Source organism: Vitis riparia, chromosome 1, assembly GCF_004353265.1.
Source record: "Vitis riparia cultivar Riparia Gloire de Montpellier isolate 1030 chromosome 1, EGFV_Vit.rip_1.0, whole genome shotgun sequence".
Classification (NCBI taxonomy): domain Eukaryota; kingdom Viridiplantae; phylum Streptophyta; class Magnoliopsida; order Vitales; family Vitaceae; genus Vitis; species Vitis riparia.
Genome location: NC_048431.1, coordinates 6,514,170 through 6,585,474, shown reverse-complemented (window position 1 = coordinate 6,585,474; position 71,305 = coordinate 6,514,170). Strand labels below are relative to the sequence as shown.

General features: G+C 33.4%; 8 protein-coding genes across 9 annotated transcripts; 6 read left to right on the top strand and 2 right to left on the bottom strand.

The window, feature by feature from the left end:
• Window positions 1-15,592: 15,592 nt before the first annotated feature.
• LOC117923347 (fasciclin-like arabinogalactan protein 21) lies at window positions 15,593-17,141 on the top strand. The gene has a single exon (XM_034841609.1). It carries the CDS (start codon window positions 15,644-15,646, stop codon window positions 16,853-16,855), a length of 1,212 nt encoding a protein of 403 aa, XP_034697500.1. The 5' UTR covers window positions 15,593-15,643; the 3' UTR covers window positions 16,856-17,141.
• Window positions 17,142-17,444: 303 nt separating this feature from the next.
• Window positions 17,445-19,000, top strand: LOC117918997 (fasciclin-like arabinogalactan protein 21). The gene has a single exon (XM_034836008.1). The coding sequence runs from the start codon at window positions 17,588-17,590 to the stop codon at window positions 18,764-18,766; it is 1,179 nt and encodes a 392-aa protein (XP_034691899.1). The 5' UTR covers window positions 17,445-17,587; the 3' UTR covers window positions 18,767-19,000.
• Window positions 19,001-19,668: 668 nt separating this feature from the next.
• On the bottom strand, window positions 19,669-27,160 carry LOC117919007 (eukaryotic translation initiation factor 3 subunit I-like). Its single transcript, XM_034836017.1, has 8 exons — window positions 26,902-27,160; window positions 26,552-26,767; window positions 23,737-23,864; window positions 23,154-23,273; window positions 22,924-23,013; window positions 21,975-22,061; window positions 21,809-21,888; window positions 19,669-19,985 (listed from the first exon to the last, which is right to left on the bottom strand). Exons 1-8 carry the CDS (start codon window positions 27,083-27,085, stop codon window positions 19,910-19,912), a joined length of 981 nt encoding a protein of 326 aa, XP_034691908.1. The 5' UTR covers window positions 27,086-27,160; the 3' UTR covers window positions 19,669-19,909.
• Window positions 27,161-28,323: 1,163 nt separating this feature from the next.
• On the bottom strand, window positions 28,324-36,253 carry LOC117917262 (protein NRT1/ PTR FAMILY 8.3-like). Its single transcript, XM_034833479.1, has 5 exons — window positions 36,003-36,253; window positions 33,473-33,578; window positions 33,174-33,391; window positions 31,233-31,789; window positions 28,324-29,392 (listed from the first exon to the last, which is right to left on the bottom strand). Exons 1-5 carry the CDS (start codon window positions 36,057-36,059, stop codon window positions 28,570-28,572), a joined length of 1,761 nt encoding a protein of 586 aa, XP_034689370.1. The 5' UTR covers window positions 36,060-36,253; the 3' UTR covers window positions 28,324-28,569.
• Window positions 36,254-42,558: 6,305 nt separating this feature from the next.
• Window positions 42,559-44,868, top strand: LOC117934285 (glutamate decarboxylase 4-like). Its single transcript, XM_034856000.1, has 7 exons — window positions 42,559-42,675; window positions 42,751-42,955; window positions 43,065-43,268; window positions 43,372-43,586; window positions 43,683-43,936; window positions 44,025-44,077; window positions 44,255-44,868. Exons 1-7 carry the CDS (start codon window positions 42,581-42,583, stop codon window positions 44,762-44,764), a joined length of 1,536 nt encoding a protein of 511 aa, XP_034711891.1. The 5' UTR covers window positions 42,559-42,580; the 3' UTR covers window positions 44,765-44,868.
• A 4,763-nt stretch (window positions 44,869-49,631) lies between these two features.
• LOC117924911 (glutamate decarboxylase-like) lies at window positions 49,632-52,426 on the top strand. The gene is made up of 7 exons (XM_034843685.1): window positions 49,632-49,848; window positions 49,933-50,137; window positions 50,557-50,757; window positions 50,931-51,145; window positions 51,251-51,504; window positions 51,597-51,649; window positions 51,737-52,426. Exons 1-7 carry the CDS (start codon window positions 49,763-49,765, stop codon window positions 52,208-52,210), a joined length of 1,488 nt encoding a protein of 495 aa, XP_034699576.1. The 5' UTR covers window positions 49,632-49,762; the 3' UTR covers window positions 52,211-52,426.
• A 10,735-nt stretch (window positions 52,427-63,161) lies between these two features.
• LOC117921971 (non-specific lipid transfer protein GPI-anchored 2) lies at window positions 63,162-64,002 on the top strand. The gene is made up of 2 exons (XM_034839922.1): window positions 63,162-63,540; window positions 63,811-64,002. The coding sequence occupies exons 1-2, from the start codon at window positions 63,195-63,197 to the stop codon at window positions 63,825-63,827; spliced, it is 363 nt and encodes a 120-aa protein (XP_034695813.1). The 5' UTR covers window positions 63,162-63,194; the 3' UTR covers window positions 63,828-64,002.
• Window positions 64,003-65,885: 1,883 nt separating this feature from the next.
• On the top strand, window positions 65,886-67,880 carry LOC117911466 (protein XRI1). Of its 2 annotated transcripts, none has more exons than XM_034825872.1 (5): window positions 65,886-66,360; window positions 66,502-66,662; window positions 66,764-66,854; window positions 67,151-67,357; window positions 67,503-67,880. In XM_034825872.1, exons 1-5 carry the CDS (start codon window positions 66,249-66,251, stop codon window positions 67,724-67,726), a joined length of 795 nt encoding a protein of 264 aa, XP_034681763.1. In that variant the 5' UTR covers window positions 65,886-66,248; the 3' UTR covers window positions 67,727-67,880. The 2 variants fall into 2 exon arrangements, with proteins under 2 accessions (XP_034681763.1, XP_034681754.1); XM_034825863.1 differs by having other exon boundaries at window positions 65,890-66,360; window positions 67,446-67,880.
• Window positions 67,881-71,305: the final 3,425 nt, after the last annotated feature.

Sequence of the window (71,305 nt, the reverse complement as noted above, 5' to 3'; positions counted from 1 at the left end):
TTTAAATCATATGCTCAAATTAGTTTTTATTATTTAGCAAATAAAAAATAAAATAAAAAACTCCTAAAGATGTTTTTTAAATAAAAATAAAAAATTATTTTAAACTATGTATAGTGTGAGAGTTTTTTCAAAATGGAAATAAAATTTTATTTTAAATTATATATAGAGATATTATTGTCAATTTATTTCTTTTTATATTTTTATTTCTATTATCATTTAACATTTAAATGAAAACAAATAATCATTTCAACTTTACATTATTATATTCATCTAAATACAAGAATTGAAATCATCAAATTCATTCCTATTTAAAGAAAAATATGAATAGAAACAAAGTATTCATTCACATTCTTCATTCCCACATATACCGAATATAGTCTTTCTAGTTATACTTGATTCTAAAAAATTTATGAAAACTAGGGAAAGAAAATAGAGAGAGATATATTCAAACTCATTTTATAGCTCATTATATAAAAATTAAATAATTAAAAAGTGTATAAATTTTTAATTAATTTTAATTATATTCATTTTCTTTTTATTTTCCAAAGTGAAAGAAAACCACTTTCCTTAGTTTTCTTTTTCTTTTTTTTTTCCCCTTTTCATTTATTCTTTTTGAGAACCAAATATGTCCCATAGAGCTTCCTACACACATACAATATGAGTAAAAGGGCTTCCCACGTGATGCAGATGCTACTAGTGGCCTTCACCTGGTGAGCACATCTGGAGCTTCACCTCCATCAACTCATGTCTTGCTTTCACATTTAAAGAGGTAGTCGGTCCACAAGTTGATGGCATGTTCCGTAGCATCAGTATCTATGCAATAGCTAGCTTCGATATCCCTGACAAAAGTTTAAAACAATCAGCCACTTACCCTTTCTGATATTTTTCATCATCTTCCTTGCTCAACCAATTAACCAGCTTCAACTTCTGCTCATTTACTTGGATTTATCTGCTCCCAGATCAACAATTTTCCTGTCCAAAACCTATGCAAATGATATTACTAATAAATACTCATTAGCGACTCCTTTATTACAAGCGGTTTGACCAATTGTTTAACCTGATCTATCAGACTGTAATTTCTAGGGATGTTGAATGCTACCTCCCTCATATGAGAGGATAGTTTAACAAAACCAAACTACAGTTTATGGAAGACATTGTCTTCGTATTTGGAATGCCAAAATAGAGAATGACAATGAAAATCAGTAATATGTTTAAATAATTATTCAACAAACTTTTATTCTACTTCTTGTTATATAATTATTAAATATATTTTTATTTTCCTTTTAAAAATAAGAAGTCAAACATGTTGTAATCCTTTGGACTATCATAGCTTGATATCTCATCATTCAAAAGGCACAATTGTTATAAGTCGCTTCATGTGTGGATATCGTCTACTTTGGACTATCATAGCTTGATATCTTATATACTCTCATGGTTTAATTAAAACATATCCACATATTAGAAGCTTCACATTTTACAAATCTCATAGATATCATAGCTCACCCTTACTTCTGGGCCTTTATGGCTTTTCACCTACGACCCACCCTCTCATATGGGTTTGATGTCCTTATTGACCTAGGGTTTGGAAGATATTTAACTATGCACATTTATAATTGATAAATATAAATTCTAATTTCATTTGTCATGACCTACTATTATATATGTATGGATATTGTTTGTTTCAATTCTTTATAAGGCACAATTGTTATAAGTTGCTTCATGTGTGGATATCATCCGCTTTAAACTATCATAACTCGATATCTTATATGCTCTCATGGTTTTAAAACATATCCTCATAGTAAAAGCATCGCACTATAAATTTCAGTGATATCATAGTTCACCCTCACATTCGACCCTCATGGTTGTTTGGGAGATGTTTAACAATATACATTTCTAATTGATAAATATAAATTCCAATTTCACCTGTCATGACCTACTCCTATTTATGTGTAGATATTGTTTGTTTTAGTTCTCCTCAAATTTAAGATGAATCCACATAATTCAAAAGTATCACAAATGTTAAGAATTTATTTCCTTCCTATATGATGTAACTAAGACAACAATTGCATTGAGAAGACATAGAATGTCAACTATACTTTGCATAAATACATGAATTATAACAAAAATCAAGACATAGACCAAACCATAAATCTTACCAAAATTCTATTAGCTCCCAAAGCCAAGAAGAGATACATAAGTTTTTATCTTAATTTGACATAAGAAAACAGAGGACATATTTTGACTCAGATAAATTTTATAAGAGATTAATTCCTAAAATAAAATATCTACATTAAAGACATTTCCAAAGATATAATTGACATAAGTTCTCCTAAGAACCTAAAATTCAATATTATTTTCCAACATTTGGTATTGACTCGTTTCATTCACATATATGTAATTTGAAACTTATTTATTCCTTGGTGTAAATACTCCTATCTTGCTCCATTTTAGAGGAAAAGTTTCTTTTCGAATGCAAGCCTATTATATAAGAGAGATGGTGTGAATTAAATGGTACAAATTAATGAAATTAATATAAATTAAAATGATGCTTGATTAGTGTCAAAGGATTAGTTTAATTTCTTAATATTGAAGACTAAATTAATTAATTGTTCAAATAACTCCATATATTCCAAAGTAGGAAAGTTAAACAAAATAAAAGGATAGAAAATACTTTAAATGAATTAATTTGTTCTTCATTTTCCCCTCTTTTGAAACTCAAGTGCGCCCCATATTTCTTGAGATGCAACTATCAAGACTCACTTCATGTATGGATGCTCATAGTAGTGGCTCTCATCACTTTAAAATATATCCACATGGTAGAGGCATCATCACCCTTTATAAATCCTGGAGATATCATAACTCGCCCTCACTTTTGGTCATGGTGACTTTTGACGCCCCCTTATGATGTCGCAACTCACCCTTTCATATGGGTTTGATGTCCTTGTTGACTTATAGTTTGAGAGATGTTTAACTTTACACATTTCTATTTGATAGATATTGATTCCAATATTGCACGTCATGGCCTACAATTATGTTTGTTTTAGGTCTTCACAAATTTAAAGCGAATCCACATGATTCAAAAGTATCACCAATGTTAACAATTTCTCCTTTCCACATGATGTAGGATGTAAAAAAGAATTGCATTAAGGAGACATAGAATGCCAAATATGCTTTGCATAAATACATGAATTAACAAAAATCAAGACATAAACCAAACCATGAATCTTACCAAAATTCTATTAGTTCTCAATGTTAAGAGGAGATACATAAGTATTTATCTCAATTTGACATAAGAAAACAGATGATGTATTTTGACTTAGATAAAATTTTATAAGAGATTAATTCCTAAAATAAAATATTTAAATTAAAGGCATTTCTAAATATATGATTGATACAAGTTCTCTTAATAACCTAAAATTCAAGATTATTTTCCAACATTAGGTATCGACTCGTTTCATTCACATATGTGCAATTTGAAACTTATTTGTTCCTTGGGGTAAATACATCACAGGTTGCCCTATTTTAAAGGAAAAGCTTCCTTCCGCAGGCATGCCTATTATATAAGAGAGATGTGTCAATTAAATGGTGCAAATAAAATTAATATAAATTTAAATGCTACTTTGTTAGTGTGAAAGAGTTAGTTTAATTTCTTAGTTTTGAAGGCTAAATTAATTAATTATTTTAATAATTTTCATCTCAAATTCAAAAAAAAAAAATTACTACAAAAACCAAACCAAGTAAAATCTTGTATATGGTGTAGCTCTTTTTCTATTAGATTGGTGTAGGTGTAAGTATAACTAAGGTAATCAAGTATTTGTTTATTATTATTACACATTTATAACCACACCCGACCCTGTTCTGCAACGTCACCTCCCAGAAAACCTGATCATCCCATACCGCAAAATGCAACAGTGTACTACCCCTCTTGTGCATACCATTAATTTGAATTTTATAAATAAATAATGATAAAAAGGTATTGGAAAATAAATGAAAATTAATATATGGTACTAAAAAAGAAAATCAATTGAAGGATGTGTCACTAGGGTTTGAGAGTTTACACACAGCTATAAAAAAATCACAACATTGAACAAAAACTCTAAGCTTAATCGCTTAAAAACATTAATTGGAAGAGGAACATGAATTTGAGAAGGTCACCAGACGACTCACCATCAACCGTGTCAGAAGCCAGGTATGTAGGTTATCAAATGACACCGGGAGTTCCCCCAAACACTTCAGTAGGAATTGGAAACTAAGGATCCCCAATGAAGTGCTCAGGGAAACTCTAGGGGACACTTGATCTTCATGTGTTTGCTAGCTTGCTTGCTCAGCTAATGCCCAATAACCCTACTATTTATACTGAGTTCCTCCATCTCTCTGGATTGCGCCACATATCTGGGGTTGGAAGGGAATCAAGCTGTTTTCAATGAACCTGGTCTTAATGCTGGGTTGGATGAAATGAAGAAAATGATGGGAGCAAGGTGCGTGGCCCTATAATTATATTCCCAAATTCTATATATCCTTTTTTCCTTCCCCTATGCTGCCGTCTTCTATACGGATCCCTTTCTGCTTTTTGTCTCATAGATACAAAAATGAAAGCTACTACGCGCTATAAGATCGAGAATCTGGAATATTTGCACTACACCTCACATGGCGATAGCTTCCTATGTTGTGGAGATGCTAAAATACAACAAAAGTATAGTTTATTGTCACACCACGTGCGGATCTTTTTTTTTTTATGATTTTTTTTTTACTATTACCTTAAACCTTTAAGGTTCCGAAAGCTTTTAAAGACTTAAGTGAGATGCTCTTTCACTTTATGAAAACTACTCAAATGATCAATTATAATGTTTTAAAGATGGATTCCTTTTGTGAAGAAGCTTGAAAGATATTTAAAGCCCTTTAAAGGAGCTGCAAGAGCATGATTGCACAATTGTGGGCACATGTGGACATTTTGATGTCCACGGGGATGTTTGTATATCCTATCTATCATGTAGACGGCCACATGGATGTATGAATGTGTTATTTTTATATTATAGTGATTACTTGTAATACATTAAATGCTTCCATGACAAGTAGGTAAATGATCATACAGATCTCTAACTAATTTTGTAAGACTTTTGCATCTAATCACTAGTTTGACTCTAAAATAGATGAATATAATACCTTGGACACATTAAATATATTTAGCACATTTTACCTTCATTGGAACTATAAGCATTCTAAGTGCAAAGAACTTAAAGAATCTTAATTGAGAAGAATCTAGGATTAGTGAAACATTTTAAGGCTTGTGGAAGAGAGGGCATGAATGTAGGTGGATCGTCGAATCATGATAAAATTTCAACATTTGTCATCTCTCTTACAATCTTCTTATATGGTATTTCAATTCATTTAAGGTGTTTGTGGGAATAAAGGGTGGGAATGAGTATCTCACTTATTTTCTATTTCATTTTCATGCATTGGATAACTTAAATGGTAATGGGAATGAAATCAAAGTGATTCTAATGGAAATGAATTCTCACTTATAATTGAGATTTCAATTCATCCCAACTAAAAAAAAAAATTGATTCCCTAAAATAAGTTTTTTTTAAAAAAAATTCAAAAATAAAGAAACTAAATACTTTTTTAAATAAGTTGTTTTTAAAAAATAATTTTTTATTTTGATTTTGTAAAAAACACAAATTGTAAATTCAATTTTACATAATGTAAACTAAATTTAATTAACATCTTATTAAAAATAAAAATAATTTTTAATTACAACTAAATTAAAAATAAATATTTTTTAATAAAATATGAATATTAATAATATAATAAATTCATAAATTATATTTTTATAAATATTATAAAAATATAGATATTAACATTAATTGATTTATTTTGTTAAAAATAAATAATAACAATTCAAAATTAATAATTTCTAATACTATTTATATGATTTCATAAATATTATAAAAATACAGATATTAACATCTTATAAAAGCATAGTTAAATTATTTTGTTAAAAATAAAGAATAATTATTCAAAATTAATCATTGTTAATAATATTCTATTTTAAATGAATATAAAAAAATTAATTTAATTTTTAAGGAATAAATGAGCAAAAATTTTCATTATATGCATATATTTTTTACTCAATTATAAAGACGATATTCTGGATTATTTTATTTAATCTATAATTAATTAACCAATTTTTTTTAAATTTTCAAATTATTCTTAAAAACTACAAGATTTATTAAAGATTTTAAAGCATTAAGTTATTATTTTTTATAATCATTATATATAATTTTTTTAGTTTTAAATTATTTTTTAAAATCATTAAACTTATTAATAAATTCGATAGAAAGTCTCACTTGATTTGAATTTTATTTTTTCTAATGAAAATAATCAAAAGAACAATTCTCCATTTTATTTTGTTTTTAAAAATTATTTGTAAAGAACAACAATCAAATAGTGGTAAAAAAAATTAAATTGTTTTTAAATCACACACCCAAAATAGGTTTTTATTATTTAGAAGAAAAAAAAAAACTCTCAAGAATTTTTTTTAAAATGAAAATAAAAAATTATTTTAAAACATATGTAGGACATTATTGACAATTTATTTCCTTATTTCATATTTATTCTCATTTTTACTTAATATTGAAATGGAAACAAATTATCATTCTAACCTAGTAACGAATACAAAATATTCATTCTTATTCCTCATTCTCACTTATCAAAAACACCTAGGAGATATTTTAATTCCTTAGTGCAAGATATTTTTAAAAATTAAAAAGCCAAAACCATTTTTTGGATAAGTTGTTTTGAAAAATAATATTTTTATTTTGGAAAAAACAAATTGTAAATTCAATTTATTTAATATAAACAAAATTGAATTCAAGTCTTATTAAAAACAAAAATATATTTTAATTATAAATAAATTAAAAAATAAACTGTTTTTAATAAAATATGAATAGTAATTTTATAACAAAATCATAAATTATTTTTTAATAAATATTATAAAAAATATGGATATTAACATCTTATAAAAGTATAATTGATTTGTTTTTTTTTAAATAAGTAATAATAATTCAAAATTAATAATTGATAATACTATTTTATTTTAAATGAATTTAAAAGAAAATAAAGTTTAATTTTTTTAAGATATAAATGAGCCAAATTTTTCATTATATACATACATTTACTACCCAATTATAGATATCTTATTATGAAATTTTATATTTAATTTATAATTGATTTTTAGTTTTTTGAATTACAAATTATTCTTAAAAATTAGAAGATTCATTAAAGAATTTAAAGTAGTAATTATGTCTGTTATTTTTATGATCATTATATACATTTTTTTTATTTTCAAATTATTTTAAAAAATTATTAAATTTATTAATAAATTCAATACCTTGATTTGAACTTCATTTCTCTAGTAAAAAAATGAAAAAAAAAAAAAAAAAAAAAACAGTTTTTATCTTAATTTAAAAAAAATTATATATTTTTAGAGAATAGTAACCAAATAGTGGTATAATTTTTTAAAAAAATAATTTTATTTTTAAATCATATGCTCGAATTAGTTTTTATTATTTAGCAAAAAAAAAAAAAAGTCCTAAAGATGTTTTTTAAATAAAAATAAAAAATTATTTTAAATTATGTATTGTGTGAGAGTTTTTTTAAAATGAAAGTAAAATTTTATTTTAAATTATATGTAGAAATATTATTGTCAATTTATTTATTTTTATATTTTTATTTCTATTATCATTTAACATTGAAATGAAAAAAAAAAAATCATTTCAACTTTATATTATTATATTCATCCAAATACAAGAATTGAAATCATCACATTCATTCCTATTTAAAGAAAAATAGAAATGAAAACAAAGTATTCATTTACATTCTTCATTCTCATATACCGAACATAGCCTTTATAGTTATATTTGATTCTAGAAAATTTATGAAAACTAAGGAAAGAAAATAAAGAGGATATACATTCAAACTCATTTTTATTGTGCATTACATAAAAATTAAATAATTAAAAAGTGTATAAATTTTTAATTAATTTTAATTGTATTTCTTTTTTCTTTTTTCTTTTTTTCAAATTGAAAGAAAACCACTTTTCTTAGTTTTTTTTTTTTTTTTTTCCCTTTTCATTTGTTCTTTTTGAGAACCAAATATGTTCCATAGAGCTTCCTACACACGAATCTAGTATACAATATGAGTAAAAGGGCTTCCCACGTGATGCAGATGCTAGCAGTGGCCTTCACCTGGTGAGCACATCTGGAGCTTCACCTCCATCAACTCATGTCTTGCTTTCACATTTAAAGAGGTAGTCGGTCCACAAGTTGATGGCATGTTCCGTAGCATCAGCATCTATGTGATAGCTAGCTTCGATATCCCTGACAAAAGTTTAAAACAATCAGCCACTTACCCTTTCTGATCTTTTTCATCATCTTCCCTGCTCAGCCAATTAACCAGCTTCAACTTCTGCTCATTTACTTGGATTTATCTGCTCCCAGATCAACAATTTTCCTGTCCAAAACCTATATAAATGATATTACTAATAAATATTCATTAGCGACTCCTTTATTACAAGCGGTTTGAGGCAACCAATTGTTTAACCTGATCTATCAGACTAATTTCTAGGGATGTTGAATCCTACCTCCCTCATATGAGAGGATGGTTTAACAAAACCAAACTACAGTTTATGGAAGACATTGTCTTCATATTTGGAATGCCAAAATAGAGAATGACAATGAAAATCAGTAATATGTTTAAATAATCATTCAACAAACTTTTATTCTATGTTATATAATTATTAAATATATTTTTATTTTCCTTTTAAAAATAAGAAGTCAAACATGTTGTAATCCTTTTTAATTAATATTTGTAAATATAGTGAAGTAGAAGTACATTCCAATGGCATTTTAATTATTATTGTATTAATACATGTTTGCTTATATTATTTTTTCCAAACATAAAACATAAATATTTTCAATTATGTTTTAATTTTTATAAATATCAAACATATTTATATGTTCTTATTTTATTTTTTAAAAATAAAATAAAATTATATTTGATAACCTATGGTGTGCTAATATTTTTCAATTAATTACTGATTTTTTTGCAGATATTCTCTTACACCCCCCTTATTAATTCCCATGTGAGATATTGCCAATGACATCAAATTTTCAGACCCTGGCTGCAAATGCCCGGACACCTCAAAGGGAGGAATAGTGAATTGTGAATTGTGAATTGTGCAACAAAAAATGCTCACCTCACCCTTAACATGTAGTTAAATATATCAAACACAATAACACAGCATTACTTTCAAATGCTTATGAGTACTTAAAAGTAATCAGTGATTAGAAAACAGTTTCATGCCATACAAAACAGCATATGTTATAGAGCAAGAAAGCTGAACAAATGCTTTAGATCCGAAGGGTCATAAATGTATATATCCAAATGCAATCTCAGCTTAATATTTCTCAAAGATTTTCCTGATAAAGATTTTCCTTGCAATGTTTGCAGAGAAATTGAACATAATAAAAGGATAGAAAACTCTTTAATATGAACTTGTTTTTTATCCCCCACTCTAAAAATCAAATTGGCGTTATACTTCATGAGGAGCGGTTGTAAGGACTCGGTTTATGTGTGGATGCTCATAGAGACAACTCATCATTCAAAAGGCATAATTGTTATAAGCCGCTTCATGTGTGGATATCATCTGCTTTGGACTATCATAGTTTGATATATTATATACTCTCATGGTTTTAAAACATATCCACATAGTAAAAGCATCACATTTTACAAATATAAGAGATATCATAGCTTACCCTTACATCTAGGCCTTTATAGCTTTTCACCTACGACCCACCCTCTCATATGGGTTTCATGTCCTTATTGACCTAGGGTTTGGAAGATATTTAACTATGCACATTTCTAATTGATAAATATAAATTGTAATTTCATTTGTTATGACCTACTGTTATGTATGTATGGGTTGTTTGTTTCAATTCTTCATAAGGTGTAATTGTTATAAGTCACTTCATATGTACATATCATCCACTTTAGACTATCATAACTTAATATCTTATATGCTCTTATAGTCTTCAAACATATCCACATAGTAGAAGCATCACACTATAAATTTCAGAGATATCATAGTTCACCCTCGCATTCGACCCTCATAGTTGTTTGGGAGATGTTTAACAATACACATTTCTAATTGATAAATATAAATTCCAATTTCACTTGTCATGACCTACTGTTATTTATGTGTGGATATTGTTTGTTTCAATTCACCTCAAATTTAAAATGAATCCACATTATTCAAAAGTATCACCAATGTTAAGAATTTCTTTCTTTCCTATATGATGTAAGATGTCACATAAGCTAAGACAACAATTGCATTGAGAAGACATAGAATGTCAACTATACTTTGCATAAATACATGAATTATAACAAAAATCAAGACATAGACCAAACCATAAATCTTACCAAAATTCTATTAGCTCCCAAAGCCAAGAAGAGATACATAAGTTTTTATCTTAATTTGACATAAGAAAACAGAGGACATATTTTGACTCAGATAAATTTTATAAGAGATTAATTCCTAAAATAAAATATCTACATTAAAGACATTTCCAAAGATATAATTGATATAAGTTCTCCTAAGAACCTAAAATTCAATATTATTTTCCAGCATTTGGTATTGACTCGTTTCATTCACATATATGTAATTTGAAACTTATTTATTCCTTGGTGTAAATACTCCTATCTTGCTCCATTTTAGAGAAGCAGTTTCCTTTCGTATGCAAGCCTATTATATAAGAGAGATGGTGTGAATTAAATGGTGCAAATTAATGAAATTAATATAAATTAAAATGATGCTTGATTAGTGTTAAAGAATCAATTTAATTTCTTAATATTGAAGGCTAAATTAATTAATTGTTCAAATAACTTTCATCTCAAAAGCAGAAAAGAAAAAAAAAAAAAAAAAATACAAAAACCTAAACAAAGCAAAAGTCTTGAGTGCCATGTAGTTCCTTTCCTATTAGATTGGTGTAGGTGTAAGTAGTTATTTATAGTTTTATACCCCCAATCCTTTTCTGCAACGTCACCTCCCAGACAACCTGATCCATACAGTGAAAATGCTACTGTAGCACCCGTTTTGTGTGTTTTATTAATGTAGTAGGTGGGGGCTGAATATAAATAAATAAATAAATAATGATAGAGAAGTAGAAGAAGAAAATAAATGAAAACTAATAAATGATTATTAAAGGATAATTAGAAGAACCATATGGCATTAGGGTTTGAGAGTAAAACACAGCGAAAAAAAGATCACAGGATTGAACAAAAACTCTATGCTTAATCCCCTACAAACATTAATTGGAAGAGGAACATGAATTTGAGAAGGTCACCAGACCACTCACCATCAACCTTGTCAGAAGCTGGGTAGTATTGTAGGTCATCAAATGACACCGGGAGTTCCCCCAAACACTTCAGTAGGAATCGGAAAACCAAGGATCCCCAGTGAAGTGCTCAGGGGAACTCCAGGGGACACTTGATCTTCCTGTGTTTGCTTGCTCAGCAAATGCCCATTAACCCTACCTTTTATACTGACTTCCTCCATCTCTCTGGATTGGGCCACATATTTGGGGTTGGTGGGGGGAATCAAGCTGTTCTAAATGAACCTGGTCGCAATACTGGGTTAGATGAAATGAAGAAAATGATGGGTTCGAGGTGAGTGGCCCTGTATTCCCAAATTCTTTATATCTTTTATTTTTTTTCCCTGTGCTGTCCTCTGTATGTACTGATCCCTTTCAGCTTTTTGTCTCATTGATACCAAAATGAAAGCTGCTACGCGCTATAAGATTGAGAATCTGGTATTTGCACCACACCTCACATGGCGATGCCTTCTTCCTATGTTGTGGTATGGTCGACTGTCATATCATGTACAGACCTTGATTTTTATCCTTTTTATTTCAGGATTATGTGCATGTGAAGTTCTTTCTTCATAATTTAATTAAGCAGAGGAGGCTGCTTAGACTATGATTCTCAGCGGAAATCAGCGAGAGTACCTGGAAAACTTAGTTCTCATTGGCAGACCATAATGAAGGGGAGGCGTGGCGGTGCCTCCTGGATTCCTATTTTTCACTTTAAAAATAGAAACTTTTATGTAAAAAAAAATAGAAATTTACTTCTACAAGGAGATATTTTTAGTAAGAAGACTTGAAAATTATTATAAAGACCTTATGATATATATTAGTATTTTCGCTTGTGAGCTAAGTAAGGGTGCATTATATTAGGATGGCATGCAACTCATAAGATTACCTTAAACATCAAATTTTATACGGGAATTTTAAGGGTTTGTTTGGTTGTTGTTTTTGAAAACTATTCTGAAAAACGGTTTTTTGAGTTTTCAGGGAAAAAAAATGTGTTTGGGAACTGAATTTTGAAAAACATATTTTGTTCTCAAAAAAAAAAAAAAAAAAACTTGTTTGGTTGAATTAATAAAAAAGTTTTTTAGAATAAGTAAAAAAAAAAACATATTTAAAAGTTTTTTTTAATTAATAAAGTGATTTCTTCCATTAACTTGATATTATAAATATATAAATAATTTTCATATGCATAATTCATTTAAATGAAAAAAAAATCATTTTTAAATTTTTATACCAGTTATAAAATTTTCTTAAACAAATAATGACTTTATCACCATGTATAAATATATTAATTTCAATAATTTAAGGAAGAATAAAGGGTTTGTGGGTGGGGATGTAGTGGTTAGATAAAACTCATCTTTGTAGAAACACAAAAATAAGGAAGAGAAAACACAAAAAATAATATATTCTTTGAACAGTGAAAAAACAATGAAAACATCTTTTTATTATTCTAAAAAAAGTGGTTTTTGAGAACATGGAAAACACAAAAAATAAAAACACACCCCCTTCCCCAAACAAGTTTTTTGTGTTTTTTGCTTTCAAGAACAGAAAACAGTTCTTGAAAATAAGAACTAAACAGGCCCTAAGATTCTTAAAGTTTTTAATGACTTTAGCAAGATCTTCTCTTCACTTCATGATAACTATTCAAATCATCCATTAAAATGTTTTAAAGCTGGACTATTTCTATTAAGAAGCTTAAAAGATCGCTAAAGTCCTTTAAAGAAAGTAGAAGAGCGTGAGTGCACAATTATGGGCACATGTGAACATCTTGATGTTAATGCGAAAAAATAAGGGATTTTAATTTTACGATCAATGTGATTTTTACATCTACAAAGTGTATTAACACTCAAAAATCCACTAATCAAAATCAAAAAGGAGAAGTACAAGAGTGAAACTCTTATTCTTCTCTCAATTACGGTCATGCTCTCTAAAAAAAACCTTAAATCATGATAGAGATAAATATACAACAGGGATAAATTCGTCATTCATCGTATAAAAATAAATTTTAAAAAAAAAATCTCCAATGAACGTTGCTTCTTCAACTCCCATGAATTGACCAGGTACGTAACTTGACTCCTACGAGCTCAACAAGAGCTTGACCCTTGACATCCGATGTGAAGCGTAATAAAAACTTATTCAGATTTCAAAATCCAACAAAATGTTGGTGGATTGTCTAATCTTATTATAAAATTAAATCTTTTGTTATCTTTCTTCCTTTGAAATCTTTCATTTCAATATTTTTCTTCCATTATTTATTGTCACATATTATTTGTGTTGAAATTTGGATAACAAGTAATTGCGAAAAGAGACTCTCCCAATTCACACTCTCTTCGATGATTGCATAGGTTTGCTCAAGCAAGGTTACTAATATTGGCCATTTAGACCCTATTAAAAAGGAGTCATATTAAATGCTTGATGATACTAATGTAATTGAAAACATACTTCAATCTTTAAATTCAAAGTTTGATTTCATTGTTATAGCTAATTGTAAAGTTTAAAGATTTTGATTCCATTACTCAACTTATGAGACCTTTGCAAATCCATGAAAAGAGATGAAAAAGAAAGAAGAAAATAAAGTTGGAATCTTCAAACAAAGTTTATGTTTAAGGAAAATGAAGAAAATCTTGATAATGAAAAGGCTAAAATAAATTGGTTATGACATAATGAGATCCAATAGAGAGACAAACTCAATTCAAAAGGTTTGTATGTATTCTCTATATTAAAATGAAGTAGTTGAAATAAAAATTTTAAAAAGAAAAATAGAACCAATTTTTGTACAAAAAAAAAAAAAAATTAATTTTAGGTTAATTAAAGCAATTGATTTTTTATTTATTCATCAAACTCTTCTCCTAATCTAATTATATGGAATACAACATAACAAGTTTAGAATATAAGAAAGTTGGGTATTTCTTGTATAAGAGTATTTGGAAACATTTATATGTTCATGTATAGGATCACAAATGATTGAAATTAGATTTTTAAAAAAAAGTAGAAATTCAAGCTCCGAAGGTTATAAGTCTTAAAATCCAAGCGGTAAAAATATCATTATTACTAAAATGTCAATGTTTAATGTAGAAGAAATAAAATTAATTAGGATATTCAAGTAGAAGCTAACTATCATATTTGAAAGAAAACGAAAAATCAAAGAAGGTTTGCGTATGACTCACTATTTTACCTCGATCACCACTTCTGTCAATTCATGTGATTATATCAACATTGTCTTCAATGGAAAACTCTTTAAATGAACACCACTAATTTTATGATTTTTATGGAGATATTACATTCAATTAGATTTCAAAGAAACGAAATAAAATTTATTTCAATATCATCATGCTTTTGTCATATGGTCTAACAAAAATTTATTAAATAAATTTAATTTGACATAAGAAATATCAACAAAGATCTATATGAACAACGAGTTGGCAAATATAATGTTGAAAAATTGTTCCATGATGAAAGTAAGTACTTTGATAAAAGATATCATTCAATAAAGATTGTCTTATAAAAATGGAATTTATAAAGCCTTGTGATTAAATTATGGATATTTTTACAAAATTTCTTAAATTTGAAGATTTTAGAAGGCATAGGGATGCTACTTGAATTTATGAATCAAACTTAAGAAGACATCATTAAAAGTAAACTCGAGTTTTTGGAATTAAATTTCCAAAAAATAAATTTAATTTATTTTAAAAGAATTAAAATATTTTCTAGTTAATTTTAATCTATACATATGTGCACGCATGTGCGCACGTGTGCGCTTGTGTGTGAGAAGTTGAAACTTGGAGGAAAAATGAAAAATAAAATAAAATCAAAGTTGGTAGGAGACAATTTTGGAGGCATGCAACTGCAAGTACCGCAAAGTGGAAGGGGTAATAAAGTAATTCCGATTATTATAGAGCCACTCTTGGGGAGATCTACCTTGTCCACTCGTCAAAGAGCTGACTCAGCTTGGTCAGTTGGTCACGATGTGCCAGTGAAGTACCTAATTGAACCCTTTCAACGGGACAGAATCGTCTTTCCACTAAAATGTCAAGGTCATTTTGGTCAGAACGCAAGCAAAGGAATTCTAACGGTCTCTGTAACCAACCGAGCCGTTTCTCATTTCTCTCGTATAATAGAAGCTGTGCGCGCGTCCACTCCACCACCACCACCTTCAACCCACGCTCTCTCCCTCTCACTCCCCAAAAGCTTTCTCTCTCTCTTTGCCAAAACCCCAATTCATGGCGAATCTTCTACAACTCACTGTCCTCACCTTCCTCTTCATCTCAACCGCCTCAGCCATTGACGAAACTTCAGCTTCATCTCCAGTTTCATCATCGCTTCCGCCACCAACATCTCCCTTTCCACGGGACAAAGACCACCCCTTCTCTCCTACATCTCTCTTCAGTCCCATCTTGATCAACCTTGGCTTCCATGATCTTGCCATGGCCATTCATTCTGTTACCGACTCCACCTTCACCGCCTGGAGCGGACCTACCACCATCTTCGCTCCAACCGATGCTTCCATCCGCTCATGTATGTCCTGCTCAGTACCTCGCCTCCTCAAAGAACACATTATTGCAGGCGCTTTCTCTTTCCACTATCTGCGCACGTTAGCGTTCGGGACCAAGATAGAGACCATGGTCCCCGGTCGATGCGTCACCGTCACCTCCGCTGGCAATAACTCTAGGATCTTCATTGGAGGCGTTGAAATCACTCATCCGGACCTCTTCAACAATGGCCTCATCATCGTTCATGGCCTTGACGGCTTTGTCACTCATCTTTCGCCTTATTCTTGCAACATCGAGAGAATGACATCTCTGTTACTTCCTCCTCAACCGTCTGAACGTCCGCAGTCAATTTCTTCGTTTTCTATCACCCGCCTGATGCTAAGAGACGCCATGCTTCGCTTGCGTATCAGCGGGTACGGTATACTCTCTCTCGCACTAGGTGTCAAGTACGCCGAGCTGGTCGCCCTCCAGAACATGACGGTGTTTGCCCTGGATGACGCGTCTATCTTCTCTGGAGGACACGAGTACATCCACAATGTGAGGTTCCATATCGTGCCGAACAGGATGTTGATGGCCGCGGATCTGGCGAAGCTGCCGGTGGCGACAGTGTTGCCGACTCTGTCCCAAGGTCAGAAGCTGATGGTGACTACTGCAGGGGGAGGGCCGACACCAATGATGATCAATTATGTCCGCATCAAAGCTACGGATGTGATAGACAATCCCAGAGTCGCGATTCATGCGTTGTACTCGCCGTTCCCGCACCTTCAACGGGAGGTGACCGCCGGCGAAAACATCGGACGATCAGGATTCGTTGCGTCGGGATCCCAGGCTATGAGGAACGAGCCGTGTACAAAGATGGACGGGAATGATTGTGCAGCTGCACCTGCACCTGCGGCGGTGATTAGACCGCCGTTTGAGATGGAAGATAAGGATGGTCTGTGAATCTGATTTGTAGTCCGATTAATTACTCTGTTTTGAGATAGACCGTAACAAAAAACCTTATGATCATAGAGGACATTTCTGTTGTGGGCAGTACTATAGTGGAATTAGGTCATTATGCTCTAGTGCATATTCAAAAAGAGAATGTAACCAGTCGGTCGTTCCCAGTGGTGTGTCAACTGTAGTCCATCTTTTGGATCAATTTCGTTTTTCCAAGTTGCTGTTATCCTTCGTCTTCATGAAGCGAAGAAACTTTGGGTATAATTCATTCCTGTGATTTTCCATTTCATTCTAAAGCAACCATTTGATTTTCCATGTCATATTGCAAAGGATATGCATACGTTGAAGCAACCGGGTTTGATGTTTTTGCTAAAAATATTTCAGGGGTTCTTTTATTCAAGCACTATTCTAATTTTAGATTAATATCCCAAATTTGAATCATAGAAGTAAAAATAGGCATATTTTAATTAATTCAGTGTAATATTTGCAATAAAATCATAATGTCAAAAGATATGTAAAATGATGAAAGGATGATGCAAGTTGAAAGATGGCGGGTTAGTTTTGGTGCTTTGGATGGTTATAGCGGAAAAAAGGAGGTAACTGATTGTGCAGCCGCGGTGATTTTAGTTTGAAGTTTGAATTATAAAAGTGCAGTACAGCACCGATATTTCCATTCACAAGGGCTTTTGTTCTGTTTCTACTTGAACTGATTTTTTCTCTCTCCCAAACACACACATGGTGAGTCTTGTGCAAACCGCCATTCTGGTGTTGTCATTCTTGGTCTCAACGGCCATGGCGGCTGAGGAAGCTTCATCTACGATTGCACCACCACCAATAATATTGTTTCAACAGCCTGGGGACCAACCATTCTCAGCAACATCTCTCCTCGCTCCCATCTTGATCAACCTTGGCTTCCAAGAATTCGCAATGGCTGTTCATGCTCTATCTGCCGCGCCCGCCCTCAACACCTGGACTGGTCCTTCCACCATCTTTGCACTCACCGACTCCTCCATCCACTCCTGTCCTTCCTGCTCCATCCCTCGGCTCCTCCAGGAACACACTGTTCCAGGCCTCTTTTCCTCTCACCACCTGCGCAATTTAGCCTTTGGCACCAAGATCGAGACCAGCTTCCCTGGCCGATGCATCACCGTCACCTCCGCTTCCAACAACTCCAAGATCTTCATCGAAGGTGTTGAAATCACTCATCCGGATCTCTTCAACAACGGCTTCATACTCGTTCATGGCCTCGATGGCTTTGCATCTCACCTCTCTCCTTTCTCCTGCAATGTCGAGAGATTCGCCACTCTCTCCTTTTCGCCTCCTCAGCCCTCAGATTCTCCACAGGTACCTCCTCCATTTTCTGTGATCCGCCTGATGCTAAGTGACGCAATGCTTCGCTTGCGTATCAGTGGCTTTGGCATACTCGCTCTGGCAATGAGGGTGAAGTACGCCGAGCTCGTCCAACTCCAGAACATGACGGTGTTCGCACTCGATGATGCCACCATCTTCTCCGGTGGACGCGAGTATATCAGCAATGTGAGGTTTCACATTGTTCCGAACATGCTGCTGATGGCCGACGATCTGAATAAACTTCCGGTGAAGACGGTATTGCCAACGCTGGAACATGGCCAGACTCTGAAGGTGACCGACGGCGGAGGCGGATCAAATCCCATGAGGATCAATTACGTTCGGCTCAAGAGCCCTGATATTGTGCACAACCTCAAGATCGTGGTTCATAGCTTGTTCTTGCCGTTCCCGCACCTTCAACCCCGAGTCGAGGGAACCGAAGGGCTGGAATGGAATGCAGCAGGACCAGATGTGATGGAATCGAACGGTGAGATGGTTGATATGGACCCAATGCGGGAAATCATACCAACGGATGAGATCGAAATCGAAGATCATCACGGTCTATAAAGTCTGATTTGGGAGGGGGGGTATCCTTACAAATTCTCAATCCCGTATCTCAACGAGTCGGTCAGTTAAGAGTCGGGTGCGATAAAACAGCAGTCCATTCAGTTTAGGTGCTCTACTAGGTAACACATGCTAGTTACTGGTTACTTGGTACCTTTTCTTTATTCTGATTGTAGCATTGTGCTTAGCCATGGAAACATCGTCTTTCTTCTCAGCAAGACATGAGTAGTTAAACATTCTCTCGTACTATTCGCATCTGTGTCTCTGTCATTGTTATACTTAACAAAATCAATTTTAAAGATAAAGACTTAAAATGTTAGAAATCGCAGCTCCCCACATGGCCCAGAGTCCAGTTTCAGATGGACTCTGCTGTAACATTACCTGAGAGAAAGCACCGGTATCTTTATCGCCAAAATTGGCCAGGATATTAAATTGTCAGGGTAACCATTCACATTCATTATCATGATTTAACAGGATGATGGACAGCCAATTTTCTTAATCACCTATATTTCTGGCTTGCTTGATTCAGTTGCCATTGTCTGAAATCTGATTCTTTGATAGATTAACCTAAAAATAAACACAGTGATTCCTATTCGATTAGCATTTAGGTTCTTCAATGAAGGCTAGAACTGGGCTCAGCTTTTCCGAATGCTGCTGGTATTTTAGTTTGAAACTTGATTCCACCCGTCCGAAATATTGGGATTTGCAGCTGTGAATTGGCAAATCCTGGATTAAACATGCTTAATGCCAAAAACACATTTGAAAGTATTTCTATTCAAACTTCTTTTAGTAAAAAACATTCTCTAAAAATGTTTTTTCTCCAAAAACACTGCAAGTGTTTCTCAAGGCTACCTTAATTAAAGGTGCTTTGGCATTTTGCAAACACACTTTTTATGTTAAAAATATTTTCTAAAAGCATAGTAAAACGGATTCTTATACATATCGAGTGCAAAACTAAACTTCCCTCAAGAGGGTAAATGTCAAAGAAAAACAATTTAAATTGTTCCAGTTTAACTGGCGTCAGAATTGAATCTAACACAAAACTTTGATGCTCGGACAAGAAAATGCAAAATCTTGTTGAAGAAAATGCCTGTTACAATGGTAAGTCCAAGGAAAGGAAAAGCTCGCTTGCTATTTGCTCTGGATCTAAATTTTGACATTGAAGTAATCTGGGTCGAAATGATGTAGTCTTACGTATCCATCCTCACCACCACTTGAGAAACTACAGGAGGAAAAACAAAATCAAGGTCACAAAAATTTTAGATCTTCATCTCCCATATTAGCAACATGCATAACAGAATTCTACTTCTTTGATGTGCATGACAATTTTGCGCATATTAACTTAAGCAGAGGTTTGAGTTGGTATGATTTCTGAAATATAAATCATACAGATAACAAAATACTAAAAACAAATAGAACTAAAAATGTATCACTAGGAATCAGACACATCTTACCCAAACAGCAAATGAATATCAGACAAACAATGCAAAATATAAATGACAAGGAAAATCCCAAATCAATATGAAAACCTTGCAACTCTGTCATCTCATTAAAACTTCAAATAGACATAACTTCCCAACCACTTAAATAGATTTTTCCCAGCCAGCAAAGGTCCCAAGGATTTTTAAATATTATCTTTGAACATTGTATTTTATCTTTTTAACAAATACAACTTTTCTATTTTTTGATAGGCAAACGGGGAAACATTTATAAATACGCCTAAAAGGAACAAATACAACTGTCAACAAATCATACTTGGCTTTGCAGATCCATCCATGCAATAGGCATGTACAAATTAAATGTGTTCAAACACCTTCAACATTGTGCCCCAGGATGTCTTAAATATGAATATTTCCTATATATCATCCACAGATACATAATATTTTTCTTTACCAGTTTTCATAAAACCTTGACTTATGATTGCCATTGAAATTACCATTTCAACTGTTGCCATACTTTTCTCTCACCATTAAAAAAACAGTAGGAATACTGATTTTAAACATTTTTTGCAGCTTTTCAGCTGAATGAGTTGCACATTAATCATTCTGCAGGCACTATGACATGGGATTGAATGTGCAGGGAATTTGATCATCATACAACATGAATTTATGAGGTAGAAACTTTAGATATTACAGCTCTGACCAGGTTTAACATCAGTTCCCAAACTAGTAAGATGGGAAATAAATTAACCTGAAACTTTGTATGAGGTAAAAAAGGCAGGGGCATGCTTGTTAACCATTTCATAAAAAGGTGAAATGACAGAAACTATTGCTTATAGGTTCATAGGTTATTATCCTTCCACTAGTTTCATTCATTTTTTTATTTCAATATATTGTTGGGCACCAGTATTACAATCATTTTAACCAAATTTACTAAAAGATAAGATTTCAAGCAAAATGAAATAAAGGTGTGAACACAATAAAAATAAAGATATGTTGGTTGCAGCAGCCTCAAAAGATCATGAAGAAGCTCAAGAGTTCTTATAGGCAATTTTGGAAATGTTTCAAATATCAATCTTAATCTCACTGAATTTACAACTGACAACACCAAACAACTCTTTTTTTTGTAAATGACGAAATCATAGAAGAATGCTAAACAGGAGGCCTGATCCAACTACATGAGAAGTTTATAAAAAGTCCATACAGAAGATTTTGGGGACACACACCATCAGAACAACCACCAAACCACCCTCCCACACACAAAAACACACAAATAACTTTTTGTACTTATTATACAATTTCCTATAAAATGCCCATTTAAAAACACTTGTTTCCTTTTTTCCAATTATATCAGGATATTCACAAAATATGTTAGATATCTTGTAGGGTACTTATTATAATTTCCTGGCCAATGATGGGGACAAAACTAATGTAACAAAGAACATGATGGTGTTCAATTATTAAGGGAGAATAAAGCAGTAATAATAAACATAGCATGACCACACTGAGGGTGTTTCAACCTAAATTTGAAAATGCAGAGCTTTTGCTCATCCATGTTTTAAGAAACTTAATCAGCAATAACATGCCATAATAGAAGAAAGTATACCTCTTTCCATCAGGGTTGAATGCTAAAGCATTTATAGGTCCAAAGTGCCCTTTCACACCTCCAATTTCTTCTTGAAGAATCTAATCAAATGCAGGAATATGATTTAATTAACCCAACAACAGTTTACACACATACACACACAGAGATATATATAGATATCTATTACCTTATCATAGAATTTTGCCTCAAACTTTCCAGCACGATGATCAGTTGTTGTGACATGTGATGCATCTTGACCACCTCCTAGCACTACCTGGAGAACACAAAAGAATCAAAGTTAGAAACAGCATGAACAATCAGCGATATCTATTTCCACCATCCGTAAATTTATATACCCAACACATGTAAGTATACACACAATAAATTTTAGTATTTCCCTGGTAGAAAGATGTCATTGATTATGTACTGGCCTGACCTAACTATGCAACCAGGCTCACATATAAACAAACCAACCATGGACCTCAATAATATGAATGTGATTGCTTTGAACCTTGAGGGCACCCAGACTTGGCTGTTGGCCCTTAATCAATAATCAAGAGAATGATTGAAGAGCCAGGTTTCAAACCTTTCTACACTATTACAAATTAATTTCAACCTTTCTGAACCATGTAGTTTTCCTTCAGAAATGAGAGAGAGAGAGAGAGAGAGAGAGAGAGAGAGGGTAAGCATAAATCATGATAACAATGAACAAATATATGCACTGAGTTAACTCTACTTATTCCTTGTGCTTTGAATTTGATTCATTGTAGCCCTTAACAAATAATAAAAAGCACTGAACAGATTCAGATCCATTTAAGGGCTTCCCAACACCAAATTAGCATATCTAAAGAAAGATAATGCAACTTTGTTCATATAGCATATTTATCATAGATGATTTCAAACTTAAGATGGAACTTATTTACTAAAAAGTCTTATCTGCATTTGAGAAAGTTTTTGATTTCCCTAATTCCAAGTGATTGAAAGGGGAAGAAAAAAAAAAGGAAGGATGTTGCATGACCAGGATATTTCTCAGAAAAAGTTCATTTTATGTTAACTAGTAATGGGAAAGGTGCATCACCAATGAAATACAGAGGAGATATAAAATATTTAACAGTTAATATCTCATCAATACATACATGATCAAGAAGTGGAGACATTGTAACTGCATTGACTGGGCGTTCTGTTAGATATGTCTTGATAAGTGTTAATGTCCTGCTGTCCCAAAGCTAAGAGATTTGTTGACAAGAAAACAACATCAGGAGAAAACTTGATGAAGCTCCAAAATAGAAAAATTAAAATAATAAGAGGGACAGAGGGTGAGATAAAAGAAATGGGCGCAGAATTATAAAACAATGAGTTGTGCTACCTTAGCAGATTTATCCAGGGAGCCAGTAACAAAATGTGAACCATCTGCAGCTTTTGAAAGTGATGTTACTGTCTTTTTGTGGCCGGTTTCCTTGTCAGACTCTTTAAGCAGTTTCCCCGTCTGCAAGTTTGAGAGAGGACCAGAAACTTCAATTCAATAACAAATGGAAAATAAAGGCTGAAGTCTTGCTTTAAAATATTTCAACTAGAACCACAGGTTAAAGACAAAAATATTTGCAATGCTCAGTTTGATATGTTTTCAACAGTCAGTGCTCAATTATAGACAATTTTGATTTTCTATTTTTAAAAATAGAAAATAGTACTTATATAAAATGTATGAATTTACTTTATATTTTCAAAAATGACTTTTAATTTTTTAAATTTGAGGTAGAAATTTTTTTTAATACCAACTTTTTTTGAACAGTTTTTTAAATTCATTATCTTTTTAAGGTAAGTCTCAAGAGATTCTTGCATTTTATATAAAAATTACTATTATTTTCAGTTTTAAAAAGTGTATCAAAACATCACCTTAATTGTTTCCATCAAGGTTAGCAGTCAACCATAAACCTAATGCAGACACTTACCTCAGAATCCCATATACGAACAATAGCATCTTCACCAGCACTTATGATAGTCCTGTTTAAGGGTCCCCAAATAGCTCTGTTTATCCTTCCTTGAGGGCCCTTGATGACAAGCGCAGACTCAGCCGTCTCTGAAAAAAACATCATTTCTGATTGTAAAAGTTGCCCACTTTCAACTTAGAAAGGCTACATAACACAAGCCTCATCATAATTATTAACTAATCCTGTGACCATTTGCACAATACCTCAAGACATTTGGATATTAACACTAAATTCTCATGTTAAGATAAAAAAAAAAATGTGCCCATGGCATATAAAATATTACAATCATGCCAAATAAAACTGTTTGTAATAACGGCTGTATGCAACTCACAATGATCATGCACTCAAATTCGATATTGCTCCATGTACAATAAGAAATGCAAAAGGTGGAGGTGTCTCACCCTTTGCTTGCGGATGACACACTGACTTTTTGTGAGGCTTCTAAGGACTAACTATTGCATCTTCATCAGGTTTTGATGTGGTTTGAAGCAATTTATGGGCTCTAGATCAGCCTAGAAAAAATCGAGCTAATTTCAGTTGGAAGGGCTCCTATTATGGGGGAGTTGGTGCATATTCTGGGTGTAAGGTGGGATCATTACCTTTCAAGTATCTTGGGCTTCCTTTGGGTACTACATTTAAATCAACGACAGTGTGGGACTTGGTGTAAGAGAGGGTGTGGAGAGGGGTCATTACCCATTGTGATCTTCTTTCAACTCATACTTTCCTCTTGTCCTTAGGTCTTCATACTCTTACCTTCTCCTTTCTTGCCTGAGCCAAGGTATCATTCAATTTCTACCGAATAGGAGCTATCTATTAGTGCTTTCCTGTACCTAATTTATTACCTCATTTCGTGTTAGCTCTTGGTGTAGCCTTTTTTGGCTCTTTAATCCATATTGCTCTTTTGCCTATCAAAAATATAAGGCAGGATACCTTGTTTGACAGAATATGTTAGCAAAATATGAATACAATTTATCTTAGTAAGGTTGACAAATAGCATCCATTTGGATATACTTCCAATTTTCTATTTTTAAAAATAGAAAATAATAACTTCTATATAAAATATGAGAAATCCTAGAGGCTTTCATTGAAAATGTAATGGTTTTTAAAACTCATTAAAAAAAACTCCAAATTTGAGAACTTTTGAAAGTAATTTTTTAGGACATGAGGTAAGTGTATACTTTCAGCACAAGAGTTTCTACTTTTTCTATAGAAATTTTTATTTAAAAAAAAAAAAAAGGAAGTGTATCTGAAGCCTTAATTAAAAAATTTTAGATCTTATGATGTAATTGAGAAAAAGATTGTGGGATTTTAGACCCAAAAAGAAACCCCTCTCATCACTCTCAGTGCACAAGAGTATGGCAATTAATGAGTTTAAAATCTATATAAACTGTTGGAGAGGTTAACATTTTATCTCTGGATGCTACCTTCTAGGAAATATGTTGATTGGACTAACCTATTAACCTCATAACAGAGTCTCTAACAAAATTAGGTTAATGCCTATGAATATAATAACAATAATACTCCCCCAGTCCAGGAACACAAACTTACTTCCTTTCCAAAGGTCAGCTTCTAGTATCGCAGTGGAAATTTCAACTTCCATTGGAAGTCAACATGTGCTACTCGAGATAAAACCACGGACTTAACAAATAGGCTTTGTTCAGGATGTTAGAAATATCCATTACATACAGTGATAAGACCTGATTATTTGCATGTGTTTTGGTTCCACACCCCTCCATTGTGAAAATGTCATATTAAGAAGCATCTGTCTCATCCTTGGTGAACTTCAAAACAATAAGGTTTAACGTAGACACTTCACTGGCCAAAGGTACAACACAAAAACCACAGGAATACCATGTAAATCCTACATCCCTCCATGGTGAAAATGTCATATTAAGAAACATCTGTCTCATCCTTGGTGAACTTCAAAACAATAAGGTTTAACTTAGACACTTCACTAGCCAAAGGTGCAACACAAAAACCACAGGAATACCATGTAATCCTCACCATCAAAAAATGAGTAAGATAAATTATTACAGCAATTAGTAGCGAATAATTCATTCTTAATTATTTTTTGATAGGTAAAAAAAGGCCTGCATTAGAAATGCCTAAAAGTGGCAGAAGGAGTACACACGAAGTATACAAATAATGCCCCAAAAAGTGAAGTAGTAAGGAGACAACTTCCCCTTACTTTACAAGCAATCAATCAAAGATATCCTCTATATACACCCTAACCCAATTCACAAAAAATAGGAAACAACAACAAAGAGCAATAATAAATAAGAAAACAAAATATTAGTGCTCGTATGGGAGTGACTCTGATGAAAGTATATGCTTTTATAAAGAATCAATTAGTGTTTGATAAACCAAAAAAAGAAAAAAATGATTTTGATGGTATTTTCAGTGATGTGTTACATAACAAAAAACCAAAGACCTTTTGAACAAGCACCTACCAACTGATTCTCTAGATTTTTAAAAGTAATTTTTAAAACTTTGCGAAAAGCCTAATTTCGCAAGGAAAAAGCGCTTCTAACCCAGCCAAGGTCTTCACTCATTGCCTAAAACTGGGTTGCCTTAATTAACCGAAACACGGTTTAAATCTCTGAGCACATAGTTGATAAGAGATTTTGTTTTGTGGTGATTTTTTCTATGTTCCCACATTTTCTGCTTGATCAAACGAAGCCTAAATAAATATCCAGAATTGCTGGAATTCTGATAAAAACAAAAAAAAAACGAAAACAAAACAAAACAAATAACAAAAAGAGTAGATAAAAATTACGCTGTGAGGGATCGCGAGCAATGCGTTTGACATGAATTGCAGAAGTCAATTCCATGAAAGGATCGGTGGTAATCAGAGCTAACTTATCCCCAACAGAAAAGTCCACAGACCTAGCCGGAGAATCAAAATTGAAGGAGTAAAGCTGCGCCCCTGTTTCTACGTTCCATAGCTTCACCGTCTGGTCTGCACTTCCAGTGATCAGCCGCATCGAATCCCCTGAACAATCGACCAACCAACTAATCAATCAATTAACCATGATACCTCTCCTGATAGAAAACCCTAACCCCTGGTTACCGAAATAACTTCCAAGGCTAAAAAAATGGACGAATAACATCAGAAGGAAGACATACTGGAGACATCGCAGGTCCAAACGGCACCGTTGTGGCCACGATAGGTGCCGAGGCGCTCCCCGTTGTCGGCGAACCAGACGGTGGGAGTGTGATCCTTGGCACAAGAGAAGAGTAGATCTCCATCTCTGTTGTACTTTAGAAACGTTAATGGCCTTTCATGGCCTTTCATCAGAATAGGCCTCATGGCTGCCGCTGCTTCTTCTTCCTTCTCCTCCTCCTCCTTTGGACTGCCACTCAAGTTTATTCAGAGAAGGGACCGGCGAGCCTAAATACCGAGGGTTTCGTTCCTTCACCTTCTTAAATATCCTTTGGATGGGCCTAGAGATGATACCCGGACAGGCCCAATGGGCTTTTTTTTTCTAACAAAGCTGATCGCATTGCTCAAGTCTGTAGAAATAGGAAATTCATTGGGAAACTCCTTTAAAACCAATATATCCTCATGTGGCCCTTGCCATGTTACCATATCATCTATGTGACCAAGAAAAAAAAAACATACTAATTTAGAATTTAATTTTATTTCTCATACAAAGTGTTAGATGCTGGAAGACATTATATTTCTATACTTGAAATGTAGAAAATCATATTTAACAATTTTTGGACATCAATCCGTACCTTAATTTTATTTAAGTTTTCAAAAAATTTTCATTATTAATATTGATAATAAAATACAGTATATTATATTATATTACATTGCATTATTAAATATATATTCTAGATTGTAAACATTATATATGGAGTACGCTATATATTGGCATATTTTGAATTATAATGTAAATAATAATATAATTTTTTTAAATTAATAATTTCAAAATAAAATTTACTTCTTTCATCGCAACATGTTGATATCATAGTGATAAATTATTATATTCAGAAAGAAAATTGCTTCAAAATAATTATATAAATATAAAAATTGATTAAAAATAAAAACACAAATAAATATATTTTTTAAAAAAAAGGCATTTGAAAACATGAAAAATAAAAAAACACATATTAAAAACAATTCATAAAACATTTGAAAACACAAAAAACATGTTAAAAATATTCAATTCCCAAACAGAATTTTATTTTCAAAAACATTAATAACTATTTTTTAAAATGATTATCAAAAACTTTTTTTTAACAACTAATTTAAAAAGCATTCCCAAAGCCCCCATAAGCAGCCACAACGGCTTTTACACACAAAGGTGAGCAAAATCGTGTACAAATCATCCCAGTTACCCTATCATGTCATCCTGTAGAATTGTCCACACTTCCAACTATTGGTCAACTAGTCAACTACTACTTATAAAACCTGCATGACAATTATTAATATTAATAAAATGTAATACCACATCCTATGCCAACTGCCTTACAGTTTGAACCTAGAAGCATTCAGCATTCCTCCAGTACCCTGCAGACAATTATTTGATACGCAACAGCATATTTTCATATTTTACTTCAGTCCCCACCTTATCATAAATTAATTCAGAAATTTACAGGAAAAGTAACGTCAAACACCTATAAGAGAGACTTTTACAGAATAAGAATAATAATTACAAGTAGTTTTTTCCAATCCAATATATTACAGACGTCCACATGAAATTAGATAGAAATTCTGAAACTGCAGGAACATGTAGTGAAATCCCCCTTATGGCCAGGGCCCAACCATAGCATTCCCTTGGGGAATGCCTAAGAGGCCGCCTTTCGTTTATACATTTTTGCACAAATCATGTACACCAGCAAGTTCAGGAAACTGAGACCAGCCAAGAGCCAGAAGTAGTAATCAAGATGGCCCTCATTCAGGTTATCTGGAATCCATCCCGTCTTCCCGTCCTCAGTTGTCAAGGTGGTCACAACAGTCAGAATAAAAGCGCTAAGATAATTCCCCAAGGAAGTTGTTAAGAGTGACAATGCACTACACAGGCTCCGCATGGCATCGGGTGATTGGTCATAGAAGAACTCAAGCTGCCCAATGAATGTAAATACTTCTGCAGCACCCAACAAGAAATATTGTGGTATTTGCCATAAGATGCTAAGTGGTACAGCAACATCTTCATCAACCAAATCAAGGGCTGTTGCAAGCTGCAATCTCTTAATCTCTACCAAAGCAGCAGCTGACATGCAAAGGACTGAAAGGAAGAGGCCAATTCCCATCCTCTGTAACTCCGAGAAGCCCCTTTCCTTACCTGTAAATTTCCTTGCAATTGGTACAAGGATCCTGTCATAGACAGGGACCCAGAAAATGACACTGATGACATCAAAAGTGGAGAGAGAGGCTGGAGGAATGGTGAAGGATCCAACGGTTGTGTCCATGACCATCCCCTGCTCCACAAACATGGTAGACATTTGTGCATAAACAGCAGAAAAGACAATTCCAGTAGCCCAGATTGGAAACATACGAATCAGGATCTTCAGTTCTTCCACCTGCGTGACAGTGCAGAGATTCCAGGGGTTAGAGAAGTCTCCACTTTTGATTTCAGCATCTGAAATTACAGCAGCTTTGTCAAGGCACCTGCAGTGGAAATAAGATTTAATTAATATTTTTTTTCTGGGGAAGCATTTAGATTGCTACTGAAGATGACGATAACTTTCAGCACAAGAGATGATTATAAGAGCTAATGGAATTTAAACCCAAAGGGAGACATCATTTGCTTATAGTTCTCTAGTCCTGGAAAAAGCAAAAGAAACTCATAGAAGTGCAAAATCAAGAACCCAAGCTAACTCTACGTGCACCAAAAGTCTCCATACGATATTTAATCCTTCAAGTGACACATATGTCCTCCAAAAAGGTATGCATGTCAGTGTGCACAGTATATGAATTATATTATTGTTGTTTCCTCCTAGCTAAGATGAGATAATTTGATTGGGAATCATTAGCTTCAGTTTAAATCTAGAAGCACAACACAATCAAAAGAAGAGGAAGGAAAGAATATGAAAATTTTAACAAGAAAGTTTGCTTGTGTTAATCACAGAAGCACTAGAAGTGACTATGTGGCATAAGCTTGTACAACCATGGAAGAAAAAAGTTTCAGAAAAAAGGGCATCTGGATCCAATTGAAATTAAATCATTCAACTCCATATTGCTTTACATGGCAACTGCAATGAGCCCAAAATGTTTAGAGCACTCTGAATCCATTCGCTTCCCTCAAAAAATTTTCATGACACTACCAAAAAGTTTTAGTTGACATATCAAATTATATTTTGGGATAGTATGGGAGATAGTGGTTTTGTGTAGTTAACTTAGTGGTTGACTAACTCAGGTGCCATTTGCATATACTTCTGCTTTTGCTAATTTAAGAAAAATGGAAGTTTAAATGTTTTTTCAATAATGTTTTCAATCTTTATAAACAGTAAATATGTTCTATGGTTTATAATGCTGTTTGTTGTTTTCAAAGTTAAAAACAAAACATGTATGGTAATTATTAGTTTCTTTTCCAATGGTCAATGTTGACGCTTCCATGTAGTTTGTTTAAAGAATTTGACAATCAAAAAAGTTTTGATACCTTCATTTTTTCTAAGTTTTGCTACCAAATTTTGAAAACAAAAAGTAAAAACTACTCAATGGACATGATTTTTTTCCCTAAATTTTAGAAACAAAAATTAAAAAACAGAAGTGCAACCAGACCAACCTTTATTTAACGAGATTAAGCAGAATAAATTCAAAATAAACAGAGGAAAACAAAACCTGAATGCATACATCTATAAGAACAAAAGGGATGTTTAAAGTTGCAAAAATTGCCATAGAACCAGCCTTATAAGTCATGCCATGAAACTATCAAAGAATAATGGAAGAATTTGATCTAGACAAAGCACAGATGGAGTTGAAGGACAGCCCGGATTCACAAACCTGACACAAAACAGTTGGGATTTAAGAATGTTGCACTATTGACATCAATTTTATCTTCCATTGTCATTTTATGGATCAAGGATGGCCAAGTTGAAAACAATGGAGTCATTTCTACTCTAAAAATAAAAAGTGGATTCGAATGTACCATGGAGATAAAATCATTCCACATGTTCAATGTAAAAATTCAACTAAACCCAATATGTTTTAATCACATTGAGTTTTTCTTAATGCCATCTTAAAATAAGACCATTCACATGACTAACTAGTGTGTATAAATGCCAAATACATAAAAAGATCTGATTTCCATGGGTTATTCAAAACAATACCTATTTTAAAAAAAGGGTTATCCAAAACACCACCTAGATCTGTATACAAGAAAAAATGTATTTATAAGCAAGGTAATGGGCTATTGCAATAACAAAAGAAAATTGATGTAAATATAAGAAGCAATAGTTCAAGATGGAGAAAAGAAATTGAAAGCAAGAACATTAACGAAGAAAATTACTTTAGCTCATTGCTGTGCTCCAGTTTCCGACTTCCTTCGATTGCAGAGTTCTTGTCCGGTGTTTCATACAGGAGATTGCTATCTTTCGGGACCTCTAGCTTCCATTTGCGGAATGATGCAACCAATACCTGGCACATTCTTGTAATAGGGCTTCCCCCTGGTTTTTGGAATCTATAGAGTGGTGTACCAGAAAAGAAACTTGCAATAGCAATGCCCATAAACAATGCAGGAATGCCAAACCCTAGGCCCCAGCCAGCATTGTCTTGAATCCATACAAGAAAACTACTTGACACAAGAGCACCAATATTGATAGAAAAATAAAACCAATTGAAGAAGGAACCCTTCTTTACCCTTTCTTTAGGGTCAGTATCATCAAACTGATCTGCCCCAAAGGATGAAACACATGGTTTGATCCCGCCAGTCCCTAGTGCAATCAGATAGAGCCCAAAGAAGAATACTGCATACTGAGCTGTGGTAGCTGGAGGGCATACTGAACCCACACAATCAGCAGGCTTGAATGCAGGAACTGTTGCTGAGAGAGTCAATGTACACATACCCTGTACAAAGTAAAATATTTATGTTACCTACAGAACGAGAAATTAAGACATTTAGACAGAAACAACCAATTCTAATGAAAAGAAGGCAAAATATAGGGTTCCAGAGAAGGAAAAATGCATGAAGGATAGCATCAACTTTCTCACTGGAACTAGCAAAAGTGTATTAACACTGTCCATCTCAGCTCTCAGGTCCAAAGCCTTACCCAACTATCACCAAAGCTATCATCATAAAGGCCTAATAATACTCAAGTAGTCTGCGAAGATGAAACAATTCCATTCCAGACATCAATTTCAACATTTTGGAAATATGGTCTTACACATTTCCTTCCCTTCCAACAAAGGATGCACAGAAATATTGAGATAAACATACTGTAATTAATATTTCTAAAACAGGAAGAGGAAGTGGCATGACAAGCAGCACAAAGAAAATCTTTGTCCTTTGAATTTCCTTCTCCTATTTCCTTTGCACTCATTAGTAGCCTTTAGTTTAATATTTTCACTTAAATCTTGTTATGCTTCAAAAGCACACCGTATTCAAGTGATTTAATCAGGCCCAACACCATTATACCATGTTCTTAGAAAATAGTATACTGCAAGCTTACTCCAGTTCCATTTGTAACCATACTGGTCCATTTTCCAAGTGAGATTGGGCTAAATGGGTTCTAGAATTCCAAGGTACATAAGGGCTATGCCTAATCAAGCTTGTAAATGCCACATCTACACACTAATCGAGCTTATAAGTTTCAGTTTGGCATCAACTCCTTCCCCAGAAAAATTGGAATGACAACAATACACGAATTTCAAATTTCTTCAGACGTTCTACAATCGATTGGGACATTTGTATTGAGACAAATCAAAACAAATGAATTCCTGAAATCCTAAGTTTCCGAGACTAGGCAGATATTGGAACAAAATGCCTTCAAATTCATCAAAACTTAAAAACCTGCCTCCAGGATAATTTCATCAGAATTATCTCCATAAATAATTAAATAGCTGCTAATCTTGCAGAATTCCAGTACTGTGCTGTAGATAGTTGTCCAAGAACTGTTAACCTTATCTTCTCATAATATTGCTAGTGTCTAGGATTACCTTGGAGGTTAAAATACATGTATACACACAAACACCCACATACAAAGTTGAGCATTAAATGTTGAGGATGACAAACTGCACAGCAGGATGAATCAAGGGGTGATGGAACACAGGCTTATCATGTGGCAAAATTCAGTAGTTCACAGAACAATGAAATAAAAAATGAAAACTAGCAAGCTCAATTCTCGTTTGTTTGAATGATTTAAGGACACATGTTAAAGTTCTTTAATGAATTTCTTATCTGTAATTGAAAATAAGACAAGAAGAGAAAATGAGGTATTTAGTTAGTATTTACGATGAAGTATATTGTGGAGAAAACAGCAATTGTCCAATATCTTCCGCAATAGGCATCTGCTAAGACAGCCCCAATGAGGGGAGTAAGGTAGCAAGTGCCTTGCCAAGTGGTAACATTTCTTGCAGCAGAGACATTTCCTTCATGTAGTTTGCTGGTTAGGTAAGTAACAAGATTAGTTGCAATCCCATAGTATGCTAAACGTTCACAACATTCAGTACCTGCACTTTATATTACAACTGTTAGAAGCAGTATAGATTTTCAGATAAATGAAAAGAAAATAAAGAAGTAAGATAGATTACCAAGAATGAAGGGACATGCTCTCCAGTTTCCAGTGTTGCTCCTCAGAACAGGCTTCCCATGAATGTCAACTGAGCCATCTCCTGTGTGCAGATCGCTGTTTTCATTCTGAAGATATAAAATGAACCACCCAACGCATGAGACATAATGAAAAGATCCCAATTGTTTGGAAAATAAATCTTCGTGATTTTTCTCACGCACACTGAGGAAATGCACATATATTCTGACGGAAAATAAAAGCATGAAAGCAGATTTATTTTAATATCATGGGCAATATCATAGAAGTTATCAACTAACCTTTAAATAATCCGGTCCCTTAGATCCATAAGTGTATTACAATAGATGAGTTAGAAATAAGGATCCTCAAATATTTGGCCTAAAATGTATAACATAATTCAAGTAGCTGCCTAGGCAAGTAGAAGGGCCATTGCATTTAGGCCTTTTAATGATACTGGCTCAAGTGCTGGCCCTGTAAAACCCAGTCAAAGGCCAATCAAACATGAGATTCACACACTCAGTCACTTAAAGAAACCATCAATGAGAAAGCCATATATGACAGATTGTCAGGGTGCAATCAAGTGCATATCATGGAAAACCATTATTGAGCTTTTGACGTAATTTTCCTGTATTGTAAATGGGGTTGCTACACAAGTTTTAACTTCAACTTGGGCCACAACTGTAGTCTTTTTTTGTAAGTTCACAAAAGCTAAATGGTTAGAACTATTGCATAAGATTATCACTAAAATTAATGACATAAGACCTCTATAAGCCAGCATAGCAACAAAGAAAAACAAGAGGGTTAGAGGATATAGAGCTTGCAGCCATATCCATTTCATTTGAAAAAAAAGGCAAACACATGCATGATGAGAGCACTTGAACCCTCTATCATGTATTTCACCAGGAAAATAGAATCTCTCTCTCTCTCCTACTAGGCTGTGGTTGTTTTTAGGTGAAAATAGACAGATGGCAATTTTTTTTTTTTTTTTTTTTATGAGGCTCGATCCTAGAACCTCTTAGGTGCCCACCTTAATCTTTTGCCACATGATCCAGGCCTCAAGGGCTCCAAAACAGGTTGTATTTGGATGCATAACAATAAAGACATCCTAACTCTTGTTTTCCCAAGTTCTTAATCATCCTTACACCAATCCACAGTCCATAACCATAATTCCCAATTATAGTGATGGATTTTCAAAAGATCAAGTTCCCCTGGAAATTAATATGATTAAAATTGAGTACTTTCATTCTTAAATAATCCAAAAGGCCACGAGTTTGTTTCAGTGAAACGTATAGATATGGAATCAAAAGGCAAGAAGCATACAAAATTTAGTCCAATTTCGAAAGATTGTCCACATTCATACATTCTAAAACTTTTGCCAAAAGGCAAACCCCATTCTCTACTTTAAATAGTCCCTCTAGTAGATTAAACCTAAACATTCTATACTACACCATGAAAGTTGGAACTCCATCTTCTATTCACAAGGGAAGCCTCCCTGTATAATGATATTTTATTCTTAAAATTTACATATCTAATCCTAATTTTATAAGATTGTTATAGGTTTATAGTTATTTTAAATCTTATTCTTAAAATTATTAACTTGAATTGAATACTTTTAATCAAAGTCAACATTTTATTTTAACAGCCCTCTTATATCGTCATTATAGAAAAAATTGTAATATAACCTGAAATATTACATTTACAATTATTATTCAATATTTTCTCTTATTGCAGTAAAAAAAAAAAAAAGAATAAAATGCACAATAGGATTAGAAGAATATACTCAAATAAAATCAATTTAAGTTAGACTTGATTATATATAATCCAGTCGCAACACAAGTTATTCACTAGTTGTAACAAGGAACAAGGACTATGTGCACCGAGCCAATAGCCACTAGCAAGCACAAGATGCCCGCTTCAAAGTCATGCTGCAACTGCAACAGATTGCTGTAAGACGATGGCCAAATTTCAGAACCTTTAAGCTGCTTTCAAAGCAGCAATAAAAAAGAAAAAGGAAAATGAAAAGGAAAATTGAAATTTTACTAAGATACAATTCGGTTTTTCTGTTTTGCTGGGTTTTTTTAAAAAACAAAAAAGTACAAAATGATAATACAAAAATCAGGTAAAAACTTTTTCAAAGATTTGATTTTTCTATATATCACCTAATATTCTCGGCTAGGAGAACAAGCAAATAATCGACTGCATAAGTGGAAATTATTAGTATCCTAGAAAATCAAGAGCAGAGAAGACAAATGTTTGACCTAATTTTTCTCTTCTTTTCTCAAATTTCTCGGCAACCAAACAGAGAATTGTAGATGGATCGTATCTACTGCTTAACCATACACGATCATAAACCAAAATACCAATAGGACTATCAAAACAATCCGGGACAGAATTTCTTGGATATTCAATACAACACACAGCATCTGATGCTGAGCGCACTCAATGGATGCCCTAACCTCAGCCATTTGAGACATAAGTCAATTTCCAAAGTTAACAAATATGCATCAAAGATAAGAAGATGATTGAGAGGGAACCTGCAGAAGTCCAGTCTCCAAGAGCGATCTAACCTCCTCCTCCTCCTGAGAACCCATCCCTGACTCTGCAGATTGAAAACACAAACAACCTATGAAAATGGCTAAGGCGGAACAGTCTTCCTGTATTCCGATCCGTAAAAAGGGGGATTTCGCTCACCCCGCTACACTCGTCAAACTTTGAAGTTGAAACGAAACTGAGAAGTCTAAGACGAGGTTTGGCACAACCCGAATACCAAGTTGTCCTTGTCCTATTCCTTTTTATTCAATCAAGATTCAAATGTACTTAGGCACAAAAAGTAATTAAAATGTATATATAATTTAATTACTCTCATTAATCAGATTTTTCGTAGGTAATTAAGAGATTAGATTGCGAGCATCCCTTCTTGAATAAATGACATTGGGAGGTTTGGCGTGAATGGATCGTCCACCAAGGGAAAGTCGTCTAGCTTGCGTAATCCGTTACGGGCTTCTACGAAAGGTGTTGCGCTGGCTTCCATCCATTCACCCACGTGGAGATTCCATCGGGGGGCGTCATCTACAATTAAACCCTGTTTGGAATCTTATGGGGAGAGGTTGAATTTCTAAAAAATACTTTTATTAAATATAATTATAATATTTTGAAAACTGTAATTAAATAAAAAATTTATTTAAAAATACGTCTTTTCTTAATATCTAGACAAATCTTGAACATATAAATTTTAATTAAAAATTATATCAAATATTTTTAAGAATTGATTTGGTAGAAGTGTTAGAAATGTTAAAAATATTTTCTAAAATTATTATCATAAATTTTGAAATAAAGATGAAAATAATCATTTCAGTAATATTTAAAGAGTTATTAAACTATAGAAATAATCTCTATTTGGGAAATTAAATTCACTCACAATTTTTTAAAACAAAAAAAACATTTTTCTTGTGAAAATATCTTGAAATAAATGTTTTCCTTCTTATCTTTAATAGAAGCATTTTTAAATATGATATTGATATTTTACGAAATCTTTTAATCCAAATAATCATAATTGTTAGAAAATAGAAAGTCAGACTAATATTAAGTACAAAAATTTCATTAGACACGAAAAAAATGTGTTCAAAGTCAAAATAAAACTTACCGGGGCAGCAATAGTTGTTTTAAATTTGTTATTAGGTTGCTTTTTAATTGATAAGGTTAGCAAAATATTGAAAATAACAATTCAAGGCAAGGGTCATAAATTCTAAAAATCAGTAACTGATTCTGGGATTACTCTATCTGATTTTATTGGTTGGAAATATCATGAATTCAAAGTAGGATTCAATTTTATTATTATTTTCATACTTAGTTTTTCAAAAAAAAAAAAAAAAATTCACCCAAAATTAAAGATGAAATGAGGAAGAATTAAACATTAGTTGATTTATCAAGAATTTGTTATGTAACTCAAGATGAAAATAAATGTTTTTTCAATGAGGTTAGAATTTGAAATTTTATGAAATATTAAGAGTGAGTTTGACAATATTCTTATTTGAAATATTTTTAAGACAATCACATATATAAAGTTTTTTTTAAGGAAACACTACAAGTTATTTTTCAATATTATAAATAATTTTTTAAAATTTCGTAAGTGTTTCATAAATTTTATCAAACACTTGGAGTTTATTTGATAACTATTTTTGAAATAATTTTATGTTCTCCAAAAAAACGATACCGTTTAATTTTAAAAAGCAATGCCATTTCAAAACAAGATCGTTTCAATTTTCAAGAGAAGAATATTTTAGGTTTTTTCTAATTTCTACCTTTGGCACATACATAATGATTATTCGGCTCTTGATGTAAGGTGAAGGCAAGTGAAGAATAGAATGGAAAGAGAAAAATATAAGTAATATTACCATGAAGTGAGTTCTTTGAGTGTTTCATTCTTTAGTTCTTCTCTTTCTTTTTCTTTTTCTTTTTTCCTTTTCCTTTTTTTATCATCATTTAGTTCAATTTTTGTCCTCATCTTTTATTCATTTTCTTCTCCATGATTTTCTCCTCATTTTTGCTATGAGAGAGACCTTGTTTTACATTAAAAAAAAAAAAAAAAAAAGGGCTTTTGGTTTTCGCATAGAAAAATCAATTGTGTTATATAAAAGGGTTTTTTGGTAGCTATGTTAGTCTTTGTTGAGTCAAACCATAGGAGTATGGAGCTAACAACTAAGAGTATAAACCTCATAGTTGTAGTTGTCAGTCTTAGTACTGCAATTGCTACTATCTTCCTTTAAAAAAAAAATATTTTTATCTACTTTTAGGCTTTAAAAATATTATTTTTATTAGGGACACATATATTGAAGATGGTGGGTCATGAGAAGTGTATAAGTGTATCTTTAGCACCGTAACAACTGCTTTCAACTTTTTAAAAAATATGTTTTTATTAGACTCATAGCAATATGAGTTTTTGAAGAGCTTGATCATGGGAAACCATGTTAGTGCTACTGTTCTGCTAGTATATACTAAAAGAAGCCTACGATATAGTGATATCAGCCTTATTAGTTAGTTTTCACTTTAAAAAGTTATTTTAAGAGGTTTACACTATAGAATTATTCTTGTCAACTTTTGCTATCAAACCCACTACTTCAAAATCTCATATACATTATTAAATTCATTATTTTATATTTTTCTTTCAAGTTAGAATGAAAAATGAGGGCTATTAAAATGTGTTTTTAGAATTATTTAATTATCTTAGAGTCTTAGGTATTTTTTTTTGTTTTTTTCCCTATAATTAACATTATTTTTAATTACACCAATACTTTATATATATATATATATATATATATATATATATATATATATATATATATATATATTGAAGCTTGATATGGAAGAAAATTCTAAAGTGAAAGCTAATGATCCAACTTGGGATCATTGTGAAAAAGTTGACGAAGAAAAAAATAGGAGATTAAAATTGAAATGTTTACATTGTTTGAACTCTTATTGGGGTGGCATTTCTAGGATGAAAAATCATTTGGCGAGAAATCATAAAGAGGTTGCTCCTTGTACTAAGTGCAGCAAGGAGGTCACTAAATTTTTAAAAAATTTACTAAGTGATAGGAAGATAGAAGTAGATGTTCATGTTAAGGACAACGATGACATACAAGTTGTTGAAGCTAGAAAAGACAAAATTGTAGCATCTTAGAATACCATTAATATCATGTTAAAGAAAAAAAAACCAGGAAGATGCATGTCTAGGTATTTGTAAATGTCCTTATGCAAATGCTCTTCCTTTCAATTCAGTGAATGACTCATATTCTAAAGTAATGTTGGAATCTATTACTTCATTTGGAAAGAGGTTAAATCCCATTTCATATCATGAGGTAAGAGTTACATTAAAATAAAATGGAAATAATAAATAAGGATTTGTTAGAAAGTTACAAAATAGAATGGAAGAAAATCGATTGCACTCGAATGTTTGGTGGATGGATTGATGGTTGCACTCATATTAAGCTTTTTGGTAAATAGTCCAAAAATGATTGTTTTTCTAAAAAATATTGATACTTCAAACATCTCAAAAAATGCTAATAATTTGTTTGAACTCTTAGACATAATGGTAGATGATATTGGTGAAGAAAATGTTGTCCAAGTAGTAATTGATAGTGCTTCAGCATATGTGAAAGTTGGGGAGATGTTAATGACAAAAAGAAAACAATTGTTTTGGACTCCATGTGCCACCCATTGCTTAGACCTTAATTTAACAGATATCGAAGATCTTCTTATTCATAATTATACAGTGTCTAAAACAAGAAAATTTACAATCTACATCTAGAGATATTCTTGGGTGCTAAATCTTATTAGGAAGCACACCAAGAAAAAAGAATCAGTGAGAGCCAGTGTTACAAGATTTGCAACATCATATTTGACTTTGAGGTGCTTGCATAAGACTAAAATTGGGTTAAGGGCAATGTTTGCTTCTAAGGAATGGCAAAAGAGCCAATACTCTAAGAAGGCAAATGACACAAAAGTTAGAGATATTATTCTAACTAATTAGATATTTTGGTCATTCATTAAATATCACTTGAAGTGAGTACTACCATTGGTGAAAGTGTTTAGACTTGTGGATGGGAATGTGAAACCTGCTATAGGATATATTTATGAAGCAATTGATAAGGCAAAGAAACAAATACAAAAAATATTCATGAGTGAAAAAAAAAATTATCAATCTCTTTGGGATATTGTTGATAGAAGATGGGATATGCAATTGCATAAGCCCTTACATGCAACTACATATTATCTTAATCCAAAGTAAACATTTTATATAATTTGCACTCTCAGTATATTTGTCTCTTCTATAGTTGTTTTAGGTTTTTACTTTTAATAAATAAATTTTTATTTATAATGTAGATTTCATTATTTTCCTAGTTTTAATGCGAATTATGATATTAAAATGGGGCCTATGGAACTATTCAAAGAATGGATCCTCCTATGACGAGAAAAAATGGATAGACAATTAAATATCTTCCATAAAATTGACAAGACATTCGAAATAGGCATTACAATCCGAATAAGGAAAAAAAACAACTAGGTAAATTTAATTTAAGTAGTAAATTATATAAATAAAATGATATGAAACAATGTGTTAATTAAATAATTATAGTAATTAATAATGTGATTTTAAATTTTGATAGCATTGTGGTGGGAATCTTTTAGAGAATGTTGTGTAGGGTTGCAACAACTTTCCATTCACATCATTAGCCTAATTTGTAGTACCACGAGTTGTGAAAGAAATTGGAGTACATTTGATCAAGTACGAAATATAATATAAATTTATATTTATTGTGAACAAGAACCATCAAAATTTGATTTGTAGGGTTTTTAAAATAATCAAATCTTTAAATAAGTGCATTGTAAGAAAAGAAATCGATTAAAACAATAAAGATTGAATGCACTTGTTTTTGTTAAGTACAATCAATTATTAGAGCAAGGCATCAAAGAAGGACAATGGAGCATAAAACTTATGATCCAATTTCATTATTAGATATAAAACCTGATAATGAGTGGATTACTGAAAGAAAAAATGCAGTATAGCCCAAAGACATTACATAGATAAATGTTAGTGAATGCTTTGATATTGAGAAAGGAAAAAATAGCCGAAAAAGGACGAGAGGTAAGAATCAAGAAAGATATAATATAAGTATGAAGTTTATTTTAATTAATATTTCATCCTTTCATTTAGTCACATTGGTTATATTACTTATTTGTATGACCTAGAGATCTTACAATGGACCAAAAAACTAAAGGAAAGAAAAAATTTATAGAAGGCAATGACGAAGATGAAGATGAAGCATTACAAGAAGTTGAAGAAGAAAGATGAAGTGAAGAATTATTGGCTTCCGAGTATGATAATAGTGATACTATTAATGATATTAATGATTGAGAATTGAGATTGGAAAATGCTCAATGTGTAGGAAGTTTTTGGCAATTTGGAACTTATATAACTTATTTTTCTATACTTCTTACTTGATACTTTTGATTATCTTATAGATTTATGTGATACTAAAGAAATGAATAGAGTTTTTTTTTTTTTTTTGGAACACTGCATATATGCTAGCATATTATCTCATCTTATGGATAATTAATAATGGGTAAGTTGGAAACCAGTGACACATATTTTAGAGAAGCAAATAGATGGGTCTACTACATGGCTCCTTTTGGTCATGATACTATCTAAATATATGTAACTTATATTTTTATTTCAAGAGTATAATTTCTAACTTTTTTGAAAATTATGTTTTACATTTTGAATCTCGCCTTGATCTGGGTGAAAATTCCAAAGAACTCAGAGGAAGCGTTCTGTTAGTCTTTTGGATAGATTCGGAATGCGACCAATGTTTCTTTCTAAAATGGGAATAGATGAATCCTGCTTTGTTTTCTTGAGGCTGTTGGTAAAAGTACTTGCTTTGATTCCAAGTTAGAGGGCAGGAATTGTAACAGGATCCAGAAATTTAAGAAAAAGTATGGTCCGTGGATTGGGAAAAAGCAGAGTAGATTCCGATCAGAATAAATTTGGATAATGAAAACAAAACCCTTCTGAAAAAATTTGTGAAGTCTCTGCCCTCCCTTAAAATTCATACTAGCTTAGCCCTTCAGTTTAAACCCATGTCGTACATCAGTATATGTGAGACTTCGGATTCAAGAAGCACAAAGTCCAATGGCAAAAGAGAACGTATGTTGCCTAAGTTCCAAGAATTGGAATTCAAGATTCTGTTGAGTTGAAGAGAGTTATTCACACTGGATATGGGTAAACTATCCTTTAAGGTAAGCTCAAGAGGGTGGGTTGGTGTGCCTAATGAAATAGTAAGTAGCTTTTATGGAAATCCTTGTTTGAAAGAAATCCTACACATTCCCAGAAAGGAACACATGTGGAATTGGTGGCTTCAAGAAGAACCAAGAGGTAGATAACACGATTTCCAGCACTTAAAGCAATATTGGGGCAGTAAGTTAAGTACAAAAGAATCTTGCCTAGATCTACCTTTGTTGTGCAGTTTGCTTGAGTCATGGCACTTGGTATAAATTCATATTCAATCAGTTTGTTCACATACACCATTCCAAAGACTGTCGAAACTTGAAACCAAGGATGGTTCTCTCAGTTGTTCAGGGGTGCGAAGAAGAATCATCCAGCGTTGTTAGCTCAGTTTTTGCATCAAGATATGTTCAGGACCCACCTCCAAGGTTTGAATTCTATATATCCATGTATAGAGTTTGATAATTTGCTACTGTTGTTGTACTGAGAAAATTGGTGTTCAGGTATAAGATGCCGGAGAAATCGATTCCAAAAGAAGCAGCATACCAGATAGTACACGATGAATTACTATTAGATGGTCTTCCCAGGCTTAACTTGGCTACATTCGTCACCACATGGATGGAACCTGAGTGTGATAAGCTGATGGCAGAAGCCATCAACAAGAATTATGTAGACATGGATGAATACCCAGTCACAACTGAGCTTCAGGTAAGACTCAGAGAGGTCGAGGGTGTATATGTTTACATGTGTATGTGTGTGTTTGCTTACAATGGAATCAAACAGTGTTCTTATTTTTTCTGTTCATTTTTGTTCCAAGAATCGGTGCGTGAACATGATTGCCAAACTTTTCAATGCTCCATCAGCTGATCAGACAAAACAAGCAGTTGGAGTTGGGACAGTGGGATCCTCAGAGGCAATAATGTTGGCCGGATTGGCATTCAAGAAGAAGTGGCAAAACAAGAGAAAGGCACAAAAGAAACCTTTTGACAAGCCTAATATTGTTACTGGTGCCAATGTTCAGGTAGGCATATATATGCCCTGAATCCAAATTAATAAATTGGAAGTGCTTATTCAGGTCATACACAAACTTTAATCCCTTCCCTTTTGGCCTTTTTTTTACATAGGTTTGTTGGGAGAAATTTGCAAGATACTTTGAAGTGGAGTTGAAGGAAGTGAAACTAAGGGAAGGGTACTATGTGATGGACCCGGTGAAAGCGGTGGAGATGGTGGATGAGAACACCATCTGTGTTGCAGCTATCCTGGGTTCTACCTTCAATGGTGAATTTGAAGATGTCAAGCTCTTGAACACTCTCCTTACTCAAAAGAACAAGAGAACTGGGTCAGAGCCTGCCTAGCCTCCTATTATATTGCAGTCATTACTTGTGTGTGATACAGAATCATGTAGTTATAATAATTGCTTCTGCTTTGCGCACAGGTGGGACACCCCAATTCATGTGGATGCAGCCAGTGGAGGATTTGTGGCTCCTTTTTTATACCCAGAACTGGAATGGGATTTCCGGCTACCTTTGGTGAAGAGCATCAATGTCAGCGGCCACAAATACGGCCTTGTCTACGCTGGAGTTGGGTGGGCCATTTGGAGGAGCAAAGAGGAATTGCCTGAAGAACTCATCTTCCACATAAACTACCTTGGTGGTGATGAACCCACCTTCACCCTCAACTTCTCCAAGGGCAAGTAGAACTGCAAATTAACAGTGCATGATTAAAATACATGAAGCAAGCACATTCATACTCATAACGAAATTTGTGGACAATGCAGGGTCCAGTCAGGTTATTGCACAATACTACCAGTTCTTGCGCATGGGCTTTGAGGTAAACTAGAACAACCCCAAACTGCTGCACTTCTTTTCCGATCTATTGATCAGATATTACTATTGTTTGGGTAGCTAACTAACTATAGAATATTGAATGAATCAAATTCATATTGATCAGATATTAATATATGATCATCAAACTCCATAATTTTCATTTACTTTAAATGCGTGACAGGGATACAAGAAAGTGATGAGCAACTGCATGGAAAGTGCGAGGATACTTCGAGAGGGATTGGAGAAAACAGGGCGTTTCCAAATAATTTCGAAGGAGAAAGGAGTACCCGTCGTGGCCTTTGCATTCAAGGGTAACGATCGTAAAAACTTGGCATTCGGATTATCAAAAGCCTTGAGGAACTACGGGTGGATCATTCCAGCTTACACGATGCCAGCCAATGCGGAGAATGTCACGGTCCTTCGGGTGGTTGTTCGTGAGGACTTTGGGCGGCAGCTGGTTGAGAAGTTGCTTTTCCACATTGGAGTTGCGTTGAAGGAGGTCACGGATGCAGCAAGTAGTGTTCCAATGATAAGACTTACAGTGGAAATGAAGGCAGATGAGAGTGAAATGAATGTCGGTGAGGGAACTCTACACATACCGGCAGCTTCAGTGCACTGGAAGCATGATAAACCCGAAACTGTTGACACTCAAGTGCCCATAATGGATGGTAAAACTAAAGGGGTTTGCTGAATTTGAAGTTGATTTAATGATTGGTGCTTGGTGCTTGGTGTTTCGTATGTAATAAAGCTTTCCCAAGCTTAATAAAATCAATATGGTAAACATCCATTATTGGACTTGCAATGCATCTAATCCATATTTTGAAAGAAGTGAGTCACTTTTTCAAAACAAGGATGGCATTTTCTTGTATTTGTAATTTTAAAAAATATAGAGGTTACTTTTACAAAATAGTAAATATCTTGACTTTATGACCTAAACATTCCTTTGTTATTCTCAAAGCTACAAAACATACTTCTAACTCATGTCTTCTTGTATAACACATTCACATATAAAATTTTATTATAGGTATTTTATAATTGGAAATTAATTAGTATTTTGTCCAAATACTTTGATGAATTCCTTGGTTGATAAGTAAGGGCCAAAAATATAATTTTGAATAAGTATAATTTTATCCAAAATTTGAAATATTTTTATGCATAACTACCATCAAACATTCTTGATGGATGACATTAGTCTTGATGGATAACATATTTTTTATGGATAACATTAGTCACTATCGAGGATAAAAATATTGATCCTAATAGAGATACTGTGTTCCACCTAACCTACTTCAATTATATATATAATTAAATTAATGGTTAAATACATTTTACCTCTCGGACCTCCCAAGTGTTTTACACCTTGACCAAGCATTTAAAACTCGGATATTTTATCACCTAAACTTATTAAATATTAAACTTCAATTATAAATCCTTCATAAAATTATAAAAGAGATTAATCTTTTTAAATATTTAAATTAAAAAACAGTATATTTATAGTAAATTTAACCAAAGATATATATTAAAAATCTAATAAAATTATTATATATTCCTTTAATAGAACTATATTCATTCATTTAAAAAATGAAAACTACTTTTATTTCAACATAACATATTGAATAAAACATGAAATCTTTTCAAAATATTAAACATCAAATACTACTTTCAATAAAAATTTTAAATTTTATATTGATAATTTATCTTATCATATTAATTTTTATTGTAAACTTATATTTTATAAAATATAAGAAATTTTTTTTTTCATTAATTGTTTTGATATTTTACTTATTTTCAAATAAACTTATCTTTTCATATTTTAGAATAAAAGTGTTAGAATTTTAAAAATAAAAGGATTATATATATATATATATATATATATATATATATATATATATATATATATATATATATATATATATATATATATATAAAATTGAAAGTGAAGTAATAAGCAATTTAAATAAATAAATAAATAAAATGGGAATAATGTGACAAATATGAAAAAAAAAATTAAAAATTAAGAATTAAACGATAATATATAAATTTAAAATAAAATATCATGGGCAAAATTTCATTTTAAAAATTGGAAAAATATTGCTGCGCCATCAGCCGGGAGTTTGACTTTTTATTTCTTTTTTCTTTTTTCTTTTTTTTTCAGATTTTTTTTTTCCTGATATTTCGATGATTTTTTTGCCGTGTGTTTTCCTTGCTTTAGGGCGTGATATTTCCATTTTTTTTTTTTTTGTGACATTTTTTCCAGGTCCTAATCATTTAATCACCCGTATGTTAATCAATAAAAAAAATTAAATTATTTTAAGGAACATGACACATGGGAAGGAAAAGTGACATATTTGAATAACTTAAATTACTAGCTATTGAGAATAATATAAAGTATGTTAAACTTATTATTTTATTTTAAGTCTTCCACAATCTCAATGATTCCATCAAATCAAACCTATTCATCTTGAGGGTTTATTAAAAAAAAAATTGTTGTTTCTAATTTATAGATTTTTGGGTATTTATTAGAATTTTAGACCTAAGATTATTGATTATTTGTTGCAATTAGATTTGGAACTTCTTTTTTTTCTACTTTTTCTTTAAGCGATTAGAAAGTATGTCCCGATTTGAAATTTTTATCATTATTGTTTGTTTGTTACACGTTTAAAAAAATTATTTTAAATAACATATAAAAATATTATTATTAAGTATTTTTTCATCTTTTTCTCATTGTTATCCATCATTAAAATTGAAATATCTGAATTCAAACATTGGACTCATCAAATTTATTTATATTTAAAGAAAAATAGAAATAAAAAATAAAATATTATTTTCATTTGATTAAATCTAAATAAAATTTAATTTAATTCAATTTTAAATATAACTTAATAATATTAAGTATTAAATTATTTTTTCTTTTATTAGTTTATTTATATTAAGTATTAATCAAAAAGTAAAATATTTTAGTTTTTATATTCAATAAAAAAAGTTTTAAAAATAAATAGTAAGTAAAAAAAATTAAAAACAAATAATGATAATTAATATTAAATAAATAAAAAAACAAATATCACCAACCTATTATTATCACTCTGTGTTCACACGATAACAAACTTGACTTAAAAATGTTTAATTAAAAAATAATTTTCAATATTGGTTAAGATATGGAATCCGTTTTATTGCATATTTTAGATACAAGTGCAAAATAGAAACTAATTTAAGAATAAGACATGGTGAGAAGTTTCATAAGAAGCATGTTACGAAGACATTGTGACCATAAAAAAAACAATACTAAAATAAAGCATCTAGAATATAATAAGGGAAATGAAAGGCACACTGAGAGCAGCCACCCACCTTAGCTTAAAAAATTTCCCTTGTTTTATTTTAATTCATAAAACATAAGTTTTAAAAAATAAACATATGAATCGTATGGTCATGATTTTATATTAAGTCATCATTTAAATTTTATTTTAAAAGGTTTACTTGACCTTTTAAAAAAATAAGATAAAAATTTGAGACCTTCCGCAGAGATGGGGTCAATGAGGGCAGGTAGCAGAACACAGCCCACAGCCCACAGCCCACAACCCACATCCAATGAGAATGCGTTCAAAATCTTGAGCGGTTTTCTACTTTTATTGGTTTAACCGACTGTCTGAGTCAGAGTCAGAGTAGGCAAACTGGATTCGCCGCGTCGGTTACGAGTTTCAGAGGGTTGACTGGCAGCTGCCGGTTTCCCTCTCCCGCATCCCGGTAAACGCCCAAAACCACCAATTTTGACTGTGGGCCTATTCCGGCCGTAATCGGCTATACTAGGGGCTTTCGCCTTTAATGATGCGGGCACATTGCAATGCCGTTCCTACCTCTCTCTTCTCCATTCTCTCCGACCTCACACGCATTCAAGAGGAATTTTCTTTTGTTAGGAGAAGTTTCTTTGCCATTTCAGATTGCATCCAAAAAAGGAAGATGCTGTTTATGGGACATTCGATTTTTATCATATTTTTGTGATTTATAATCATTAAAATAGAAAAACAAAATGGTAACCTGAAGAGTTTTATTACATTTAAGCGCATACGTCACCAAGGTTAGATTGATCTGGTCACAGAACACCCTTGACTAAGGACCATTCCGCAGTCTGGGGTTGATCTCTGCCAATTTTTCCAACACTCGTGGATCACAATTATGTGTTTACCTCGTCACAGGTTTGGTTTAAGGGTTGAATTCCAATCTGACTCGGCTCCAAAATGACAAGAATTTCAATGAAGATGACCAAGCATTTTGTAAATCCCTCCGTTGTATTATTCTTTGGGCACAACATGTTGGATTTATCACAGCATACGACTGAGAATTTTTTAAATGTCGAGTCAAAAACTTGGGTATGTTTGAATGAGGCTGCGGTTTTGAATGGGACTGGTAATTAATTCCATCCTTGGTCTCTAAGTTGAATGGGTTCTAATGACTTTTTTGCCCCTATTATTATGCCTTTCCTTTTTAGCCCTGGAAATATTCTCGTTCGTTGAACGGCTTGAGGTCGGTTGGATGTTTTCAATTTTTTTCTTCCCGAGAATAGCATGCAAATGATTGAAATTTAAAATATGCCCCAATAGCAGTGCAATGAAAATCATGGAACGTAAAAAATTTATTATCCACCTGGGCTGCTTTAAAATATTTGCTAACTTTTGGAGGTCAAGTTGGCACTCCTTGGGAACCTTTAAAGTATTTTAAAATCCACTTGGGCTGCTTTAAAGTATTTTCTGGGATTTTGGTGAATGGCATTTGTAGCAATCATACCCCAACTTTTCTGGTTATTATTATTCTGAAAATATAAATTATTTTAAAATTGAAAGAATTTGGTTGAGCCATATTTACCCAGGAAGAAATATTTGTACGTATACAAATCCAGTCCATTAACTTTTGGCCCTCTGGAAAGCTGACAATGCCTATTCTAATCTCCCACTTCCTTCACTGCTTTTCCTTTTTATATTAAAAATTATCTATGCCTTCTATTAAAAGGCATCACAGTTGAAGATTTTTATGTGATATCATCTCATTTATGTTAATGAAAGAGGCCCCACACAGTTTAAGCGTTACGTTTTGAGAAAGAACGAATCAAGAATCAAAATGAAAAAGATTGTCAAAATAAAAAATATATATATATATTTGTTTTTATTTGTATCTGGAGTTTCTCAGAGACTTTATAATACAATGACGTGCATGCTGATAAAAGATAATGTAATTGGGATCCTTCAATTGGTGCAATGGAGCTTCAGCCTTCAATTTGAAAAAAGTTCCGGGGCCGGGGCCAGCCCCAGCGCCACCAGCACCTTGGTTGAGAAAATTAGAATTGTAGGCTGTGGGTTCTTTCCACGAAGATTAAAAAAGGATGGTTATTGCAAATGTTGGTCACGTTTAGGGTAGGCCCCACTGGCACCGGACACTACAGTTCCGTGGTCAATTTGGGGATTTGATAGTTCCACCCCATTGTTTCATTTTGGTTCTAGAAAAAGGAAAAGGTAGTGAGTAGCTTCATGCTATCTTCAACGTTCCCACTAGTCGCGCAGGAGACAACGTTTGAATATCGGAAAGACCCCTATAAATACAGCCAGGGTCTCCTGCCTCTTCACCAAGCAACTAACACCAACCCAGCGATCTCATTTTTGCTCCATTTTTTTCCTAGCTTTACTCTCTCTCAGAATCAGCCATGGTTCTCTCAAAAACTGCTTCTGAGTCGGATGTCTCCGTGCACTCCACCTTTGCCTCTCGCTACGTGAAAGCTTCGCTTCCGAGGTAAACCCGTCATAGTATTTTGCTTTTTTGGTTTCTTCCCCTTTCTTTGTTTTAGCAGGCAGGGGTGATTAAATTAATGTGCAGGTTCAAGTTGCCGGAGAACTCGATCCCGAAGGAGGCGGCGTACCAGATCATAAACGACGAGCTGATGCTTGATGGAAATCCTAGGCTAAACCTGGCTTCGTTTGTGACTACTTGGATGGAGCCTGAATGTGATAAGCTTATGATGGCTGCCATAAACAAGAACTATGTGGACATGGATGAATACCCGGTTACCACTGAGCTTCAGGCAAGTCTCTCTTCTTTTTCTTTACCCTAAATGTTCCACTCTACTACTCCTCCGTTACTGGTTAGCTGGTCACTATCCACAAGCGGCGACCGATCCAAAAGCACTAACTTGTGAACACAAAGTCATTGGTTAATACTTCGAAAATCAGCCGTCGGTGGACGATAGTTATGGAATATATGATATGGTATATCTGTTCTTAATAAAAGCCCATGATTTTCCGTGATTTACGCATTAATTAATGGTGGGAAATCTGGGTGGCTGATCTTTTGATATCTGGTTTTACTTTCTATTGTGTAAAGCTAGGTTGGTTTTCTCTTAGGTTGTCAATGACTTCGTTTGGTGTCTATGTTTGACTTGAACCTAACCTGATAAAATATTGGGTTTGAATTGGTAAAGCTGATTTGTAACATTTGATGCAGAACCGATGCGTGAACATCATAGCCCATCTATTCAATGCTCCATTGGAAGACTCAGAGGCTGCCGTGGGAGTGGGGACGGTGGGGTCCTCCGAGGCGATAATGCTAGCAGGGCTTGCTTTCAAGAGGAAGTGGCAGAACAAGAGAAAGGCTGAGGGGAAGCCTTATGACAAGCCCAACATCGTCACTGGTGCTAATGTTCAGGTACATAACGCCGTGGCTTCACCCTCCTCTTTGAGCATATTGCTTCTTATTTGTGAGCCTTGGGCTAAATCCATGGGCTTCTAAGCCCGGGCTTAAACTTCTACATGATTTTGGCCCTCAAACGGCTTTCCATGGTGGTTGGGATTATTAATCATATGCATTTGTGGATATAGGTGTGCTGGGAGAAGTTCGCAAGGTACTTTGAGGTAGAACTGAAGGAAGTGAAATTGAGGGACGGCTACTATGTAATGGACCCAGAGAAAGCTGTGGAAATGGTGGATGAAAACACCATCTGTGTTGCGGCAATCTTGGGCTCAACTCTCAATGGAGAATTTGAAGATGTTAAGCTCTTGAACGATCTCTTGGCCGAAAAGAACAAGCAAACAGGGTATATAATCACTCTTCTACCAACATTTAGTTCAGAATTTTGAAATCTTTAAAGTCTTCCGAATTAATATGCTCTGTTCCTTTTTTTTTTTTTTTTTTCCTGCAGATGGGATACCCCAATTCATGTTGATGCAGCTAGTGGTGGATTCATTGCACCATTCCTTTATCCGGAACTGGAGTGGGACTTCCGCCTTCCATTGGTGAAGAGCATTAATGTTAGTGGCCACAAGTATGGCCTCGTATATGCTGGAATTGGGTGGGTTGTTTGGAGGAGCAAAGAGGACTTGCCCGAAGAACTTATCTTCCACATAAACTACCTTGGAGCCGATCAACCAACCTTCACTCTCAATTTCTCCAAAGGTGACTCAAACAAACTCTTTGATCAAGTCATAGCCATTATAGCCTTTTGTCTCTCAACACAATCTAAAGTTGTAACTGCATGACATCTGCAGGTTCTAGTCAAGTCATCGCCCAGTATTATCAACTAATTCGCTTGGGCTTTGAGGTGAGAGCGTAATGAGATTTTTGATTATATGATACAGGATAAAACCTGTTCTCTACCTTTAACTCACTCGCATAACCCTTTTACCAGGGATACCGAAATGTGATGGAGAATTGCCAGGAAAATGCTATGGCGCTGAAAGAAGGACTGGAGAAGACTGGGCGCTTTAACATCGTCTCCAAGGACAATGGGGTCCCTCTGGTGGCCTTCTCTCTCAAGGACAATTCATGCCATGATGAGTTTGAGGTTGCAGACATGCTTCGCCGCTTTGGCTGGATTGTGCCTGCCTACACCATGCCACCAGATGCTCAGCATGTTACAGTGCTCCGAGTTGTGGTTAGGGAAGACTTTTCACGCACCCTTGCTGAGCGCCTTGTATTTGACATCACCAAGGTGCTCCATGAACTTGATATGCTCCCAGCAAAGCTCAGTGCCAAGATTTCTGTCGAAGAGAAAAAGCAAAATGGCACAATTCCGAAGAAATCCGTGATCGAGACACAGAGGGAAATCACCGATGCTTGGAAGAAATTTGTCATGGCCAAGAAAACGAACGGCGTTTGTTAGAACTTTTTATGCCAGAGAGTCCCTTTCCCTTTTCCAAGTATCTTTTTTTTTTTTTTTGCCATGCATATTTGAAGTGGTTAACGTTTTCCTTATTTGAAGCTTATACACAGTCAGCGATTTTCCTTTTTATTACTAATTGAAAGAGTGTTGACAGTAATGTTTGAATCAAATTTAATGAAAATTTTCCCGTTTGGACGAAATTTGTTGATGATAATATATATACTGTAAATTCCTCTGCTCTCTGTTTGAATCTGCAAGAGAATTAAGTGGTGGTAAGCAGTACACCGACTCAAAGAAATAAATTTTTTACATACAAAAAGTTGTTAGCAATACTGACGGAATATATTCAGCTCCATTTATAGGCCACCCAAAGCAGTCTCCCGGACGAAAAACTGTGAAGTTAATCAAAACGATTCTGATAAAAAATTATTCCGATCTGCAGACCAAAAAAAAAAATGAAGTCATCTTCCAAAGAATTGCTGGCATCAGTGATGAGAGTATAGCTGCGAATATTTAGTTAGTAGTGGTAGTTTTGTTGACTTTGTATTAGAATAGGTTTTAGCTCCATGTTTTCAATAATTCTGTGTTTGGGTAACATGGTTTTTCTTAGGAAAAGGGAATGCCCACTACCTTATATCTTAGTCTATAAATAGAGTGGTTGGGGATTGCAGTTCAATGTAGAAATTTTCAATTTTTTATTCAAGGATTCTGTCTTTCTTAATGAGAATAAAATGTTGTTGCTTTATTGATATTCTCCCTCACAAATAAGTGGTATTAGAGTAAGAGTAAGGTCTTTCAATTATTGGGTTGGTGTTGGTGAAGATCATTAATTGTTGTAGGAGTTGTAAGAAAGAGATCTTTCATGAAGAATAAAGTGCAGTAACCAGGAATGGTTTCATACATGTCGGTGCCTATTTTCAATGGAGAGAATTATGAATTTTGAAGCATTAAGATGAAGACCTTCTTTATGTTGCATGATCTTGCCATCTAGTTTATAAAAATGTTTATATCAATAGTGGAAGCTCCATGGAAGCCACTTTGTAGGAGACTCGCAAGTCAACTCCATTGGCTTGCAAACGCTGCCAATTCAAATTTGGACGACTTTGAAACAAGAATTTCTTGGGAATAAAAAGGTGACCATGGTAAATCTTTAAACTCTTGGTGGGGAATTTGATTGAGACTCTTTCATGAAAGTAAATGTATCTGGGCAGTTAGTGTTATTTAAATCAAATAAGGACTTATGATAAAAATATTTCAAATTAGAAAATTGTAAAAAAAAAAATCGAGGAGTCTCCCTTCAAAATTTGATGATTCGCCGCTACCATAAAGTCAGAAGATTTTGACTATTTATTGGTTAAATGAACTAATGGATTCTTTCTCAGCACATGAAGAAAGATTGAACAGGTCATGAGTGGAGATGAATATTGAATTGGTATTCTCAAAGGTGGAGATTTCTAAAGACAAAAATGCTAAAGGTGCTTTTGAAAAGAGGGCACAAAAGCATAATTACAAGGGGAAACAATGTCATTTTTGCAAGAAATATCTACATTTTAAAGCAAATAGTTGAGAAAAGGCAAAGCAACGCACTAATTTTATTAAATCATAAAAATCATGTCTAGTTAAGCCTAAAAATGTGACCAGTTCCCCTCCCTAATGTCAACTCTATGGTTGATTACACAATCACACAATTTGTTCAATACTGCCCACCACCCCCGAAACATATATATATATTGAAGCAAATTGATAACAAGTTGTATGGAGGAACATTATATATAGGTTCAGTGCACCTAGGGTGCTGATATTTGATAATGAAGTATAATTTGATAGTAATTAAGGTATTCGAGGAATTCTTAAAGTAGCTCAACATAAAGGTATTCGATACATTCTTTGAGTAGGTCAACATAAAAGTTTTGGACTTGACTCCCAAACATCCACAAGCACTGGACAGGCTAAGGGCCCGCGTAAGAGCCCCTTGAATTATGTAAAAAGAAGGCTTGAGAAAGGTAAAAGGACATTGAAGATGCTCAAAAATCTTCTAGGATAATTGAAATCAAAGAGGATTTCCTGGGAGGATCTCTACGAGAATTTTCGCACCAATTTCTAAGTGCTAACTAAAGATATCTTGTGCTCTATTGCTTCATGGTGAGCGCTTTCTATACACTATTTCTATGTTACTATTGCATGGTTTTTTGTATGCTTTGTTGACTTTTGGGCACATGAGGACAAAAGTAATTGTGCTCATCTTTCTAGGCGCAGGATGTATGCACTACGAGAAAAAAGCGAAACAATAATGCTTTTTTAAGTGTTAATAAAGGTGTCAACAATGACGCTTCTACGAAGTGCCATCTTTATCAATGTTTTCAATGACACTTTAAAAAGTGTCATAATTAAATAATGTTAACAATGACACTTGTAAAAGCATTATCTTTGAACATTTTTTTATTGAAATTATTTTAGTAAAATCACCTATATTGACACTTATATGAGCGTATTTGATTAATTTTATCAACGACACTTCTAGAAGTGTCATCTTCCATAATTTTCTGTTAAAAATAATATTTATATCATATTATTAAAATAATGAATTTATCATATAATTAAATAAAAGAAAAACAATTGCAAGCCATAAAATCAAATTGAATTTCATTGATTAAAATATCTCCAAATATTTATATACAATAATTTAGTTCAAATAATTAATGTAAGTATTTATATACACCAATCACATATAAATTTGTTAATTATATCAAAATATTCAACAAGATTAAGATAAACCATAATCTAGAAAAGTACGGTTCAACCTCCTAATGAGTCATTGATGTAATCTTTCATGGTCTTCAATATCCTCTCCTTTAACATTATGGTTTCTCTTCTGTTGCTAATCAATTTCCTTTCCAACCTATAAACAAAGATAAGAAGAATATAGAATCTCTAAATTATGCATATTGATACCAATAAGTATAATTGAAATTACAACCTTCACAAAAATTAATTTAGAATATCAAGTTTACTTACCACCCTATATCCCCTTAGCCTCTTAAATACTAGAGAGAATGAGAGAAAATTGCAAGAAAAAAATTGAAAAAAATTTACAAGAAAAAAGAGAATTGATCAATTACTGAGTTTAAACTTATTAATAAAAATAAAAACAAGAGTCAATAAAATATTTATTCTAAAAAATCAAAACTAAATTGAGAAATTGAAGTAAATGAAGGATGAATGAATTAAGTTAATATATCTAAAAAGCAATGCAATGAACTTGAATACTCATTTATTGTAATGTTGATCTATTGATATAAAGTTCATGAGAGAAATTAATTGAAGCAAAAAAAAATGCACTCAAATATGCCCCTAGTGGATTAACATGAATATCATTCAACTAGCAGGCTTGTATGTTCCCAATGAGCAATGTGAAAAGCACCAATTCCAAGAAATGCAATGATAATAGTTGTTTAATTTACAAGAAAGAAACACAAAGTTAATTTCTATCAATATTAACAAATACAAATCTCAAAAGCTAATTAACGAAGCATAGGAGTTAGGGTGGTTCCTTATAGACTTTTAATAATGAACTTTTAAAACATTATCAAATAAAAGAAAAACATAAGACCTACAATGTACAATTCAAAAAAATACCAAGGTCCAAATAAGATGAAAACCATCTTATTATCACTATGTTAACATTAATTTGTATTTTTAATTTCTTATATTTTTATTTTTTATTTACTTGATTAGTTTTTACTTTTATTCTAGTTCCTCTATTTTTTATTTTTCTCGGGTTCATAAGAAGAGATTGTTCAAAGTTTTTGAAAATATAAATTATTAGGTGAGTGTATGACAAAAATCCAAGGATGAGAAATATAAACTTATTCTTATACTTTATTTCAACAAAACTATGAAATGTAGCATTGTCATGTTTAGAATATCATAAAGCTCTTATGCAATTATAAAAGTAAATAATTAAATTGTACAAAGTAATAATAGAAATAAAATTTTATCTTCTATTTAGTCATTCTTTCAAACTATTCTATCTTTGAGAGAGAAGTTTCTAGTATAGTGGTGGGTTGCGTACCTTAAGAAATAGTAGGAAATACTTGCCTTTAAAAACAATGTCTTATGTGCATTTAGGCATCTACTCCTAGTTGTCACAATCATTACCTCCTACTCCTAATTGTCATATAAAAGGATAACCTTTTTTTCCTATATAAAAAATAGAAGACCACTTTGTTTAACCACTGCATCCCATTGCACTAAACATTCATGAAGATTTATAATTATATAACATTGAAATTTGGATCTTTTTTTTCCTTAGAAATAAATATTAAGTTGGATCTCTTGTCATTTATTAGAAATAAATATTTTTCAAATATAAAAAAAAAAATAGAAACATGGTAAGGAGAGAAGGAGAACACAAATTTATGAACCTACATAAAGAATAGTGAAACTTTTAAAATTTTAAACTAATATTAGTTGTGGTTAGTCAACCATCTAGAGTAACTTTTAGCAATAAAATAATTTATATATTTAATATTTAAAGAGACCTTAAAAGACTTTAAATGGAGGCCCACTTAAAAAATAAAAATTAGAAATGATCTCTTCTCCTTCTATTCTTTGTATTATGTATTTTTCATGAATAAAATATTCCTATTTTAAATCAAATAAAGAAAAAGAAACAAAATATCTATGTTAGGAGCTCAAAATGTTTATTTCTAGAAGCATCTGACTAACCTAGAGCTTTAGTGATGAAACTCAATATTGGATTGATAAAATTGCCCAAATTATTCAACAACTAAGAATTTAGCTTTGATAAAATTGCCCAAATTGCCCAACTTAAAATTACTTCATCATCTAGTAAGTAGTGTCTAGGCCCGTCAGTGTCATTTCCCAAATTCTTTGTGGAATCTGCTAGGAGCATAAATCCAAAACTCGAGTATTGAACAACATAGCAAACCTATCTCAATTTTGAAAGAGAACAAAACATATCCCCACTCTTATGATCTATTTTAGCCTCTATAAGCCATGGTCATTCCTCCATTAATCAATGGACCAAACAATAGAACAGAAAGCATGAGAAGAAAACCCCACTTTTCCATTTTTTTTCCAAAGCCAAAAATATCAAAATCCCACTTCACAAATCATAAGAAACATGCATAAAGGAAGGGTATATATGTACAGGAAAAAGATGGAATGAAGACTCTTTTGTTTGTTTCTACAATTGAAATAACAAAAAAGTAAGAACTAAAAAGAAAGAAGAGCCTAAATTGAATCTTAAGCATACTAATTTTAAGAAACAAAGAATAGCTAGTTTATACTATATCAAGATGTAATGGAAATCAAATTGGTATATGAAATTTTGCATTAGAAAAAGAATAAAATAAAATAAATTCAATGTTTCCATGTAGGTTAGCACTTCAATGTTTGCATGTAGGTTAGCACTTACTTCCAATTTAACCTTTTTTTTTCCTGCTTTGGTTAATGCATAAACAATCTCAGCATCACCAAGTTTCCATCCAACCATGACCGAAGGAATTTCTTGGAATAAGAAAAAAAAAAAAAAAAACATTCATCAGGATAATTAAGAAGAAAACCTTAGTGCCAATAAAATGGTATACATTCGGTAAAGAAATTGGCATAAATTTTTTCCTACAAGTCATGAGGTTCAGAAGATTGGTCAAGAGTAATATGCTCGGTTTTAAGAAACAAATATATATGATGATTCAAAATTGCAAAATCAGAATTCAACTGCTTGTATTGGTATATGACATTTCTTAGGAGAGTAATGGAGGAAGTACTTTACACCAGAAACTCATTTTACTCTGTGCCAAGTTTCCAACCTTCTTGGTAAAGCTCATTTGAATGAGCATACAAACTTTAGGATTGGAAAGAATATGTACTCTACTCTTGATAGTCGAACTTCAAACATAGTATTTGGGGTTTTAAGGCCCAAATCCACATGCCAGTCAAATTTGCCAAAGGGTAGTCAATGGAATATTCCAAGGAATTATTCAAATGAAGAAAACAAAAATTTGAAAAATAATAAATGTAAATATATTCAGTAATCTAGAGAACCAAACGAGACACTCAAATATGAAACTTTAAATATTTAATACCTTTCCAAATTCCTTGTCAAATGTTGCAACCATCTACAAAACTGAAGTTCCTTTCTCAATTCCCAAGTTGTACACTTCACGACTTGTAGTAGGATATCTCATGAAATTAATATTGATAAGTTTTACTTCTCATTTACTCAAGTGATTTATGACAATGTTGTCCTTGGATTGCACCATACTAGGTAATCTTTCTATTTTTTTCCTTTTAATTTTTATGTTCTTATTTAAGTTTCTTTTTCTATGCACAAAGTTGCTCCTCAACTCTTTCTACTCACTTCTTTGACATTGAGGACAATGCCAATATTTGGTGGGGGATGGTGAAAGTTGAACAACCCATTTATTTATTTATGTTTTCAAACATTTTGAATCCTAGAATATGCCAAGAGAATGATTTAAGGGAAAATCAACTTTTCACCCTAGGATTCTATTGGTTAGTTGATAAACAATGTCGAATATAAAAAAGGGAGTACAAGAGAAAAGGGAGATCTTGTTCTAGATTTTGGAGCTATCAGTTTCTTATCTTTTTCATTCTTTGTTTTTGCTCCAGCTTTACTTTCTAGTAGTGATTTTAGTCTTTCAGCACCATGACTTCAATTTTTTTCTATTGAAAATTTTTATTTATAATTCAAAATTTTCCTCTATTTAAAATAGTAACATTAGTATCATTTGGAGACATGATTCAAGTAATTATAAGGGAAAATAGGAGTTAGGTCATTTAGTAGGATTAAGTACTTAGGATGAAAAAAGAAATCAGAGATCACATGAACATCTTACTCAGCAAAGGACCAAGTAAATTTATTATTTTTTAAAATCAAATTGCAGAAAAAAAAAAATATATACATATTTAGAAGGTTTTAACCTCCAAATACACCAATACTTATAAGTTTTATCTTCCCTTTAACACCAATAATAATAATAATAATAATAATAATAATAATATCAAATTCATTAGTTGGAAGGCAATCAAAGATACTAAATGACCCTCCAAGATTTTAATGCATTCTCTTTGACTTTGCAAAAATAATCTACATGTGTCTTACTATAATATGCCAATAACTCAACCAGATATGCTTGTTTTCTATCTTTTTGACTTGATAGCTATGAATTTAATAAAATAGTAATACATGTGTTCACAAACTGGCACAAATGAATGAAAATGACAACTCTGTAGTTTTCTTCTCATATCTATTTAAAAATTTATTTTGTTTTTAAATAGTGAATAAAAATTTGAATGGTTTCAAATTTTTAGGTAATTTAATTTTTTATTTGTTTCATTGCAAACCAAAAGTAATGGAATTTAAAATTGCTTACTCCTTATTACATTTTGATATCCTAATAGAATTGAACATGAAAGACTCATGCCTCAATATCAATCTACAGGGTTACTTAATCATGACTTGGCATCTCCTCCAATCTCTAAAAATAGTAATAATAATATTAAAAAGGAAACCCTAAAAATTCTTTCAAAATAGAATATAATGATAAAATCCCTAAAAAATAAATAAATAAACCATTACCAAATAAGAAGCATGCAATTTTCAACTCCAATACAATTCGTCATCAATCTAGTTTCTTAAGAATTGAAATTAAAAGAAAAACAAAAGGCATAAACAAGAGAGAATTGAGATTAGCTCAAGCTTGCACCGATTAATTTATGAAGAATTGCAAAATTTCCCAACTTCTCTCATACAGGCAAATCCACTACTCAAACAATTATACCAAATCTACAAACTCTAAACAAATTAAAATAATAAAAAAAAAAAACATCAAATGCCTTGAGAGGGAAAGATTAACAAATAAGGAGAAATAGAAAAAAAACGAGATCTTGTAGAAAACAAGATTGTTATCTTCAGTTTCAGCAAATCTGCAAACCTCAAACAAATAAAGAAAAAAAAATCAAATGCCTTAAGAGAAAAAGATCTACAAACCAAGAGAAATAGAAAAAAAAAAAATAAGATCTTATGGAAAACGAAATTGCTATCTTCAATTTCAACAAATCTACAAATTCCAAACAAATTATAAAAATAAAAAAAAATAAAAAAATCAAACGTCTTAAAAAGGAAAAGATTAACGAACCAAATGAAATAGAAAAAATCGAGATCTTACAGAAAACGAGATTGTTGATCTTCAGTTTCAGCGTGAATCTAAATAAAAGATAAAACAAAAGGTGTTGATCGGAATAATAGGGACCAAGAAAAAGAAGAAAATAAGTGAAATAAAATGCAAGGAATGGAAAAGAGGTGTAAAGTGTGAAATGACCAGAGTCAAATGATGTGTTAGAGAGTAGGATGACAAAGAGATCGTTCATGGATTGCCACGAGCGTTGGTACCGGTGTGAAAAATATATCGTCGGTAGATCTTCAGTATCTCATCAATCTATTTGGTGGGTATGAAAGAGAGCTCGACCTATTTGGCGGTATGTATAAAATTTCAGAAATGGGTATATGTAGGGTGTTAAGAAATGACGCTTTACAAAGCGCCAAGGAAATGAAAATGGGAATTATTTAAGAACACTTGTAGGAAGTGACAAGAATTTCTAAAGTAAGCGCCATAATATATCAGGTCTCTGCCAAGTGCCATTGTGTGTTACAAATTGTATTAAATATTGACACTCTTTAAAAGCGCCAAGGAAGATAACGTCATTATATACAATTTTTGTAGTAGTGTTGGTGGGTCAAATCAACCTACAAGTTTGGAGGTCGTCTCTTTCCATAGTCTTTATTTTGGGAGAAAGTGAATTTACACATCCTCAGGTTTTGAGGTATACCATTCTCTTGGTGGTTTGATTTTTGGTAGCTCTAGTGCCCTCCCTCCTTCTTATCCTTGATATATTTTATTATTTAAAGAATTCAAGGCTTTTTAGATACTTCAGGTTGTGTGTTGATGATGGAGCTAGGAGTGGTGTTTTTGCACTTACCGATGATGAAATATTCGGTTTCTTCTTTCTCAAAGCAATTACTTCTTGTACTTGTCCTTCCTTTAAGGAAGTAGGCATGATAGGATATGGTGTTTTATGTTTACGAATTTTCTCTTGGTTAAGTAACTTTTTAAAGATGTTGAGCTAACTCAAGTCTAGTTTGAGGTGTCATATTGGAGTAATTACATTGTTTTAGCTTAATTAAGAGTTGGTGTGGAAACCTTTGTTTTGAGTTTGGGTTATGCCACAAGTTCTATTGGATGGTTCCAAGCATTGTAGTTGAAATTGCTTAGGTAGTGCATGATGTAGCTACCAAGGCCTTAGTTGGAAATATGCAGCTTTTTTTAGATTTGTATATGATGGGATTTTGAGGGATTATAAGATTCCTTTAGTATGTGATGTGAGCTTTAACAAGGATTTAATGTTTGTCAATTAGGCTTGATTGTCTTTTTCCTTACTTTCTGGTGTCGAGGATTATTAATAATCAACTTACCATATTTTGAGGATTAGGTCAAGGTGGGTACTATGATCAAAGTAACTTAGAAGTTTCTCAAGTCAATAGTTAAAGGAATTAGTTAGTGCTGCAAATTTTCTTACCTCACATACTGGTGTGAGGTTGACGTGTTTTTGTGTTAAAAACTTTGATATAAGATTCTTAAGTGCGGGGTATCACTTGAGTGGTTGTTCAAAAGTGGGGTATCTCTTGAGAAATGTAAAGGGTACTTGGAGCCAAAAGTCCAAGAGGGTAGATTGGAACCATAATCCAATTGTATTGCTTGAAAGCTTGGTTTGGAAGCCTTTAATTAGTGGAACCTCAAGCTTGGGATTGAAACTAGAAAAGAGTGGATGTAGGTCGGGTTGCGCCGAACCACTATAAAATCTTGTGTTTGCATTCTCTTTTCCATACTCTTTTAATTTTTATGCAATTGTCTTTATATTATTTATTATATACTTGCATATAATTGTCTCTTACATTCACATAGTTTAAATTTGCAAAAAGAGACCATCACCCTATTCACCTCCCCTTTAGGGTGATTACCATAGGTTGGATTAGCCTAATTTTTCTAACAGCTTATATAATAAATTGATATCAATTATCACCCGGCAACAATTATCATATGCTCTAAAATGTTAATTTACATTTTTAAATTATTGGCTCTAGTTAAACTCAAAACATACCTAAAAGACACTATCAATAAGATATTGTCACACATAATTTTTTTATCTATTTGTACTCTAGTTTCATTTACTTGTATCTTTATACCTTAATCTCATTCATTTATACTTATTTAACAGTTTAGATATCTTTATATATATATATATATATTAAGGGCCTAGATCTCTTATTGAATAGGTACCACTTTGGTACCTTAACATTTTCCTAAATTAAATCATTTGGTGCTTGTTTACATGGATGCTTGTTTTTGACCATTTGATGTGAACACCCCGTAGTTGGGTAACACATAATGGTTGATTAACCAAAAGCAGGAAGCTATATTCACATTTGTGATATCTACAAAAGCATCTAAACGATTATGAAGCCATTGAATCATTAAGCCTAGCTTGAAAATATACACCAAAGCTTATGAAAAGGCTTACAAGCATGCTTTCCCACCACCTACCAGATGATGTTACTGTTTTAAAAAGTTCAAATACATGGAAAGAAGAGAATTTACTGGAAAAAGCAGTATTCTTATGTGTCACCTTGTGGGAGTATCAGTGTGAACCCAATTCCCAGTGGGTTCACACTCTACTCAAAAGACTCAGACGAATTAAATCATTACAGTTTGAATATGTGTTAAGAGCATAAGCCATATAATTCTATCCGCGTTTTCGCAACCACCCCACTAGGGCAAATGCACTACCTTTTTCACTTAAATGTTGTAATATAAATATGTGGTGGTGGCATTCACAGAAGGGTGTGCAAGAGTAAATCCATCTCAAGCTTCGACAAAAAATGGCTTCCAACATGCCAACTTGCTTTGCAGCAGTCATGGCGTTGATGTTAGTGTCCCAAGCTTTTGTTCAGGAAGCCAATGGGGCGGGTGAGTGTGGGAAGACCCCCATTCAATCTGCAGCTGCTAGCTTGAGCTCTTGCTTGAGCGCAGCAGGGAACGCCAAGGCCAAGGTTTCCCCTACTTGCTGCACTAAAGTTACTGCATTAATCAACACCGCCCCCAAATGCCTCTGTGCTGTTGTGCTTTCGCCTTTGGCCAAAAAGGCTGGAATCAAGCCTGCAATTGCCATTACCATTCCTAAGCGATGCAACATCAAAAAGAGGCCCGTGGGCAAGAAGTGTGGAAGTAAGTAGACATGTGATCCTTTCCAGCTTAGTGTCACGCTTTGCTCAATGAGTTGTCCTCGGACTGGCCTGGATCTCACCCAGCCCAATGTCCCATGCACAGAGACCATAGAAATGGGCTTTGGCTTGGCCATTCAAAACCAGGTCTACCCAAAGACCGACCCGGGCTCCGCGCTTTCATACTGAAGCCCAAACTCAAACCCTTTTTTATTGCTAATGAACTGTTCTGTCCAAGACTCTTAACGACTGGTTTTTGTTTTCCTCTTTGCAGGTTACATCATCCCATGAGACTGAAGCCCAGAGAAATCAGCCATAAGAGGATTAGTAAGTATGGCACCTGGAGTGTTTAGGAGATTGCAGAATGGTGAATAAGAGTGACCCAGTTATGGTCCATTAATCTTAGTATGTATTGTGGTGAAATTATGTTAAATCTAATGGAAATGCGTTCCCAGGCTTTTATCAATGTCCTTGATTCCTGCTGTTCCAACTGTCCAAAAGCAAATAATGTTGGTACAGTGTCTGTGATGAGCCTGGCTTTCCACGCAACCTCGTACTTCTTTGGTGGCGTGGTGCTATGCAGCCTAGCCCATTAGGATGCTGCGTACCCTCTTCTGTGGGAAAATGAGAAAAAAGATGAGGCTAATGGGCTTCACCGCAGGTGACATCATAAGTGGGTTTTGACGCTATAATTTTGAAAACCCTGGAAATTATTGTTAAAAAAAAAAAAAAAAAAGTTAACGTCAGTGTCATGGAAGACAAAAAGAAAGCAATTGAGGTTAACAATTGATATCGATCTCTTTAGAAAAATCAAATTGCAAGTACTTTTGGTGATTACGGCAACTTAACAACACTCTAGCACTTTTTCAAACCCAACTTTATGTTTTAAGACTTTAACCTTTTTTTTTCTTTTAATTTTTATTATTTTTAGTTTTCATTTTGTGAGACTAACATATCCAATGAGTCAATGCATCAATAGAAAAAAAGAACACAAAAAAAAAAAAGAGGTGGGGTAGTTACAAACTTGATGAAATGGTAGAGCCTTATCAATGTTTGATTGAACCATAGCAGGGTAGGCTTGCGGCCGTGCAACCTATCCTAGATTCTCCTCCAGGCCCAAAGGTTTGATGCCATCACACTAGAGAATTAACAACTCGAGGATTCTATTTTAAGTGTCAATTAAGGAACATTTATACCATAAAAAAAATATTTTCCTGAAAATTTGTGCAGCACCTAGACACCTCAAAGGGCCGATTCTGACCGTAGGTACTACTCACCAATTCATAGATGTTAAAAATTGAACATATTTAACATATGAAAGCATATTATATAATCAAATGGGTCCAAATTATTTCAACTGATAATAGCTTGGGTGATACATATTTTAAAAGAAATAAGATGACAAAGTTTAAAAAAATTTATTTATTTAATTGAACCTTATGGTATTCAAGGTTTTAGTCAAATGTATGTACATTTGTTGTGGGAGGTGAGGAGAAATTTATAAACTCGAACTAAACGGTCGAAGACGATTCAAAATATAATGATTTAATGGAAGGACCAACAGCTGAAAACTTCAAATTAAAATTGGTCCATGTCATGAATATTTGTACCCTGGAATTCTCTCTCAAATTATGCTGTTGGTGGCCCACCAGACCAAAAAGATGTTACTGTTGAACACCAACAGGGAAAAAAAAACCCTTGTGAAATGTGAATTCAGCTGTCCGTGGGCCTGCCTCTCAATTGTTCTGGACCGGATTTCCAGCTGACCCTAATGGGAAATCAACAATTTCCGATCTCAATCCAATCCTATTTGCAGTAAAAAGAAAAAAAAATAGGAATCAATCCAATTTTCACACAAAAATCAATGCAGTGACACAAATTGCAGAAACTTACCCTTACCGTTTGATTAAAAATCAATGAAAGTGGCTTTCTTCTTTTGTTTTTTATAACACACAATAGCATGTGGGTGGGCAATCAAAGAAATTAATTTCATTCAAATCCCATCAAAGAAAGGTGGTCCCTACAAGTGCAACCAAACACTGGGCCCCCACCAGTGTCCCAGCCCAGCATGCAAGGTGGTGGGCCCATGGTGTAAATGACATCCATCCATCCATTCGTTCGTCCGTCCATCCATGGAAACTCTCAAAAACCCAAAAGGAAAAACAAAAATTAAAGGTGGAGAAAACTGAAATGACCCCACAATGGTGAGAAAAGTTTCCACACTCAGACCAAAAGGAGAAACGGTTGGTAACCATATCAGAAGGGAATGAAAAAGGAAAAGCTGAAATTTGAATTGTGTTTTGTGGGCTTTGTGCTGTGCTGTGACTCTCTCTCTCTCTCTCTCTCTCTCTCTCTGCGTTGCTCTTCATACATTTCTTTCCCTTTTGTTACATGCAAAAACATCATCATGTCATACCCTTGCAATTATGCAGTCCCCCATATACCCACCCACATTTATAAAAATAAAATCTAAAGGCAATTTCCGAATCCCAAGAAACATCTCTCAATCTCTCTCTCTCTCTCTCTCTCTCCCTCTCTTTTTCCTTTGTTTTCTCTTTTGTTTTTTGCCGTTGACTGAGTGCTTCTTCGGAAATCATCTTATGTGGTCTAGCTTTTTATCATAAGCTTCTATGCTTAAATACACAGCCATTTCTCATCATTGTTCCATGCCCTTGGCCATTCATCAAGGCAGCCAGCAACCACCCCCACGAGATGGGCGATCTATACACTTCTTCCATGGCTTGCAGCACCAGCCTCCACCACAGATCTTCCCTAGGTTGGGATCTGCACAACCTTGGAGTTTTCAATGCAGACATGTCTTTAGGTACTACTTTTCTTTTGTTTCTTTCTCTTTTTCTCACTGTATCTGTTTCTCATGTTTTTTTTTTTCTCTCCTTCCCTCTGGATGATCTAATAGTGCTTATTTTACCTTCCAATCTTTCTTTGCTTTTGTGGTTTCGTGCAGTTATGGATAACTCTACAGCACCTTTCTTCTCATGTCTGGACTCTGATCCCTCCACTGGGTATCTCCAGGATGCTTTAGTTGAATTCAGTGATCGATCTAAGCGTAGGCGCTTGCTCTTGTACACTGATCATGAAACCAATAGCCCCAATGATCTAATGAAGGTAATTTTCAATTTTCAATTTTTTTTTTTGGGGGGGTTTATTGGGTTTAACTATTGCCTTTTAGAAATGTTGGAGAGACTGATTCTTGTAGTGTTATGCAGACCTACTGGAACATGAACCCAAACTGCACCTGGGACCTATCTGAGAATTTTAATTGCATGAACCAGATTGCTAGTATTGGTGGAGTTTCAGGTACTTGCATTAATAAATGTGTTCTTTTCTTTGATTACGTTTGTTTTTTTGGAGCACTACTGTCTGTCATCATGTACAACCCATGTTTGAAATGCACGACCCATGTTCTGCTCTACCTACATGCAGAGAATGATGGTGTTCCACCTTCAAACATGTATCCATTATCATCCAATGCTGAAATTATATATCATTTTTTACAAGGAATGCAGTACTAGATTATTACTGATGCTGTTTTGCTTTTGGAATTATTGTTATGGGTTTATTTTAATTTTAATTTTCATTATTAATTAATGCAGCTGAACCCGTAAACGGATCAGCGATGAGCGGGATGATCAGTGAGGAAGAACCCACTTTTGCAGATATGAAAACACCAGAAGAGACAGTCTCAGCCCTTGAAGCTCTCGATTCTTCTTCATCTTCTTACAAAGAGTACTCGGTTAACGCCAAGTCTGTATCTGAAAAAGACACCCTATGTTCCATAGACCCCTTGCCTCCTAGCACTGGTAGATATCCACCCCCACTCTTCTCTTTATCATTTCTCTCTTTCTGTGATTAATTGAGATCATTAACTTTACTGATTGGTGTTTGAAGGTGGTGATCATAAGAAAAAGAAGAAGTTAATAACAAGGGTGGTGTACCCATTTGCAGTGGTGAAGCCGGGAGGATTGGACGGAGACATGACCCTCAATGACATAAACGAGAGGATCCTGATGCCACCAACTCGGCCCGTGAGGCATCCAGTTGGAGACTTTGCCTCCAGGCCATTTGTTTCTCCCGATGGTCCAGGTCTCTCTGGGAAAGCTGTGGTTGCTCTTACAAGAATCCACACACAAGGAAGAGGCACCATCACAATTATTAGAACTAAAGGTTGACAAGTAGTAGTAGTACTGCTGCACCTTGCTGTTTAATTACTCGATATCAATTCATGCTTGTTTGAATTGTATAGTGAGAGGGAAGAGATATCTGTATGTATCAATATCGCTTGTCTTTTTAATTTACACATATATTTGTGGTCATGCCCATAGATTACAGTCCTCCAGGTGTTTTAAATGAATTTGAAATGAAAAGGGTAATACTCACAAATCTTCCCATTAATTACCTTGATGAACCCCATCTATTCATTGCCCCCCCTCATCTCACATGTGTCCTTGGCCCTACCAAGCCTCATCCACCCACCACATGCACGACTTGGACTGCAGCTAATAATGCTTTCTCATCAACCCACAAAAGAAAAAGTGGAAAATTCCAAGTTAAATTTATTTTAAAATATATCTAGACTGTAATTATTCAAGGTAATAATAACTTAATTCAATTCTCAGTTGGTATCCAGACCAGAGTCCAGCCTATTGACATTAGCTTCAGTTCAACAGCTTCCAAATTTTTTATTAATTTTTTGTGTTTTTTATTGATTGATCAACATACTGTGAAGCAAGCAGCAGAAACTGGAAGGATTTGAATACATATGCAAATTCCAAGATTCATTTTCGAATGGTTGAAGCAAATTAATTAAGGCCAAAATGCTCGGATTTCCACTGTGGGTTACAGAATAGGATTTGATTAAATTATTGAATCATCCAGGAACCCCACCAAATACAGATTTTTTTAAAAATAAAAAATAAAAAAAAATAGAAAATTGGGGCGTATGTCCAATCATTAGTCCAATATTATTGTACTCATTAGACAAATTCCGCAACAGCTGTAATGTCGTTTAGTGCAAAGGTCAACACAAGTTGTTTGCCCCCACCTAATTCGAATCCCACATATCTTAACCCAGTATCTCCTCCATGGGACCCTCCTCCCTCTTCAGTCTTCCCCCCTAAATCTAAACATCACCACTACTGCCTTCACGCCATGAAATCTACGATAATTAAGCATCCAGCAGCCTTGATTTAAGACAAGGCCGTTCAGAGGAAACATGTTACATTGCCTGTGCGGCTGTGCCTCCTACTAGTTGAATTCTGAAGACGCAGGAGAGTGATGGGCCTGGGATATTAATTGTTTTCAACAATGTTAATTAATACGGGGGTGGAGAAGCTTTTGACTTTTTAATTTCTCTTTTCTTGGAATACGAAAAACTGATGATAGAAAAAAAATTTTGATTGAGTAATATTTAAAGACAAAGAGTTACAAAGTCGGCATTCACTTTGGCGCATGCTAATCCTAAAAGTAATTCCTAGGGTTTGTTGATTTGCATAATGAGATGATATTGTTGAATTTTTTACTTTTGAGTGAAACTAAATTAATGTTTATTTGTGTAATCGATTCATTGAATATAACGTATGACTTTAAGATGGTAGCACCAAAATTCATCAGGCCATGTGTAGTGGGATTGCCTCCCTCTACGCCTTTTTCATTTTCTAAAAGGGGAATAGAAATAAATGAAAAAAAACCTGGGTAGACGTGAGAATATCATCGTCTTTTTCTTTCTCCAAATCCCACATTGTGAGAACTGGATTCGCTTCTCATTTTATATTGTTTTCCGAAAATGCTTTTGAAAAACAAATCATCAACAAAATCAGCTGGGTTTGTTTTTTTCTTTTTTTCTCTTTTTCTTTTTTTGGCCTGTACGGTGATGATTGACGTCATCAGGGTGATGATGTGATGTCAGACCTTGCGGCCTTTTGCAAGATAAGATGGTTGTAGATGGATCGGACTGAATTGGGTCCAGGTTCAAAGGGGCCCAACCTTTCTGATGATGGAACGATAAGATTTCTGATTGGGTCATGGGGCCCGTCAGAGCAGCCCACATTAAGCTGGTGTCGGTTCAACATGGGAAACCCAAACTGAATGTTTGAATGTTTGAATGTTCATAGGCACAGCCTCTCTGCTATCCACCAGAAAATAAAATAAAGGGGTAAGTGGGAAACTACTAACTGCTCTTTCATTTAAATTATTCTTTATTAAAAGTTAGATAAAATGGTAATTTATGTCAGCATATCTACTGCAAATGCCGTCCAGTGCCCATCAAATTTGCTGAAATAAAATTTTGAAATCGTGAGCAAAGGGATTTGGGAGGAATGCCGTATAGGGCATTTCAACAAGATGGTCCACTTAATTAAAACAAGTGAGATAAAAGAAGACCGACATTCACGAAATGACAAGGTCTATGATGGCTCTTTCGTAAGTGTGCCTTCCATTTTTTGGGCCCAAAGAATTTATCTCTAAGTACATAAAATTTTTTAACCACTTGCCTGTTTGCCACTGTTCAATAGGTCACAATATAGACGTCCGGATCTGAAATTGCAGATATGCTCCCTACATTTTAAGCTGCACCATTTTCGGTAACAACAAATATAGTCTATTTCTATCATACATGAGGCCAAGGCAATTAAATAAAGAAATTTCTAAATTATTCAAAACGGAGGTGTGGTTTGGAAGGGTTCAAGTTTGATCCTATTCCTACATATTAACCAAGAAAAAAAATATCTAATAAAAAAAGGTTCAAATTTTCTTAAATTTAGATTGCGTGGGGATTATAGAATGAAGTGCTGTCAAACATGTCACTGGAAGGAGTTCCCTTTCATTTTTATTGGAGGCATCAGATATGAGAGGACTGGTGATTAGGTCAGGTCCTAGCCCAACTGAGGACAACCTAAGGTCAGCTCAAGCTACAAAGCTCCATGCCCGTAATTAGACTAGCCCAATTTCAGTTTGAGACCTTAATCCATGACCCAGCTCAGCCGAGAGGAGTGGTAAACACAGATTAGGCTGAGCCTTACTGGCCCAAATTTAGTAACCTGGGAGCCGACATCATCTTGTCACCAAGCTTGGCCATTAGAAAGCCTGGACGTGGGCAAAAGAAAAGGAAGAAGAAAATCTAATTATGAAGAAGTTTAAAAAAGAAAGGAAAATCCTTAACCCGCCTTTGATTCAAATAAAAAGATGTTTGGTTACCGAACTCTCTACGGAGTAGGGGGTTTGAGATTAATGGATCTCGATTTCATGGAAAAGATTTCTTTGGTAGAAAGGAAGTTTAATCAACCACCATCCCTCTACCGGCTCAACTCAATTAGCTTTTCTATATTCGTGTCAACTTTTATCCACATAATTCTAATTTTGTGCGCCTTTTCTGCCACTTCAGAGCTTTTTGTAATAGATCAGTGTGCAAGACGTCCAGGCTTGCACTACATGATTATCCGTGGCACACCCCAATCCCCGCTGATATTTCGTGGGGTTACCATCCTGGGAAACATTGAAAAAAGTTTGTCACAGTAGACTTTTCACACACATTCAACCATCTTCGTATTCCCGTGTTCATATCTTGAAAATAGTTTCACCCTCTACTTGCAAATGCATTTCGGAAGGCTAACCTCCAGAACTCATCTAATTTTTTGCTTCTAATTAAACCAGACCTAACTTACTCCCCTGATTTTCCTGTTTTATTCGGATCACTTAGGTTATATTTGGTTCTAAAAAATTTAAGGAAAAATGTGAGGGAAAGAAAAGTGGAA

Bases quoted from the DNA above. Each gene is read 5' to 3' on its own strand.
- LOC117923347 (XM_034841609.1), top strand. From the start codon at position 15,644: ATGGCGAATCTTCTACAACTCACTGTCCTCACCTTCCTCTTCATCTCA.
- LOC117918997 (XM_034836008.1), top strand. From the start codon at position 17,588: ATGGTGAGTCTTGTGCAAACCGCCATTCTGGTGTTGTCATTCTTGGTC.
- LOC117919007 (XM_034836017.1), bottom strand. From the start codon at position 27,085: ATGAGGCCTATTCTGATGAAAGGCCATGAAAGGCCATTAACGTTTCTA. The intron at 21,889-21,974 runs GTAATAGATATC...GCATTTGATTAG, and splicing joins AGGCAAAATTCTATGATAAG to ATTCTTCAAGAAGAAATTGG. The intron at 19,986-21,808 runs GTATACTTTCTT...TTCCTCCTGTAG, and splicing joins TTCAACCCTGATGGAAAGAG to TTTCTCAAGTGGTGGTGAGG.
- LOC117917262 (XM_034833479.1), bottom strand. From the start codon at position 36,059: ATGGGTTCTCAGGAGGAGGAGGAGGTTAGATCGCTCTTGGAGACTGGA. The intron at 33,392-33,472 runs GTAATCTATCTT...TATAAAGTGCAG, and splicing joins AGCATGTCCCTTCATTCTTG to GTACTGAATGTTGTGAACGT. The intron at 29,393-31,232 runs GTAATTTTCTTC...TTTCCACTGCAG, and splicing joins GAGCACAGCAATGAGCTAAA to GTGCCTTGACAAAGCTGCTG.
- LOC117934285 (XM_034856000.1), top strand. From the start codon at position 42,581: ATGGTTCTCTCAGTTGTTCAGGGGTGCGAAGAAGAATCATCCAGCGTT. The intron at 42,676-42,750 runs GTTTGAATTCTA...ATTGGTGTTCAG, and splicing joins GTTCAGGACCCACCTCCAAG to GTATAAGATGCCGGAGAAAT. The intron at 43,587-43,682 runs GTCAGAGCCTGC...CTTTGCGCACAG, and splicing joins CAAAAGAACAAGAGAACTGG to GTGGGACACCCCAATTCATG.
- LOC117924911 (XM_034843685.1), top strand. From the start codon at position 49,763: ATGGTTCTCTCAAAAACTGCTTCTGAGTCGGATGTCTCCGTGCACTCC. The intron at 50,138-50,556 runs GCAAGTCTCTCT...CATTTGATGCAG, and splicing joins CGGTTACCACTGAGCTTCAG to AACCGATGCGTGAACATCAT. The intron at 51,650-51,736 runs GTGAGAGCGTAA...CCCTTTTACCAG, and splicing joins TAATTCGCTTGGGCTTTGAG to GGATACCGAAATGTGATGGA.
- LOC117921971 (XM_034839922.1), top strand. From the start codon at position 63,195: ATGGCTTCCAACATGCCAACTTGCTTTGCAGCAGTCATGGCGTTGATG.
- LOC117911466 (XM_034825863.1), top strand. From the start codon at position 66,249: ATGGGCGATCTATACACTTCTTCCATGGCTTGCAGCACCAGCCTCCAC. The intron at 66,361-66,501 runs GTACTACTTTTC...GGTTTCGTGCAG, and splicing joins CAATGCAGACATGTCTTTAG to TTATGGATAACTCTACAGCA. The intron at 66,855-67,150 runs GTACTTGCATTA...TAATTAATGCAG, and splicing joins TAGTATTGGTGGAGTTTCAG to CTGAACCCGTAAACGGATCA.